This window comes from Akebia trifoliata, chromosome 7, assembly GCF_017979445.1.
Source record: "Akebia trifoliata isolate Shusen 1 chromosome 7, ASM1797944v1, whole genome shotgun sequence".
Classification (NCBI taxonomy): domain Eukaryota; kingdom Viridiplantae; phylum Streptophyta; class Magnoliopsida; order Ranunculales; family Lardizabalaceae; genus Akebia; species Akebia trifoliata.
In genome coordinates this window covers 13,139,740-13,211,828 of record NC_141381.1, presented here as the reverse complement: position 1 = coordinate 13,211,828, position 72,089 = coordinate 13,139,740, and the positions used below count along the sequence as shown (strand labels likewise).

The window sequence follows — 72,089 nt, the reverse complement described above, 5'->3', positions numbered from 1 at the left end:
GAAAATTAAATTGATTTTTTAATGGAAAGAAAATCCTTAAGGGTTGATTAATGGGAAATTTTTGAAGGAAAGTTAGAAATAAACCAAGAGGTGCACGTTGAGGCCGCAGAGCATGTGAACTATTTGATAAAACAGCCATCAAGAAATTATAATGACTAGCAGGGGTGTAAAGTTTGAGATGGAGATAAGAAGTTAAGAATTAAAGAGAAAAAAAAGTAGACTACTAGGCCATGGTTGGCCTGATCGCAATATCAAAACTGGTCATGGCTCAAATATCATAAAAGACTTTCAAAATAAAAGACAATGAAAGTATTTGAGATGGAGTGAATATCCAGATTAATCTGACCTTATGTTTAAAACCTTATTAAATAGTAACTCTATACATGCAGTTAAGTAATCACCCTAACTACGATATCAAACTGATTCAGTGCATCTCTATTTATGAGTCACTTTTCTTGTTTGATTGAGTTTTTCTATTTTGAGTGTTCCTTTCTCCTCTTTTCGGTTTGTTTGCATAAGGAGTCACTTAGCCTCTAATAAGAAGGAAGAAGGGGGGAGAAAGGGTCGATATAATTGAGCGGTCCTATGCAGCCTAGTAGTGTGTGATAAGTTTACAACTTAGTTGTTGAAACTAAGCACATTATAGTCAATCTCTAGAAGCGATCATTTACAAATAGTTTTTGATGTATTTCGGCAAAACCATCTATATGTCAAAAGAGATAAATTTATTTTTGCCCAAAAGAAAAGGAAGTAGAGATACTATTCCCCGAGCACTGGATTGGGAGAGGTCACATCCAAATGGATCAACAAAAAGTACGGGTGATCGAAGAATGGAACACCCCTACATTCAGTGCATCTCCATGCACCTTAATACATTGTAGCATAATTAAATAAACTAAGATAAACTAAGATGATGGTTTAGTGCTTCTTGAAGCACAATAATATAATACAACATAACTTAATTATCTAGCACTTCAAAGGTAATTAATTAGTTTAAAAATGGATTGGTGTTTTTAAATAGTGATAGGTATACATGAGAAACCCTCTCGCCATATTTGATGCAGTCAAATTGTTTATTAAAACCCAGAAAGATGATCGTCATTTTTTACCATGTACACAATGAATCAAACCAAATATGTGATTCTTTTATCAATTTCTAAAGTTCGACTCAGTATATTAATAAGCAAGATGTCTATCAAAAGAGCTCAGATTATGGATTAACTCGGAATTGACAAATTAAACAACTATCAAAAAGAGCTTGAATTATGGATTAGTTCGGAATTAACAAATAGAACACCTATCAAAAGAGCTCAGATTATGGTTTAGCTCAAAATTGACAAATATCAAAAGAGCTCGGATTGTATATCTAGGCCAAATTGAACAAGACTTTGAGACCACCTTGTGCCTTGATACATTGATCAAAGCATCCATCTAATCTCCAATTAATGCTTCATGATATTTCAATAAGCTTACAAAAGAAGCTAAAGAAATATATATTTTGAGCAAAGCTTATGAAATATGACATGTCATAGATACCAGATGCCTTACTCATGGGCTACATTATTATACAATGACAGTTGTGCATTCTTTCATAAGTATTAATATAAGTTAAGCAGAAATTAAAAGGGCTAGTTATTGAGAAATTGAGCATACGCAAAACGCCTTTAAAAACTCTCTAAATCCTCATTGAATCCACTTGAGATTCTATTTACTATTATTTGAGTTCATATTTATTGCCTAAATTTTCATTTACGAAGCATCAGAGTTTATTTGGCAAGCATTACACGGGTGTAGTTTGGTAAATGATGCGACAAAATGGCTACAAAAAAGTTAAATTGATGCAAAGAAAAATATAGGGAATAGATAAATTGATCAAAGCTGAAGATCATCTGAATTTACATCAATCACAGGGGATGTGTGGAATTTAATCTCCATCGAGCGGTGTAGCATTCTTTAATACAATCAACTTGCTTGCTTAGCGAAAAAAAAAAAAAACTTGATTTGTGCCTAGAAATTCTAATCCAGTTATTAATTAATTAATAAAGATAAATTCTTAATAATAGCTCCTTTAAAACCTTGATGAACAGAATGGTAAGCAAATCATTGGCAAAGCTCAACCACTGGTGTTGGGTGTAGTAGAAACATTAATCGATTTATCCGTCATGGGGGAATCTAGTGAAACTGGCAACAATCCGATCTCATCTGATGGAATATCCACCTCCTCTGCCATCCCCTCCTTCCATTCCCCCCTTTCAATCCTTCTCAAACTCTCCAAGACCTCCTCCATTGAAGGTCTTATTTCCTTTTCTTGTTGCAAGCATCTATAAGCCAAGTCTGCCACCAATGTAATAATCCTTCTTACTTTCCAATCCGATTCAAACCCAAGACCAGGATCAACCAACTCATGCAAAGCACCATTTTGGATCATGTTTACTGCCATGTTCGACAGATTGATCTCATTATGACTCCTACTGATATCTACAGCAGTTTTCGATGATATAAGTTCAAACAGAACGACACCAAAGCTATAAACATCGCTCTTGTCTGTAAGTTGGTAACATTGGTAGTACTTAGGATCAACATAGCCGGGAGTCCCTTGTGGAGCAGTGGAAACATGGGTTACATTTGTTGGAAAGGGACGAGATAATCCGAAATCTGCAACCTTCACACCAAAATTGTTGTCAAGGAGAATGTTATTGGTTTTGACATCACGATGTATGATATCACAAGCATGAAGGTATGCAAGTGCACTAGCAATCTCTATTGCTATGTTCATTCGGATTGGCCAAGTGAGCATGCCAGACGTGGAGCGATCACCATGGAGATGATCCCCAACAGTGCCATTAGGAATGAATTCATAAACGAGTAGAAGTTCTCGGCTGTTGCGTGATGTGCACCCATAAAGGGTGACGAGGTTTTGGTGGCGTAAGCGGGTGAGGATCTCAACTTCATTCATAAATTGCTCAACGCGCTTGTAGTTATTCTCATATAGACGCTTTACTGCAACAACACGCCCGTCCCGGAGCTTGCCTAATTGGAAAAAAAAAAAAAGTAAAAGAGAATTTCATCAAATGAATTACATACATTAATTAATACAGTAGTGTAAGAGAATGAATTTTGATTGGTCTTACCGTGGTATACTGTGCCAAAGCCTCCATCTCCCAGTTCTCTAGAGATATCGAAATTATTAGTAGCTTCTTTAAGCTCAGTGTAAGTGAAGATGTGGACTCCAAAATATGTACTGCCATATTCAAGGTCCGTCTTCGAGTTGGAACTGAAAGAGATGTTTCGAGAGGAACAGTATTTGCTGGGGAATCGGTATATGAAGAAGAAGAGGAAGCAAGAAAGAAGGATGCCACTAGCACCTGCACCAAAACCTGAGAAAGGAGGGGAAATGCTCATAAACTTGATTTTCTTTCTTTAGTGCCCTTAAAAACTAGTCACTTACATTTTATAGAACAAATTTTTCTATACTAAACCAGACCAAGTTCCACACCCCTATTGATCTATATGCCCATGATTTGAAGGAAATATTAATTTCTAATGCGAGCATTAAAGGTTAGTAATCTCTGATATATTGTTTTTAAGCACAAAAATTGACTAATTAAACAGTGCACTATTGAAATTATTTCTGAAAATGATAAATTATATTTTTCAGAATTAAGATTTTTTTATCAAATCGGTAAAAAAAAAAAAAATTTGAAAAGTGTTTTGATAATTTTTCATGCTGAAAATAACCATTTTTTAAGTCAAAATATTATTTTTAAAATTGTTGACAAGACCCTATTGACAATGTATCAGAATTTGATTTTATACAATATTGACAAGGTCTTGTTGTCATTAAATTAGAATATTGTCGACACGACCCTGTTGAAACTATACTTTTACATTAAATTAGTATAGGAAGAAGGGAGAGAAAACAGTATTTTCTATGAAAAATTATTGAAACACTGTTCATTTTACTTTTTATCGATTAGGTTAAAAAAACTTATTTCTGAAAATAATACATTACCATTTTCGAAATTACTTTCAATAGAACAACAGTTTGGGAATTAATCAATTTTCAGTTCATGTTTTTGGTAAATTTTCCTTGCTTTTTACCATCAAAATTTTTATAAAGAAAATCAATTTTTTTTTCTTTTCTTAATATAATATTTATGAAAATTCAAACATGTAATTAACAATAAAACCCCTGTTCTTTGTCATGAGGGGGGAAAAAAAAAGGTATGCTCCTACTCAATCATACAAAACCCAAAGAGAAAAATATGGGAAAAATTTAAGATGACAGTTATGTTTACCTATTCCTAGCTTCTTTCCTACATTGGGCTTCTTATGACCTGCAACAAGATCAAGACAAAAAGGAGATTGTTAGTTGAAACATTAATCACGAGACCCTGCAAACTAAAGCTTTAACACTTCATTGCAAGCAATCACAACATGGTCGCAAAAAAAGAATCAACCATAAAAGGGATCTATTATATATTTCAAGTAGTGAATTTAAATAATTCGTCTGTCCTCACTTTCAAACAAATTTAAAAAAAAAAAAAATTTTGAATTTTTTTCATAAAAAAGAGAGTTACTATTGACACCACAATTAAAATAAAATAAATGGATGAGAACAAGTAAAATTTGAGGTGTCAATAGAAAAACTCTCTCTCTCTCTCTCAGATTCCTATTTGCTAGATTTGGGATTTTTATATGAGCCTAGTTTTAAATTTAAACAACTGGAGGTTGTTTGAATGTGTGTAATACTTTGTAATGTTAAGTTAATAACATGAAAGTTTTGTAATGGTGAATCAGCAAGGTTTTAGTCTTTAATCTTTAATCTTTAATTAGGGTGTGATAAATAAATTAAGAAATTGGGAATGTGTAATAAGTAAAAGTTGTGGTGCCAATAGTAGGTCTCTAAAAATGTCATTCGCACAGGACTCAGGATCCAATACAAATTTTTATACTTTTTCATACCTCATTAGGTAAATTTGGAAAAATTCATACCCATTTCTGTAATTCTATGAAGAAGAAAAAAAAACAACTTACCATCATTGCAGCTGTTGGAATGGGGACGATCAGAGCAAAAAACAAACTCATTTCATTCTTATCTAATCCACAACGCCCTCCACTTTCTTGGCACTCAGTACAATTACTTCCACTCCATTCCAAAACAAACCCATTCCTCAGAAACTGTGTATAGTTTCTAAACTGTCTTGTTTCAAGACTCACATCTCCTATTCCCACAGGAAATTCAACACATCATTTCATTTCATTTCCGAATAGTTTAAGTAGCTCAACTTTCCTCGAGGAAGAAGTACTCTGAAGAGGTAATGGCCATGATAGGGAGTCCCTGAGAAGAAGAATAACGAAAAAAAAGGAGAGAACGGAGCCTTGACTGGAAAACTCAATGGAGAAGATGACCGAAGCAGCTAAAGTGACTTTGAGAAAAGAAAATGGCAAGAGAAATGGGAATAGGAGAAATAAAGTAAAAAAAAAAAAAGTTTTTTTATAAGGAAGGATTCCTCAAGATACACAATCTATCCAATGGTCAGAATCACCCTAAAAAATAAGGTGACCGAACACCACGTGCCCCATGCCTATCCAATAAAAAAGTGCCATGCGGAGAAAATCAACCATTCGAGGGCATTAAATGCGCTCTCATAATTATGTGACAGCTCAAGACAAGTGAAACGATTATTAAATGCACACTTAGAAAATGTGCAACCAACTTAACTGGTGTTGTTTCAAAGACTTAAGGTCTAGAATTGTTAGCTTGGAGGTAAAATAACATAACTTCTCATAAAATCAAGATACTCCCGACCTTTCGTGAGGGGGCAATGTGAAGAGATAAATTCTTCGACCAATGAAGTATTGCCATGTGTCACTAAGAATCCAGATAATTCACTGTGAACTTTCTTCCAACCGTAAGCGAGTAGTCACTCGATAGTTCACCAAGAATGCGAGGCTCAAATAAAGTTTAGGAGAATGGAATTCTGTAAAATAAAATAGTCTTAATCACTGGGATTTCAGGATTTGGGTGAATGAATTAGAAGGGATTCTTAGAAAGAGGATCCCACACAATTCTTATCCCAAAATAGAAAGAGATAAGGTTGAAAATGTGTAAAATAGAAATTTATACTCTATAAATAAAGGGAATCCCTACATCTAAGGTACACAAATTTTTCACACTAAAACTCTATCGTAATTTCATTAGAAGTAACTTAGGCATCAGAGGCTCTGTGGAACAGGGAATCGGACAATCCCAAGGAGTTGCAAGTCATCCAATCATGGAAAGCAAGATCTCGAGGAAATTACAAAAATCACCTACATTAATCTTCAAGAGTCGTGATAATCTGACTGAGGCATATGGCATACTTAATCGACTTACCTAACGTGACAGGCTTGGAAACTATACATCTACTCTCCTCAAGATACAAAACTGTACCTTTTTATGGGAAACCATAGTTTTGTATCCTGAGGAGAGCACATATATGCGATTCCCAAGTCTGTCATGTCAGGTAAGTTGATTGAGTTGTCGCGTGTCTAAGTCAAATTTTCAACACTCAATCTTCAAACCCCATGTCAGATCTTGGATTCCAAAATCACGGGAATCCATAATTTATTGTCTTATAAGAAAAATAATTAAAGAGTTTTTTCAAGAATAAAAGCTAATTTAGTATTTGGCAATTCTATCTTTCCCTTACAAATTTCCCCTAAACTCAGCTTTTGTTTTGAACATAGAATGAATGGAAACAAGGGGAAATTACCAAAACAGATAAAACATTACCAGACTAGCACAGTTTTAAAAGATTTCTCGTAAATGTATCTATCTATGTTGATCTTCATTTTATGTATTTGAGTATGTTAACTTTTGACTGTGTCGTGCAGAGTGAGGCTGACCACTAACTCTCTTGGTATCAAAATATAAGTAATGTTGAGATTCCACATAAAGTAAACATCCTTCTTGAAGAGGGATTTGTCATGCTTGGAAAATAATCCACAATTATTACTCATATCTGTCCTCTTGGTACTAACATTCTCCACAATAAAAACAAGGTCTCCAAAGTGGCAATAATGGGTAATTAACCTCGTCAGAATCGATGATTCTAATTTCTAACACCCATATCAGTTGTTACTATCAAATATTCATCAAATCCAAACTTTGTATCACCAAATCCAACCAAAACATCCAATCTCCTTCAATTACATTCTAAATTACATAAGAATCTTCTTCTAATAGTTTTCCTCAAAAATACCAATTACTTAGAATCTTAACAAAGCTTACTTCCAAGTATTCTAATTCTTGGATGTCATTTTTAATGACAATTTTGGACAAAAAAAAACTATAAAACAAGAAAGGAAAAGTAATAAAAACAGAGAAGGAACAACAACAACAATAATAATTAATAATAAATATAAACAAATAAGAAATGAAAAGCGAAATCATAGAGTGAGTATTACCATTGCAACGCACTCGATGCGGGCGATCGGTGCAGTAACACATGAAATTGTTTTTGCTGTAATCAAACCCACAGCGCCCACCACTTCCTTGGCAAACACTACAATTTATTGCCTTCCATACCAAATGAAATCCATTGCCCAACAATATGTTAATATCGCCCCTATATAGCAATTTATCATCATCCTTATCAACCGCCGCAACCACATTATTTTCACAATTTCCCGAATGGTTCATCAAATAATTGAAGTTGTGATCATGGCTGAACAAGGCTAAAGAACGTCGAGTCGAATTATAAGTAGAACAACCAGTGGGATTGAATTGGTACTCCTTATTAGGTAACGGAGTGGTGCAATTGAAAAAAAGAAAGAGTTTGGCGTGGCTAGGCCCAAAACTGAATAGAGTCTGAGGAAGGCTAAGATTTTGAATGGAAGAAGGGCAGGTATTAGCCAAAATCTTAGCATTAGTGACCCAAATTGATTGATTTTTATAGAAGATATCGCGTACAACATAATCATCACCCGACATATTGAGAATTGGCTTGTCATTCTTGCATGTAAGCTCAAAACCTTGCATACCACAAGAGCGATTTTGCTTACCTTGGACCCAAAAAGGGTAGCTTATGTTTATGTTATTGCCACAGTTCCAAGGGTTACATGCTTCGAATTGTTGGTCAACAGATAGAACGATTTCTACTATTAAGAAGAAGGTGATGATATTTAAATTTACCCAAAAAGGGAAGAACACTTTGAATGTGAATAAGTTATTTTGATTCATTTGGGATGGAATCAGATTGAACAAGAAAGAAGAAGAAGATGATGATGGTAGATAGAAAAGGAAAAACAAAAAGATAAAGAAAATGAGTGGGGGGTAATGAAAATGGGTTCTGTTGACTTTGACCTTTTTGCGTGTTTGAAAGTTTGAACTTTGAAGTCAGAGCCTCACTAATGACTAATGACTAATGCCTTTCGAATTTATAGCCACCACCGAAATGTATTATTGGCCTAGCAAAATCGACATCTTCACCAACTAATCTGCATAATTTAATATAGGTATTTATTTTTCTTTGAAAAATTACGTAATGAACCCTAATGAAGAGATTTCTTTTTTTAATTACCCCCAAATTTTGATTATACCTTGATGACCTAATTAGTAAGTTTTTATTATTTATATTTTTGTTAATGCTCCTAGGCCAATAATTCAAATCACTGAGATTGACCTGTGATCCAATCCTCAAGATGGATTTTTACAACCATCCAGATCAATAATTATTGTTGATCTAAATGTTTGAACATAAATCATTGACTAGTGATGACAACAACTTGAGTATGACTTTTTATCAAGGCGAGGGGGCATTAAAAAGGAAAAGATTTGACTATATCTAATATAATAAAACATAATGTTGGGTCCCACTGTTACTATAATTATGGGGGATAACACTATGTGAAAAAGGCTCATTTTTGACGGTCTTAGCCCGTCAAATTTTGAGAAATTTGACGGACCCTCCCGTCAAATATTCTCTTGTAGAATTTTTTTTTTGACGGCCCTGGACTATCAAATTTTTGGAGAATGGACTTCAAAAAAACAAAAAAAAAATCCATAGAGTATGACCGTCAAATTTAGAAGTTTAACAAACAATAGCACGGTCCTCTAATTCACCAATCACAATGAACGAAATAATATAAAAAAAATATCAGAAAAAGAAAAAACAAAAGAAAAATCATAAAACAAGCTCCAAATTAAATTAAATAACCCAAAATTAATATACATGTAAACCTCTTTGTTAAGATTGAAAATTCTGTCGAAGCTACAAATAACTGACAATAATTAAACTAACAAATAACTTTGCAACAGGAACCACCCTAATATAAGAACCTTGAAGCGCATCAACTTTGCATGGTAACTTCTGTATGTGCGCATTCCCTGTACCGAGTTGATAGTTTGCACCATTTCCCCAACTGAAGACCTCCGAAGAAACTGAAAACATAAGTGATCACTCATGATATCAACTAACCCATATATGGAAGTCACAATAACAAAATGAACCTCAGAAGTTAAACATATAGTCACATTGTGATAACAAACCTGAATTACGCTCATTTCCAACAACCTGCAACACAGGCCCACAGAGGAGATCAACAGGGGTTCGAATTGAAATGAACACTGTTGAACAATTGCAATATCCAAACTTGGTTATTGTGAGTGATACTGGTATAAGCTACAAAAGAAGAGTTTTTATTATGTCCAAGCTACAACTCATTTGACAAATAAGCACAACTTGACAGTAATAAACTAAATTTCAGGGCAATTCTAGCAAGGGAAGTGGGTCCAGACATGACTTAGTGGGTAAATATGTAATTTAATTATTAAGTTGGCTGGAATGAACTAAGAGTGAAGGGATCAAAGGTCTAGATTCTCCTGGACTATCTTTTCTCTTCTACTTCTCCTTCCCTTATATTATTCTATCAAACATCCTATCTCCTCACAAATTTTAAGTTCATCTACTTCTAGACTAAGATGGGTAGAAAAGTATTTGATGACACATATATTAGCAATTTCACTCACCATGGTAGTCAAAGAATCAAAAAAAAAAAAAAAATTTGAAAAAGCACCTAATCAGAAGATCATATGCTTACATGAAGCCAGTAAAACATTGTCTTCAGCAAACCCCTCTCCACCACTAGGCCCATCAAGGAGATCACCTCGCTTGTTTTCAAGACTGCTTGAATATCTGTTTTGCAATCCACAAAAATATGAACTAAAATCTAGTGAAAGACTTAAAGAGAAGTTATGAGAAGTCAATGATCCTCCATGACTGATCCAATAGGAAACTTATCAGAGAAAACCATATATGATAAAGTACCCATTTGTAAGTTGATGATTAGACTGGTTCAAGCCATCACAAGTTTCTTTCCGCAACAAAGAAAGGTGGCCCTTGCCACCTGCCATCATACCCTGTTAGTCGTTACAGCCATTTTCCAGTCTCTATGTATTTTCTAACAATACTACTTAATAAAAGAATAGTACCATAATTTTGAAAAATGTATGAAACAATCATTTGTACCTGTGACCAATACAATCAGTAAAAATAAAATTATCAAAAGCAGCTCTAAAAAACCTATAATAAAAGTCTCTCTAATACTCAATAATCTCTTGGGGTGCATATAATAATTTATGAGCTTATCCCATTGTAATAGTGCAATGGGATACCCAACCAAATCTGCATCTGTCAAGAAAAAGAATTGCTACTGGAATACACCAGTTCAGATGGTATCTCATACGTTACGGTTTTTTTTTTTTTTGTGTTCAGTTGTACATGTCAGCAGTAAGACTACCTCTTTGAAAACTCTCGACTGTGATTAGCCGCAGCAACAACGGTGTTCATTAGAATGCCACGGAATCCACCTTTTTCCAATTCGTGAATCCCAGCAATGGTAGTCCCACCAGGTGATGCAACATCGTCTTCAAGCTGCCCTGGGTGCTTTCCGGTGTTAATGGCCATAGCTGCTGCCCCCAAAACCTATAAATACAAACACACGGGCAACTCTTTATTGGGATATATATATATATATATATATATATATATCAATCATGTATTAGCCAATTAGTTTAGAGAATCACTGATTAATTCCGTGAATTATCAACTAATTCAGCAAATTAATCGGGCAACTCTTTATTGGGAGATTTTGTGATAGTGGTAGGGATGCTATGCACAGAAGATGGCACCTTCGAATGTGTATGTGTGTGTATTATAAAGGAAATACTAAAGGGCAAAATATTATCTAAATTTTGCCAATTTTCCCATGAGAAGGCTTCCACTCTCTTAATTGTTATTGTTAAACCATGTGGGGTATAGGGACTTATAAAAATTTTCCTTAAAAATATGCCTTAAATAACTACTCATTTCGGATAAGATATCATTCAACTCAAATGTGTTGAGCAAATATTATCATTCAACGTGGCATCCAAGGGAGGTCTTTGGTTGATTAGCTACCTAACCCCTTGGAGTACAGGATACAAAATGGAGTTAGCGATGTCACCAAAGTGAAGAAAAGAAAAAAATGACCCGCTTTTGGACGGTTCTTGTCTCCTCTTGTATACTAATAAGAACGTTTTTCAGCCACACAGACTAACATTGGAAACTCATCTTGTTAGGCCCAATCCCACAACTCGATGGGCTGTCAAATGAATTGGGTCAGGATCTCAAACCACACCAACTTGGACCCAGTTTGATCCAATATATTAGGTCCCTCATAGTATTTAAAAGAGTCGTGCTGGAGTTACAGTGAAATTGACATCGTTTGGGACAATGGTGTGCACAGAACCATAGATGCTTCTCACTCATATCTAAATGACAAGCATCTTTCTATAGACACATCCACGTCAACAATGTCCCAAATGATGTCAATTTCAATTTTACTTCAGCATTTCCCTGTGAGTCGTGCTGGGATGACACGAAGAGAGACACAGAGGTGACACAATGACATCGTAGCGTGCACATAACCGTAGATACTTTTCCTCAAGATGCAAGTAAAAAACATTTACAGTTACATGCACTCAACCATGTCATATGTGTCACCTCTGTGTCCCCATTTGTGCCAAACCAAATAAATACTCATATTCATCCAAAATTTTCACTTCTTTCCATACCAACAAATCACAATCCATGTGATACGCACATGTTTGTTTATCAACACAATGTTCCCTAATCACATATTTTAAGCACCCTAGATGCATGTTTCTATTAGGCATAGAAACGTCAAAGAAGAGAGTTAGTAACAACTAACTAGCGAATAAAGAGAGAGACATAGATGGATCATTTACCTCTTACACTCACGCATCTTTTCCGTAAGTTCTTCCAATTGTCAACTTTGCCGATTTGAATCCTTAACCTTCTCCAGCTTCTAGAATCCATTTCTGTGAGGAAATAAACATCATGGCTATTTCAGAAATCCTTACACAATATATGAAATTCATGACAATCCAAAAGGCAATAACGAAGCCTAATCCCAAGGACTTTGGGTTGGCTAAACAAATCTTGCTCCTCTATTCCACTCTATCCAAAAGGAATTATTAATACCATGAATCAAGTTTCTGCCTAGCAAATGAACAAGCACGAATACTGTAAGGATAACTAATATATCATAAACTAGAATAAGATGAGTCATGGTATACACATTTTTTTATTCCTAAATTATGATATAAGAAAATAACTTTAGGTGAACCACATGAAGATAAAACCTTGAGTAAGATATCTCACCCACGTATATGATCCCTTAACTCATCATCTGAAATCTTGGTTCTTGCATAACCAAAAATGTGAAATTCACTTGGTTGTAGGAAACGTTGCAGCGATCCCAACAAGAATTAGTTCATGAACACAATGGGTTTATTCAAACAATTAAAAAACAAAGAGAACTATAAAATTTACTATTAGTATTCAATCAAAGTGATCACTTAATTAAGTCTCATTGATTAGTGAACTCAAACCCCTGTTATGTTTCAACATTCATCATACAAGTAGAGAAGGTAATAATTCTCAAGGTTGGGGGAACAACCTTTTCCGGGTCTTATCAGAAGGCACCAAATATGTGTTGGATCATCCTTTTCCCTCCTCCTTTATCCGGGCTTGGGACCGGCAATGTAAAATGTTTAATTTTTTCATTGGCGGAGTTAAAAAAGTTTACCTAAAAAGAAAAAAAACTATTAGTTACTAATTAAATAATATAAAATAATGTGAAAGTCTTAGAAGACAATAAATGAGTCGTTAAAAACTAATATCAAGTCTACCATTGTAATATGTAATGAATCAATCAAAGTCATATAGAAATGCATATGTAGTACATATCCAAAGACAATAGAAATGTAATACAAGTCCAAAAGACAGGAGTAGATCATGCTATGATATATCTCATCATACAAGATCAGCTAATGATGGAGCCTATGTCAAATGAATCAATAAGAGCCTATGTAGTACAATTCCAAAGACATATCCAAGAAAAATCCAAAGACATATCCAAAGACAATAGAAGTCCAAAAGACACAAAGGAATCATGATATGATGTCTGTCATCATACGAGGCCATCTAATGATGGAGCCTATATATATTGATACAAGAAGTTTGTTCAGAAAAATGTGATGTCCACACAAGGAAGTTATGAAAAAAAAATAATCTTGATGAATGGTTATACTGGTTACTTATGCTTCATAAAATTTGTTTCCATCGGAATTATTAATATAAGGGGGGTGGTTTTTTTTTTTTTTTTTTTTTTTTTTTTTTTTTTTTTTCGGGGGGGGGGGGGGGGTGCTACTGTACTCATTTGGATAACATAGACATTCTTTTCATGATACTTCCTAATCAAATCATAGATGAACTTCTTCACGATTTTATGTCTCCCATAGTAAACTAGCAATTGCAGTATTTTCTGGTGTTTCAAGTAATTTGTCAATATGTACGTGCTTATTTGGAAGTGTGGGACATGAACTGTTAGATTATCATCACTGTTGTATGATTAGCTTTCTCCAAATTTATGAAAATACAATAATCACCATAATGCTTAGATGGTGAGAGATATGGATCTTCCCCCCCCTCCCCTTCTCTCTCTCTCTCTCTCTCCTTCCCTCTTTCTCCTGTTTTATGGGTGGTCAGGGTGGAAGAAATTAAGAAATCTTGTATGTATTAGATAATACATTTCTGTGTTCCTTATATGGTCTTACTGGTTATGCCTAAACATGCTTACTTGGGGCATACTAAGGCCTACTGCCTACTGTCAGCGTATCTCAGTACATTTCAGAACTTGGAAATGTTGTGTTGAATGGCACAATATATATTGTGCTAATGGAGTAACGCCATACTCTGAGATTTGCTCAGAGTTTTGGGCACTTCCGTGTGATTGTGACACCAATGTAACAAGTGAGTGGTATTTTTGAAAAATTTATTTAGATAGAACACTAGTGCACATGGTGACATGATGCTTGTATACTTTAAACAAGCGTCATTACCTGTATTCAAATTTAAGTGCTGAAGCCGTATGTGCATCGTATTGGATCTGGGACCTTGTGTATCTGGCTAGCATATAGTGTATTATGGGCAGCCGTTATGGGTTTCTTACATTCATCATTTGGAGCCTTGTTATCTCCCTCTCTACCTGATTCTCAAATGTTGTTTGACTTTCCTTTCACCAGCCAAGACCTTTACACTAATCTTTAAAGATATAAAGTTCTTGGATAGAGATTTAGTTTTCAATTCATTTGTCCATGAGTTAATAAGATCCAAGTACATTTTGAGAAAGTGCATTTAACAACTTATCTGTTCTCAAGAAACACTGTCAACCAACATATATAGCATTTTACTCATTGAAGAACATACCCTTATGTCTAACTATTTGATAATGTTATTAATGAAACTATCAGAAAAAAGCTGTTGTACCAAAAAAAAAAAAAAGGTGGGGGGGAGGAGGGGTCGAGGTGATCTACCTCAATGAACTTGATTAAACAGCATTTGATACTATAAAGGAAGTATTATTTTTTGCTTGGATGTAGAGTAAGGCATGGTAGAACATAATTTGCCATTTCAGGAATAGAGTGTGCTTCAAAGTTGGTTCAAGTGACACAGATTTTTGGAAAATATCCAAATGTATAGTATGGTGATTCTTCTTTGAAGTTGGATTTCCTGTCCGTCTATTTCATTTTATACTAAAAAGGGGCTCCTATAAGTCATTGCACCGTGCTTGGAACAATAGGATGCGGGCTTAAATTTTGGGAAGGCGATAGCATGACTGTCTTGAGAGAATTAGTGGTGTGAATGTTTCATTCATGGAAGGGAATCATGGACATGGAAATATAACCCCAAGTGAAAGCTTACAGTTATATCTGCATCGTATCAATCCAACACATACTAATGGTCAATTAATCAATCAATATCAGTATGAGATTTTGACAAATAGAAAATGTCCCTCAGCTCTGCAATGCCAAGAATGCATCTCATTTGGATTGTTCAAGCGCACTAAACATAGACAAACAAATGACCGATTGCGATGCATTAGCCTATTTATAGCCTTACACTTAAACAACTAAGAATATAAATCATGAGAATCTATATATCAGGTAGAAAAAGAATATCTACTTGTAATTAAATCTATAATCTATATCATCAATGACTCAGTTTTTTTAGGTTGTGAAAATAAACATGATTTTATTCAGGTTGGAGACTTTACCTGTAATTAGTTCAGAATCCACTATTTGGTAGAACAAGTAGCACTGTAAGTCTGCACAATCAATCAGAATTAATATTATTAAAAATAAAAACCTGAGATGTTGGTCAGAAACATTAGATCCAAGATTCAATCATCAAATTTTTATTTGTTTTCAGGTTTTGTTTCGTGTAAAATTAACACATTTGGAAAACAAAAAATCAAAATTAATATATTTTGTGAATCCAAAACCCTAGATCTCATCCTCATCAATCTGAACAACGCTATGGATCCATCAACCTGAGAGAGAGAGAGAGAGTCACCTTCAAAAACAACAGATCACTCCATCGTTTCCAATCTTGAGAGATCGAGAAATCACTTTGAGCGATTAAATAGAGAGCGATTGAGCGATGACATCGAACCAGAGATTAGATCGATATAGAGATGAGATCGAGGGAGACAGGGAGAGATCGATTGACGGTGAGAAAGCAATGGAGAGATCGATCGATTGAGTGAGATAGAGAGAGAGGCAGAGAGTGAGAGGTCGATCGATCGACTGTGAGAGAGAGACAGTAAGATTCGACTGTGAGAGAGGGAGAGAAACAGTAAGATTCGACTGTGAGATTGAGTGAGACAGAGAGAGAGGCAGAGAGTGAGGTCGATCGATCGACTGTGAGAGAGGGAGAGAAACAAATCGACTGCGAGAGAGGGAAAGAGGGGCAGCGTTCGGGTTTAAAATTCGACCGAAAACGTGGTCCATGGGCCGCGGAATTTCGGGTTTAAAGTTCGACGGGCCAGGCCCAACAAATTTTTTTAGAAAAAATTGTGATTTTCACGTAGTGTAAACGCCTCGTCCATCTACTGTGTTATTGTCTTTCCTCTCCCCCCATTCTCCCTTTTAAATTTTATTATCTTTACTCTCCCCCACTCTTTCATTAATACTCTTCTAATTTTACTATTTTTCTTTTTTTACTATTTAAATTCCAATTATTTTTTTAATAATACTCAAACTTTTTATTTTTCCTCTCTTACCTCCTTAACCCACAAAGAGGATGCTCATGCCCATGTCGTAGCATGGGCAAACTCTAATAAGTTGTTAAGATACCACTCCAAAAGTCAAGGTGCATTTAGAAAGTGTTTCTACCATAGGATCTATTAAGTAATTTATCCCTCTCTTTTTGTTTAAATACATTGAGATACGTCGATATACAATCCAACAGTGGGGATTTGGAATATTCTTTCCACACCTTAAATCAATAATCCAAGAAAATACTAAAATAAGATATTTTAAGACATTAATGGATGAGATTCTTTTAAGTGGTGTGTTTTTGAGGTGTGTGGAGGATTTCAACTCACCACTTTTGGTATTAGGATCCAGGGTTCAGACTTCATAAAGCAAGTTAGTACATTTATGCCTCAACCATGTTATGCTTAATAAATGTTCTTTCCCATCAATAATACTAGGACTTCAAACTAGGAATGGCTCCTTCAAAACTTAGTTGTTTAACTAATTATTCCTTTTTCATAAATTTTCTTTCTTTTTATTTACTTTTTATTATTTTTGTAGAGGCATGATAGTGTAGGTTTGAACCACTAGAATTCCAAAAGTATTATAATGGGTAGTATAGAGGAAAATAATCGCGTAATTATCTAAACCATACATGTGTCTAGGCCGGTTAAGTGGTACTATGTGCAAAACAAAATATAGGCATTACTCAGCAACATGGTAGGTCAAAGTAAAGATCTCCCTAGTATGGCTAGAAGGACAATATAACACTGAATAAAACCTGATCTACCAAGCAGGGTGGACCTAGTCATAAAATAACTGTAATCTTGATATGCATACGTCAATCCCAAAGATCTCGGAGGAGATCTCTTCAGTATAGTATGACCAATCCAGAAGATCTTCATTCTGTTTGTGGATTCACAGAATCAGGCGATTCCCTGGGATCATCGCCCGCAAGAAGGGGAAACCCGGATTCATAGCAAAGGTCCATAAATGACACAGTTAGCATAGAAAAAGGGCTATTTTAGTGGATTGGAGGTCTAACCAATTCTTTAGATTATTCCTCTACTTCTTTAACTTGAGCATCAGAGTGATTTTGGCAGGTACCATACACTACGTGGAAACTGGAAAATTCTCCAGAAAAAATTGACGGCTCAAGGCCCACAAATTTTAGAAATCGAATTTTGACAGTCTCGGACCATTGAAATTCTTGATGTTCCCAGATTTGACGGCTTAGAGCTGTCGAATTTCTCTCATCCTTCATTAATTTGACAGATTCGGCCCGTCGAAAAAAAAATTTTACAATGAAAAATTCGACGCCAATTTGACATCTTGGTCCGTCGAATTTTATGAAATTTGATGGCCCAAGGCCATCAAATATGGGTTTTTTTCACATTGTGATACCGGCAAGAAGAGGGAGATGACATAAGCGACTTCAGGTCAGTGAGGCAGAGCCCATCAGCACCATCCATCGGATTCTAATCGCACAAAATTGACATCGTATATGGGAAAATTAATAGCATATTGATTTTAGTAGAAACAATGATGAGATCTACAAGAACCGCTGAAGTCAATGCACCCCCACCCGTGGCACCAGCTGTAGATGCTCAACTTTTAAAAATGTTAGAGGTCATGAGTAAGTAACAGGAAGAGATGCAAAAAAAATTGACAATCTAGTTTAACAGAATCGAAATCTGAGTCAACGTCTTGATAACTAATAGCCAACGAAACAAGATCTCCCACTGAGAGATCCTCAGCCTTCTATTGATGATGATCACACTTTGAATACATAAGGAAATACTCCACCGTTGATCCCAACGAAAGAAGGAGAGACAGAAGTTACTACTACAACTACTCGAACAGAACCCGTAATGGGTCTGACTCAAGAAGAGATCAGAGAGATGATCTGGAAAGAAAAGGAGACGATGAAGAGTGTTGGTAGAAGAACAGTGACAGTACAAGTTGTCAGGAGGATTCAGAAGTCTCTATTTACGGTGGAGATCTTGGCAAAAGAAATTCCGAAGAAGTTCATGCTGCCACGCTCCACTCCATACTTAGGGACAAAAGACCCGGTGGAATATCTTTTGCACTTCTGACTTATGCATGTCTTGTGGGAAGGAAACGAATAACTGTTGTGTAGATTGTTCCCTTCAAGTATGTAGGGGAACGTGTTAACATGGTTCCACAAGTTGTCATGTGGATCTATAGCTTATTTTGAGGAACTTTGTATTGCCTTTGTAACACATTACATTGGCAACTAAAAGAGTGACAGGGACGTATATGCTGTACTTAGTATGAGAATGCAGTCTGGGGAGGGCCTCAAAGAGTTTACAAGAAGGTTTAAAAAAGAAACAATGTCCCTGGAGAGCTGTGATGAGAGAACGACCGTAGTGGCATTCAAGAGCTCCTTGCCATCTGGCTCAAGATTATATAGGTCTCTTGTGAAGAAGATATCAGAAGCATTAAGCGAAATGTTTGAAAGAGTAGAGAAGTATATTTACTTAGAATATGATTCCTGAAATTTGGTCAGGAAGAACAAAGTAATACATATTGTGGTGAAGCCCAGCAAGCAGCATCAGTTACAGTAATAGAGTAAAAGAGATTGTTCGAGTAAGACAGAGAGCGGAGGAGATAGGGGACATATTTTTCCATTCCTCCTAGTGAGATTTTGCTGCTCCTAGCGTATGAGCCTTATTTTGAATGGCCAGCACCACTTCCTTGATAGTAGATAAATCGAGATGAGCGATACTGCTAGTATCACAAAGTGCGAGCACATACCACCAACAGATTCAGGCCTTAAGAAGGTTTCTACAGAGGTTGGTAGAATATGACAGATTAAGAAACTTGCCTAGAAAACAGTGGAAGAATCCACATATTGTCCTCAAGCAGAAGAATAGAAGGTCAGGTCAGACTAAGGCTGACAAAAGGATCAAGAGACAATGAGTAGAGCACATGGGTCATATCTACACAGCAAGAAGCGGGCCTTTAGAGCAGATAGAGCTCTACAGAGAGCAGATCATGATTTTCACAAATAATGACCTAGAGAGGAGGGGGTAGTAATGCTTTATTACAATGCACTTCTAGTAACCTTCCAGGTGAGCACCTTTACTCTCAAGAGGGTACTGATCGACAACGACAGTTCTATCGACATTTTGTACGTTTTTGACTTTTTTAAAGATGGGCTTTAGTAGAAATATGCTCACCCTAGTAGAAGCACCTTTGATTGGGTTTGACCAGGTTTATGATTATCGTGGCAAGCTCCCCCTACAATGCCATCCTGGGCAGATGGTGGACACATGAGATGAGGGTCGTTCTCTCTACATATTACCATGTCTTAAGGTTCCCAATGCCTTAAGGGATGTGGGACATACGAGGGGGTCAGGTAGTATCCCAAGTATGTATGTTGAAAAAAGAAGAGCCATATGAGGTTAAGGTCCAACAATAACAATTAAAGTGGGGGAAAAATGAGCCTGAAAACTTCCAGATAGTGGATGTAGTAGAAGATAAGCAAATTGGAGTAGGAGCAGAGTTGGCATTAGAAGAGCTGAAAGAGCTAACAGATTGCCTAAGAGGGAATCAAGACATTTTTGCCTGATTCATAGAAGAGATGTCGGATATCAGTCTAAAAGCGATATACCATTACTTGAACATGGAATCAACTTTTAAGCCAGTAAATTAGAAGCTAAGGAGACTAGCACCACTAGTAAATGGATAAGTAAGCAAGTTGATCAAAGCGGGATTTATTAGGGAAGTGCAGTTTCCCGATTGGAAAGCGAATATCGTGGCAGTGCCGAAGAAGAATGGGAAGGCTAGAGTTTGTATTGACTTTACAAATCTAAACAAGACTTGCCCTAAGGATAGTTTTCCTATGCCAAGGACAGACCAGCTAGTAGATGTGACTTCAGGCCACGAAAAGTTGTCTTTCATAGATGGCTATTCTGGCTACAATCATATACAACTTAATTTAGGAAGACAGTCTTCGTCACTAAGTAGGGACAACTTATCAGAGGTTGGTAACAGAACTCTTCAAAGATCTGTTAGGCAAGACTGCAAAAGTTCATATTGATTATCTGTTGGTGAAAAGTATGAAGAAATAATATCACGTTGCTGATTTAGAAAAATTCTTTTATCGAGTGAGAAAAGTTGGGATGAAGCTCAATCCGGAGAAGAGTACTTTCATATTAACTTCAGGGAAGTTCTTGGGCTACCTGGTCACAAAGAGAGGCATAGAAGCCAACCCAAACCAAATCAAAGCATTACTAGAGATGCCCTCCTTAAGAACATAGAAGCAAGTTCAGAAGTTAGTAGGAAGAGTAATAGCTCTAAACCGATTAATTTTTGGATCTTCAAATAAGTGCAGGCCATTGTACCAACTATTGCAAAAGAATGCGAAGTTCAAATGGACAGAGGAGTATGAGCAAGCCTTCACAGAATTGAAGAAATATTTAGGTAGACCGCTTATACTCTCCAAACAAAAAGTAGTAGAGGAACTAGGACTGTACTTAGCTATTTTAAAATGCGTACTCAATCCAGTCTTGGTCAGGGCTGGAAAAATAGTAGAACAACCTATTTACTTCTTGAACAAGACCTTTACTGATACCGAGACACATTATTCTAGACTTGAGAATATGGGATTAGTTCTAGTCTACATAGCATTACACCTAAAACTGTACTTCCAGGCACACCGAATATAGGTCATCACAGAGTACCCCTTGAAGTCTATCTTAGGAAAGATGGAAGGATTGGGCAGAATGGCAAAGTAGGTTGTACAACTAGCAGAGTTTGAACTTGAGTATAAGCCTAGAGTTTTACTAAAAGCCAAACAATGACAGATTTCTTGGCAAATTTCTCAATAGAAAAAAATAGATTTGTTGGTAGAAGAGCTGGAGCATGTTGAAGAAGGGCAAGAAATGCACAACCATCCAGGGTGGAAAGTCTAAGTAGATGGATCTTCAAACCTGGAAGGGTAAGGAATATGAGTGGTACTGATCACTCCTAACGGATCCAGGATAGAAGATACAGTTAGACTAGGATTCAGGGCGTTGAATAATGAAGCAGAATATGAGGCAACTACTCGGCCTCAGTTTGTTAACAGGGCTGAGGGTAATTGAGGCTATAGTCTACAGTGATTCACAACTAATAGTTAATCACGTCAACGGGACGTTTGAAGCATGAGATCCCAGAATACAACTCTATCTGGAGAAAATCAGATCTGTCATACTTCGAGCTGGGAAGATCAAAGTAGATCACATATTGTGGACAGACAACAGGTATTCAGATGCCCTAGCCTTCATAACCTCAATGCTGACAGGACAAGACAAGATTGCCATTGGGCTACTAGGAAAGTCCCACGAAAAACGAACCAGAGTTAGTCAGCGTGGTAGTAATAGTTGGGGATCAAGGGTAGATAAGATCAATCCTAACTTTCATATGGTAAAGAGAGTTGCCCAACGATCCTAAGGAGGCTGGACAAATCAAGAATATAGTAAAGAGATACATTATGCTAGATGGGGTTTTGTACATAAAATCAATAGGAGGACTACTCCTACATTGCCTAGCACTAGAGGAGGTAAAGGACGTGTTGAGAGAGATCCATGAAGGGGATTGTGGAAATTACTCAGGGCAAGGTCTTTGGCCCACAAAGTACTCTCTCAAGGATATCTTAGCCCTATTTGCAAAAAACATGCAAATCTGCACATTAAGCATTGTGACAATTGCCAAAGACATAGGAGGATAATTCGATAGCCAACAATGCAACTCAATTTTCTCATCAGCTCTTCGTTGTTTGCACAATAGGGAATTGATCTAGTAGGCCCGTTGCCTAGGACACCAGGTAACCTGACTTTCCTACTAGTGGCAACAGATTACTTCATCAAGTGGGTAGAAGCACTCCCTCTAGTCAAAATACGTCAACAGGAAGTCCTGAAATTCCTATGGGAAACCATAATCTATAGATTTGGTCTGTCATGCACTATAGTCTTAGATAATGAGAGACAATTTGCAGGAAAGCAGATCAAAGATTTTTGCAAAGAGCATGAGATAACGTAGTTATTTTCCACACCACACTATCCGCAGGGCAATGGATAGGCTGAAGCTACCAACAAGGTACTGATAGATATGTTAAAAAAAGGCGAGGAGAAGCAAAAGGAAGCTAGATAGTAGTTTTGCATGGCATGTTATGGGCCAATAGAACAACTGCCAGAACCTCTATAGGGATGTCCCTGTTCGCTATGGCTTATGGAGTGTAGACAATAATTTTTACAAAAAATAATTTCCCCACAATAAGATCCAGAATAGTACAGACTAACAAGAACAACCAACAGATAATTGCAGAACTAGATTTATTGGAAGATAAGCGAAAAACAACATTGATAAGGCTAGAGAGCTATCACAAGAAATTGCAAAACTGCTTCAACAAGAAAGCCCACCACAGGTAGTTTAAAGAAGGAAATCTAGTACTGTGTAAAGTATTCCAGAATACAGAAGAATAGAACAACGACAAGTTGGACTCTAAATAAGAAAGCCCATATATAGTAGCAAGAGTTGGTTTAAAGGGAGTAAATTACTTGATAACAATGACCGGTTAAGAGCTGCCTAGACCATGGAATACATGTAACTTGAAAAGATACTATCAATAAATTTTTTTTTTTTTGATCGCTATTAGCCTACGCGCGGATTTAGCACTAAAGATGGATCCCACTTGGATCTGGGCCTACATGGGTCTTCTCTACCTTAATTGACAAGGTAAAAAACTGATTAAGGCCTAACTCTAACATGAGTAACGAAGCACTAGATCCCACGTAGATCCAAACCTACGTGAGTTTTTTCTACCTTAATTGGTAGAGTAAGAAGTTGGTCAGGGTCCTACTCTATCACGAGTTCAAGAACACTTAAGATAGATCCCACTTGGATCCGGGCCTATGTGGGTTTGCTCTACCTTAATTGGTAGGGTAAGAAGCTGGTCAAGGCCCAACTCTAACACAAGTAACGAAACACTAATGTAGATCCCATTTAGATCCGGACCTATGTAGATCTTCTCTACCTTAATTGACAGAGTAAGAAGCTGGATGGGGTACTACTTTGTCACGAGTTCAAGAGCACTAAAGATAGATCCCCCTTGAATCTGGGCCTACGTGGGTCTTTTCTGCCTTAATTGGTAGGGTAAGAAGCTACTCGGGGCCCAACTCTGATACAAGTAACGAAGCACTAATGTGGATCTCACCTAGATCCGGACATACGTGAGTCTTCTCTACCTTAATTGGCAGAGTAAGAAGTTGGTCAGGGTCCTACTCTATCATGTGTTCAAGAATACTTAAGATGGATCCCACCTGGATCCGGGCCTACACGGGTCTTCTCTATCTTAATTGGTAGGGTAAGAAGCTAGTCAAGACCCAACTCTAACACAAGTAACGAAGCATTAATGTGGATATCGCTTATATTCGGACCTATGTGGGTCTTCTTTGCCTTAATTGGCAAAGTAAGAAGTTGGTTGGGGTCTTACTCTGTCATGAGTTCAAGAATACTAAAGATGGATCCCACCTGGATTCGGGCCTATGTGAGTTTTTTCTGCCTTAATTGGCAGAGTAAGAAGTTTGTCGAGGCTCAACTTTGATACGAGTAACGAAGCATTAATGCGGATTCAGCTTGGATTTGGACCTACGCAGGTCTTCTCTACCTTAATTGGTAGAGTAAGAAGTTGGTCGAGATCCTACTTTGTCACGAATTCAAAAGCACTGAAGACGGATCCCACCTGGGTCCGAGCTTATGTGGGTCTTCTTTGCCTTAATTGGTAGGGTAAAAAGCTGGTCAGGGCTCTAATTTGGCACAAGTAAATCAAAACTAACTTGGGCTCATTCTAGAGTCTGGTCCACGCAGTTCTCCCTTGCTTCAACTAGTAAAGTGAAGAACTGGTTGATCATACTCTGTCTTAAGTAGCAGATCTAAGAGAATTGTTTAACATAAAAGTAGATCTTTGAAGACATCTACCAATGGGTAGAAGAAAAGCAGCTAAAAGACTGCAGTTTGCCTTAGAATAATGAAAGTATTGAAGAGTGGCCATTTTAGGTACAAAGATATAAAAGCTAAGTTAGAGCCTTCATCAAATACAGAAACTCAAAGATATCTCCCTAAAATGTAATGTAGTTATCTTTCAAAAGGTTCCACCTAAGTAAAATTACATATGGTAGAACTTGGGGGGGAAGAGGTAGTAAATATGAGCAGTTCAAGCAATTTAGCAGTAATATGTGCAGTTCAAGCATTTAGTAGTGGAATGTGCAACTTTAGCAGTAATATGAGCAATTCATGTAATTTAGCAGTGGAATGTGCAAGAGGTAGTAAATATGAGCAGTTCAAGCAATTTAGCAGTAATATGAGCAATTCAAGCAATTTAGCAGTGAATGCAGTTGTAGACACCCCATTTTTGCACTCACTTGATTAATCAACTCGTCAACCTAATCGCGACGATTCCCAGTGATGAATGATTATTCCAATGCTATATTTATTGTTAGATATATTTCAGAAATTCGGATGAAGTATCTCAAACTAACAAAACTGTAGAAACCACGCTACACTAGGAAAATATAATCCCAAAAGCCTAGAAATCATCATTTTTTAGACAAAAAGAAGCTTCATGGTAAAAATCACAAAAAAATGATCAAATTACCAAAATACCCCTAATCTCAAAACATCCTTAGAGCCTACATTACGCATAGAAAAATCCTTTCAAACACATAAAACAACAAATCGAAACCAAATAAATCATTTCGTCAATTTTTACAAAATTTGATAAAATTACGAAAATGCCCCTCATAAAGTTCACGACCATTTCGCATAAAAATTTCATAAATGACACAAACCAATATTCTCATTGAATTCCTTACGAAAAATCGATTCCAAAACATCTTGGAACATTAAAAAATGACTTAAAACGCAAAAAGTCTTCTCCCATGGCAAATCGATAATTTTATAATTTTAACAATTAAAATTTTCTAAATTAATAATTAAAAAATTAATTAATGTAAAAAAAATCCTAAAATCTAGTCAATCAAGTGAGACTTAAGTCAAAACTCTAAATTCTAGTCAATCAAATAAGACCAAAGTCAAAACCCTAATCAATCTAATAAGACCAAAGTAAAACTATTTAAAAGAATTCTAATTAAACTCTAAAACTATCTAAAAGAAACATAATTAAACTCTAAAACTACCTAAAAGAAACATAATATAATTCTAACTCTATCTAAAAAGTTTTAAAAAAATCTATAAATAGGAGTCTTTACAACCTATTTTAGTATCCAAGAGAAAATCCTACAAAAAGTAGGTCACGAAGCCTCCCCAACCTTCCCAAAAACCTAATTTTGAAGTCCTAACCCCTTACCTATCATCTAAACCCAATTTTTTCTCAAAAAACACCTAGAAACCCTTTAAAAACATGTAGAAATCCATAAAAAATTAGGAAGCACTTAGATCTAAGGAGAAGATACTTCATCTTGAAGATCTGAAATAGATCCAGTAGTAGAAACGAAGCAAGGAATCTTTTCACCAGTTCTGAGGGAACTATCGTTGTAATCATTTAGGTATTTTTCATTCTTTTTTTAAGGTCTTTTAACAATGTAGTTTTATGTGGAAAAAGTAGAGATCGACGTTTACCGGGCGGGGTTGGTGCCTAACACCTTCTAACCCCGTAATGTGATCCCCGGACCCGTATTTTCATTCGTAGATTAATGTTATTTGTCTTTTAGAGTCAATGTTCGGTTCCTAGACCTTAATAACTAGGTGACGACTCCTAAACCTCAAAAGAACAGGAGGGTGGAGCCTCGAGAGGCTAGAATGTTTTTTTTTTTCTTGGTTGGGTCAATGGGAGGAGCAACCCTGATGGCAAGAGAATAGGAGAAAGGGAACTCCAAGAGGTCAATGTTTATGGCGTCGGAGGACCCTTATAGAATTGGAGGTGAAAGAAGATCAAAAACAGAGGCCAAGGGAGGATCAAAATCTTTTGGGATCTGTTTGACCTGATCGAAAGAAGCTTGATCAGATAAGTCATGTCATGCATGTGGCTGCAAAATAGGAGAAAAAAGGAAAATCTGATCTTCCATAGTCACCCCTTTAACAACTCTATTTTGGAGGTCCACTACCACTAGCCTCCGGTCTTTGGTTGCTCTGCGCTGTTTTTTCCTAGCCATAGCAGTAGAAAGGGTCGAAGAATCTGTGAAAAGAAAGAAAATAAAAGTTAGAAACAGATTAAGTTACAGACATAACAATAGATTGAGACACAACCATAAACCCAAAGTCAGTCTTACCCTAGAAGCTCTAAGGGACTCTAAATCTCTCATGAGGACCACTAGGGATGAACTCTCAGTTCTCAAAGATAAACAGGGGGTCCTTGTATCACTCTTTGTCAGCACTAGGGAGAGAAGGAGCCAGCACCACCATTGCGCTCTTAGAAGACAATGAATAATACCTCAGGCATTGGGGGATGACTTTCAGGTTGTATCTAGAGAGGAAGTTATTGGGAGTTATGCCCATCTTCTCTACAATCTCCACCTGAAGGTAAAAGTTGCTAGACATTTGGCCTGGGACTTGGTTTATCTCACTCAACACCTCCTTAAGGAAGGGAGATAGGGGGAAGCTAAGGCCAACTTTAATTTGGCCAGCGTAGACCAAAATTTCTCTTTGACGGCATTCGTCAATGTTATTAGGATCATCACTGACCCAAAGAGACATAAAGGCAGGGATGTAAAGCCTCCTTTGAAGTTTGGTTATGTTAGTAGCCATTGAGAGTGTAAATTTGTAGAAAAGAGAAGAAAATGATAGAAGATTACCTCAGTTTTAAAGAGATAAGAGTAACATTAAAGCAGAAAGAAAGATATAGAAAAATTTTCGCAGAATACAGAGAGACGAGATCACAGAAAGCAAAAACATAGTAAAAAATAAGAATGAGCAATAAGTCTCCTACTTTTATGAGAGAATAAAGGAGTACATACGCTTAAGAAGGCAACCTAAAATCCAACCAAAACGTCGCAGTTTGGGGGTAGTGCAAATGATAGTGGGGCACGTAGACAGACACAAATGAAGATTGATTCTGTCTTAACTGTTAGAGATGATTTGAAACGACGTTGCATTAAATGTATTGATTCGTAAAGAGCCGAAGTAATTATAGAGAATCAAAGTAGCCAATGAGAAAGATGTTACGTGTCTCTAGGAGACGGAGGACTTCACGTCTCTTCAAGAGGGGATAATTGTAGAGGGAAATCACTTAATTATATGAGCCATACACGTGTCCAGGCCAGTTAAGTAGTACTATGCACAGAATAGAATACGAACGCTGCCCAGCAGAAGGGCAGGTCAAAGTAGAGACTCCTTAATATGGCTAGAAGGGCAACACAACACTGAATGAGACTTGGTTTGCCAAACAAGACAGACCTGGTCATAGAATAATTGTAATCTTGATATGCGAACATCAAGCCCTGAGATCTCAGAGGAGATCTTTCCAGTATAGTATGACTAATCCAGAAAATCCCCATTCCATTTGTGGATCCACAGAATCATGAGATTCCCCAGGATCATCTCCTCTGAGAGGGGAAACCCTGATTCATAGTAAGGGTCCATAAATAGCACAATCAACATAGAAGAAGAGGCATTTTGACAGATTGGAGGTCTAACTAGTTCTTTAAGCTATTCCTCTGCTTCATTAACTTGAGCGTTGGAGTGATTTTTGCAAGTACCACACCGGCACGAGGAGTGTGGCGTCCCGCCGAACACGAACACAAATCCCCATGTCAGATCTCGAGGTACTAGGTGACAACTCAAAATTTCGGCATGGTCTCCTCTGTTTATGTTAGCATTCCAAGGCGTGTAACCTGCACCTGATAAACGACATACAATCCTGCATATATACACATAAAATAGAATACTAGCGGAAGCCTAAATACATCTAATATCGTACGATACATCAGAGTACGGAAGAAGGAATTAATATACAAAATTATACAAAACTCCTCACTCTAACAAAAGTCCTAACGCTTGGGATAAAATCAATAAGACTACTTGGATGAACTGACACCACTAGGAGAGTGTAGTCTCAATACTCACTAGGTTACGGACTCTAGTCATCTATCTGACCTATCAGATAGTTCTCACTCGTGTTCTACACCTGCTTCGCCAAGCTTCAGATCTGAAACTAAAAAATGGAGAAGGAAAGGGTGAGTAACAATGGTTACCCAGTAAGGAAGAAAACAATTTCTGCCAATAATCTCTCCTAACATGAACGAATAAACATACTGAATCATTTTTAAATATACAAAGTTTTAAAGAAGAAACTACGATTAACTGGTACATATAGTCAGGGATGAGCAACTAAACATTTTAAAACTCACATTACATCGATCATCATTACTCACTATAACATTTTCTTTATGTACAAATCTAATTGATCAAATGGAAACATTAAACATGCATTTCATTTTATAATCAAAGTAAAGCAACAGATACATAATACACAATGGTGGAGTATTGGAATTAGAGAGTTGGGATTCACGACTGGATCGCTCCCAGTCGGGACATGATGTTACAATTCTTCTCTGGCTTTTAGTTCCTAATTTTGTGACTGGTCGCTGTTTACCACGTTTGGTTAACCATTTATCCGGCTCAGGCTGGCCATTTGACGTGACCGTAAGCAATGGATCTCTTTTCGATGTGTCAGAACGTTCGACTACTATAGATTGTTAGTGATCACTGATTAATCATCTTCGTCTATGCCTATCAGGTGTGCAGGTGATTCCCAAATATACAAACCATTCGTATACGACCACCTTTACATTACAAGTTCACTAGTAAAGATAGAGAGGAATAAACCCGGATTCCAGTTATGACTCCACTCTCATACGCGTCCCATACCACGTATGAGCTTGGTGGTCCCTACCGTACATCCCAGGATAGTACACCACTCCGGATGATATGATGCACTATCCCTTCAGGCATTTACAAACTCTTTCACAACTCACAAAATAGTTACATATCTATATATATATATATACATGTTATTTTCATTTGAAAACAAAAGAGAAATTAACAATACAAGGTTGAGAATAGATATCCAGTTTCCTAGCACGGAAGTATGGCCACCCGGCCTAAAATAAATAACGAAATGGAAACGTAAACAGCGCCTCGCGCTAACAGAAATTTAAATAAACATGCAACCAAAAATATTATCCCTGAATATCTATTCACCAACCTGCACACAACACAACAACGTAAAGTGCAGACATCACTCCTCGGTGTGACTCTGACATTTTACCGTTTCATACCCTTTTTCCCTTTTTTCGATTGTTACAGTTTTCAATCTCTTCATAAAATATCCATTTTCTGATATTCATCAACTCAATATGAGTTCATTGAATATTAAATCACATTTTTCAACTATAGAATTTATTTATATCAATAATATTGAAAAAAATACAAATTTCATATCGAAACGGGGTCCGAGCAGTGCACCAGACCCAATTTATAGAAATAACCTATAAAAATACTCTACCCACGTATAATTTATTAAAAATACAATTAAACATATCAAATATGTAATTTCTAGCATGAATTTTTGAAATAGCAAAAGAATTCTATATTTTATAAATACATCCAAATTTTTCCGATAAAATCCTAAATGCAATTTTCACAATCTACGATTACTAATCGAAATTGAGAGTTCCTTACAATCACTAGGTGACGGAATTGAAGCACATACACGGAAATCGAGACGGATCAAACTTCGAAGCGGCTCATTTTCGGAACCGGCTAGGTGATTTCGAAGATCTCGATGTGCTCGTCCCTTCTCCTTTCTACGACGGAAGACGGTTTGACCCAGAAATGGATGAAAATCGAGGTCGAAGTTACGAAATCTCCGTATAAAAATACGACTGATTTTTGACTATACGGGGTGAAAAAGACGAGAAAACATAAGGAATTTGGGTGGGTTATGTAGAGAATGAGGCTGCGGACGTTTCTCCCTTCTACGTCGGAAGACGGTTTGACCCCGAAACGGATGAAATCCGAGGTCAAAGTTTCAAAATTTCTGTATACAAATACGGCTGATTTTTGACGATATTGGATGAAAAAGAAAGTGAAATGGAAAGAGGTTGGGTGGGTTTTGTAGAGAACGCAGCTGCGGATTTTTTTCTCTTCTGCGGCGGTCGTCAACGGTGAGCCGTTTGTTATGGATCTGTGATGGAAGTTTAAGAAATTTTTTTTTTCTTTAAACGTTGGTTATTGGGCGGTTGGAGAAGACGAGTTTATAAATAAAAAATTAAAATTTTTATTTATATAAAATTTGGGACGAATTTGGTATTTTGTTAATTGTTTTGATCGATGATAACTTGATCATCCAGACTCCAAAACTGACAAATGAATACTCTATTTCGCCTAATTTTTCGTTTCGGATCTAATGGTACAGTCAATTTCTAAAAATTATGTCTCCATCAAAAATTTACATTTTTGGCCTGAGGTGACCCCTAAACTTGATGTCGTTTTCGTTTTTTACGATAATTCAACTTCCTGATCTCCAAAAATGACAAATAAATAGTCCATGTTCAATAATTTTTCGTTACGAACCCAATGGTATAATCAAATTTTAGTAATTCTTGCTCTAACAAAAAGTTACTATTTTAGCCTAGTCCGACTCGGTATCGAGGATTTTTGTAACTTTTATGTTCGGACTCGCATTTGAGCGTGCTTACAGGTTAAAGTATGTTTTTCGATCATTTTGAATCTAATGGTGAGGTCAGATTCTATTAAAAATAATCAGAAATATCCTAAAGTTTTACCCCTAAGTCCCACTTTCAAGATTTTCTTAAAATTCTACTATTTATTTATTTTCCTCGAGATACGAATTGAAAATTTGGGGTTTTACAAGGAGGGAGGTGATAGGAGCGACTTCGGATCAGTGAGGCAGGGTCCATCAACACCGTCCACTGGATTCTGACTGCACAGGACAATTTTGACCGATTTGATGAAAGTCAATTTTATCTTTTATTCTAAGATTTTCGGATTTGGCTAAGGGGAGAATCTTGAGCAACATCGTAGGCACCTTCTCTACAGCGACATACATCCTCCACGTCTGAGCAGCAGCTTGGAGTGACGTTACAGCAACATCTTCGAATTTTGAGCCGTGGTCTCCTTCTAAATATAGTGCTTCCGGGGAACCACCAGTTCAGTTGAGTTCAAACGAGTCATGATATAGTAAGAACGAGTACGCGCTCTTCCTAACCCATCAGGGGATTCTTTGTCAATGTAAATTCAAAAATTGTAAACAAAGTTGTGACGAATCAAGACATTTTGAAAAATTCAAGATACCATGAAACAATCTCAAAACATGAATGTTTTTGAATCAATTTCATTTTGATCTCGACCAAAGACATTCTAGACTATTTGAAGCCTTAGTCTGCGTGTGACATGTGTAGAGTATGAAGCTTTGGACATTAATGGTGTGTGTTTTTCATTCCTTTAATTTCCAAGCTGGCTTAATAGAAGTCAAAGTCATCAAATTTCATAAGTGGTAATTCCTGAGGCCTACATTAAGATTTATGAGGTTTTTCATAAAAATTGTTACATATCATATAAAAACGAAGTAGCTTTATGTTAGGAGCAAGAGTGTCATAAAAAACTAGAAATTAACTGTTTTATAATCTAAAACGAGATTCGAAAAATAGTGCGTTAGAAGATTCCTGCTTATTGAAACCAAACCATCATAATGACAGCTTCTTTAATATAGGATAGGATACATCCCCCTCAACCAACCAAAAACCAAGTAGATGTAAATATCAATTTTTGCCCAAAAAAAAAAAAAAAATTCCATTCACTCATTCAATTTCATTTGATCATTTGATCACTTGATCACCTAATAGTTAATATAATAGAGCCACTTGTGTTAGGGGTGTAGAAGGCAAGCTAACCCATTTATCTGTCACAGAATTCATAGATAAAGTGATCATTGACAGCGGCGGAACATCATCATCAAGTGATCCAATATCGTCTTCTCGAATATCTAACTCCTCTGCTTTCTCAACCTTGTACTCCTCACTATTAATATGTCTCAAAACCTCCAATACCTCTCCCATGGAAGGCCTAATCTCCCGTTCTTGTTGCAAACAACGAAATGCCAATTCTGCAACCGATATAATCTTCCTCCTCACAGCAAAATCTGTTTCAAACCCAAGGCATGGGTCGACTAATTCTTGCAACCTTCGGTTTCTGATCTTGTTATTTGCCAAGCTAGCTAAATTAATCTCATGTCGATTCCTATTTGTGTCAACAGCTTTCTTTGATGATATAAGCTCAATTAAAACCACCCCAAAGCTATAAACATCGCTCTTGTCCGTAAGTTGGTAGCATTCGTAATACTCGGGATCAACATAGCCAGGAGTCCCTTGTGGAGCTGTGGAAACGTGTGTGACATCGGTGGGAAAGAGACGGGACAACCCAAAATCTGCAACTTTCACACTAAACTTTTCGTCGAGGAGAATGTTCGTGGTTTTGACATCTCGGTGTATGACATCGGTAGCATGAAGGTATGCAATTGCACTAGCACTCTCTATGGCAATATTCATTCTGACAGGCCATTTGAGTAAGCCAGCCTTTCTACAAGAACCATGAAGATGATCGGCAACTGTGCCATTTGGAATAAATTCATAAACAAGAAGAAGTTCACGGCTTTCGTGTGAGGTGCACCCATAAAGGGTGACAAGATTATGGTGACGTAAGCGAGTGAGTATTTCTACTTCATTCATGAACTGTTCAACACGCTTGTAATTGTTTTCAAATAAGCGTTTCACCGCAACTTCACGCCCATCTTTGAGTTTGCCTGGTTAAAGAAATCAAAGATGAATTCATCAAAAGGACTGATAAGAGTTGTTCAAAATCCCTAATACTCATGTGATCTTTATGAGAACCACATACATATATATATATATATATATATATAAAAGAAACCAAACATTGTGCGAAACATTTTTCAATCTATGGGTTAAAGTTTCGGAATGGGCAGATTTTTTGTGAGCATGATCTCCTCACCATAGAGATAATCCTCACAAAAAATCAGTCCATTCCGAAACTTCTAACCCATATATTGAAAAATGTTTCGCACAATGTTTGGTTTCTTATATGGCCCTTGAATGCCCCCATATAAATATATTTTGGAATAATAAATGAATCAAAAATTGGTTTTAACAATGAGATGGTTTTTCTTCTTACCATGATATACAGTTCCAAAGCCGCCATCCCCAAGTTCTTTAGAGCTATCAAAATTGTTAGTGGCTTCTTCAAGTTCAGTGTAGGTGAATATATGGGCTCCAAAAAGTTTGCTTTCCTTCTCTCGGTTGATCTTCAAGGTGCGATTGGAAGAGATGTCTCGAGAGAGGAGGATTGAAGAAGGATACTTCTTTTTTATGCGGCGTTGATAGATTAATAAGAGAAAGCATGTTATAAGTATAATAACTGCTCCTACACTAAAACCTGACAAAGGAAAAAAGAAATGATGAGAAATTTGTTTTACAAACTACTTTTAAAATTTATTATGATGCATTTAGAGTGAGAGCTTCTCTAAAGAAATAGAGATAACATTGGAAAAAAATTAGGATAACAAAGGTAGTACCTATTGCAAGAATCCTTCCTAAATTGGACTTGTTACCTGCAAAAAATTAAGATACACGTACCTCAATATGAAAGTCTAAACATTGGATATAAAAAGAACCGGTGAAAACCTGTTGTTCTATGTAAGACAATGAAGGCCAACTACTTCTAAAAATGGATTTATTTTTCCTTACTAATAAGCTAGCTTTTTAAGAAAAGAAGATACTAGATTTCCATGTATAACATATATGTCACTAATCCTAATTTACAACATATATAATCTCCTCTACATTTCATAATTAGCAAACTAAGAACCCAATAAATGTAAACCATATTGAATTAAAAACCATTTAAATTCTCAATGCAACAAATAAATGGGAACAAGTTCAAATAGATCCAACTTGCACTACTAATTAACATATACATTCCAAATGCATAAATAAATTCGAACAGGTCTAGAGTGATGAGTAAGATGTGACCAAGCAAGGAGAAATTCAAAAAATTGAATTAGAAGGATATATGATTAGAAAAAAGGAAATTATCCCTTAGTTTTTGGGTCATTTCAATCAGAATATATATATATCCCAAGGGATGATAATTAGTGATTCGGCTCTAAATAACAGGGGATGTAGTCTCAGGATCGGGTGTCGGTAAAACTTCTCTCTCCATCATTGTGTATGTATTTCATGCATGTAGTGGTGAAGCATCATGATTTTGCTGCATATCTCGACGTGTCAATGATCCTGAAAATGCCACCACAAAATGGTGCCATCCATGGGATGAAGATTGGTAGTTTTTGTTCTATCTCATCTGTCCCGAGTTAACCTCTACTAATTGTTTTTGTAAAAGAGTGGGACTTTTCTGATTCTTGTTCTTCGTTGGGTTTGTAAAGAAAACCACGAGTATTTTGAGGCCTCCACTGAGGGCTGGCTTGATTGGATGATCCATCCTTTCTACCATCAAATAAGATCATGATTGTTGGAACTGTTGAGATCATTGAATGATCCAATTCTAGCATAGGGAGTCTTTTGATGGATCCCAAGATCTGAATTGCTCGGTAAGATAGTACTGTTTTTCATTCGAAGTTCATATCCATGCTTGAGTTACTCAGAAAAGGAAGGTACATCCTAGTGCGAAAAAACCTCCCACCACCATTGAAGAGAAACGATGGACCACAAATAGACTATCATAGAGCTCATAAGTGAGACCCCACTTCTGAAATTGCTTGGTATTATGAAATTATTTATCTTCTGAAAGACCTTTGCTGATGCTCTCAGGCTGAGGCTAGACTTTTTCTTATCATCCAAGTTTCTGAATCTCCGAGCATAGATGCCACATAGGGTAACAAATTGGGTTGCCTGTTGTCATCTCTTGGTATTCTGAAATTATTTGTCTTTCGAAAGCCCTTTGCTTCCTTCTTTACAATCTTGAGATACTCTTCCATAAGTAGGGAATAAGTGAAACTTGCAGATCTCGAGCCATCTTCAGCCCATTCAGTATGGCCTTATACTCCATTGTTGGATTCCCCGAATCCGAGTTTTATGGCCTTTTCCAATAATTGTAGCTTGGCATCACTAGTATAATCCCAACCCCAAATCTTATGTAGTTAGATCAATCGTCTACAAATAGCTTCCATGCCTCTGTCTTCCAAGGGTTAGTAATTTGCTCCTTATTAGCTAGGATACTATCTTCCTCGTCATTCTAGTATGGGTCATCAGTTCGGAAATTGGGCATGGTCTGCTGTTTCTGCGCCAAACTTGCTTCAAACACTAAGTCGAATTCCTCGAGAACCATGGACCACTTGGCTATTCTCCATGACTTTTTATGTTTTTTCTAAACAACTCGCACAAGGGGTAATCAATGATCACCCTGACTTGGTGTGCCTGGAAGTGAGGCCTAAGCTTATACTAGAGTGAACCCTGCCTTATCCGTTCTGTTGTTCCTACTCTCGGATGGTGAAGTACACCATCAATTCTCATTTCCTTCTTATTCTAAAAGTTACAGAACTTAATGAGGTTGGTGTTGCTTCCAGGTTCAACTCTAGGACCTCCCCGTCTTTAGGCGTGCTCAAGATATGGGGTTTCCCAATGTAACCCGTCAAGTAGAACTCCTCAATCTAACTGAATATGCTCCCTTTCCTTAACAGTGCAAATAAAGGTCGGCATTTGTTGGACGAATTGGCAATGAACTGATTCAATGTAGCTTTCTTTGTAGTCAACAATTGTATCTACTTCAGGCTTGTTGGGGAGGGCATCTCCATCAACACTCAGATTTGGTATGGGTTAGCCTCTATCCCTTGCTGTGTCACCATATAACCGAGGAATTTTCCTGATGACACCTGATTCGGGTTCAAGCCCATTTTTTTACTCTCTCAATTGAGTAGAAGTGGCCCTTAAATCACCAGGTGATCCCCCTTGCTTTCTGCTCTTAACGGGCATGTCATCTATGTAGACTTCCATGGTATCCCCAAACATATTTTCAAACATCCTCAGCCACCAGCCTCTAGTAGGTGGCCTCAACATTTTTCAGCCCAAATGGTATACTTAGTAGCAAAACAGCCTCTGCTCAGTGACTGAGGCTGACTTCTTGAATTCTTCCATTATTTACTTGTTTCCCTTGACTTCTTTTTGGCGATTCATTCCATTAATCAACCAAAACACAATTAATTAACTCACTTCTATAACTAGAAAACAATTTTTCTTTTCTTCAAGTGGTTACTCTAGCATAACCTTTTAACTATATACTTATCTACATAATTTAATTGAAAAATACTAATCTACATAATTTAATTGAAAACAATCCACTACACATAATTAGATGTAGTTTTAATATTTCTACTCTCAACTAAACTTTATCTTAAATATACTCAACTAGTTTAAATAATAACTCGGGTTGCTCTATTTGCACACTCCAAAATGGCCAATAATAATTGTACCTACTTAGTGATTTTTGTATTATAAAAAAATAAAAAAAAGGAAAATTACCTTTTGCCCTTTCATTTTTAACTTATTGCACACAACACAACCTACCAAACAAATAACCCACATCTTCTTCTTCTTCTCTCTCTCTCTCTCTCTCTCTTCATATTCATCTCCTTTTGAATTTTGTGAGAGGTTGAATCAATGGAGATTATGTCTTAAGTTTTTTTTTCAAGTTATTTATTTATTTATTATTATTATTTTTTTGCATTTAATCACCAAAGAAGATGTAAAAACCACTATTAAAATCTCCAAAACAATGATTTGAATCGAAGAGCTCGAAGATTTTTTGATAGATTTAGGTCGGTAGGTTCAAACCGAACTAATTTAGCAAAAAACAATTCAGACCAAACTTGTTTTAGCAAATTCGGTAAATACCTACCGAATATTACCAAACAGATTCATTAGGTATCTACCAAACAAAACTTTCTACCAAATGTTACAAAACTGAGTTGATAGATATCTAACGAATCTTACAAAACATATTTGGTAGGTACCTACCAAACATGACTTTCTGATATGAACGACTTCGATTTGATTGGAAGTGTTACAATAAGAAAAACAAGTATGATCAAAACTTAAAACTCTCATTGAAATCTTTCTAAATGTGAAGAAGAAGAAGAAGAGGAAGAGCCGAAGAAATTGTTAGATACCTTTAGGTGTATTCAATAAGCAACAAAGGTAAAAACAAATTCATTAGGTGTGTGCAAATAGTTATTTTAATGTTAAGGTGGGTATTGTAAGCAAGTAGGTGCAATTGGCCATTTTGGTGTGTGCAAATAGAACAACCCTAATAGCTCTACTTTCATAACACTTTTACCTATATGAATCCTGGGCCTAGTCAGCCTTCAGAGTATAAAAATTAATGAAATGACCCAAGGATCATTTGATTATATTCCTTGACACAAAATGAAACGTGCTGACTGGTGATCCCATAATCGAAAAGATCAAGTAAGATAAGTTTGACTCAGTGAAAGTCAAATGGTCAACAGAGACTGCTGAGAGTTTCTCTTTTTTTTATTTTTCAATTTAAGCTGATCAACTGCCCCATATTAATGAACGAGATTCACATGCATGGTAGGGCATTATTAGTAGTTTAATTTTAGTTTGAAATCACTTGCCAGCCTCAACTACCCTAAAGTTGCCTACCAACTTGGACCGACGACCCTCCCTTCTTTACCAACACAAATGGTGAGCTGAGGTGAGGTGCTCTCTCAAAGATTTTTTTTTAAAAAAAAAAAAATGACTTTTGTCATTTAGAATTGAGTAGAATGCTCTCCTAATTAATCTTTGAATGGTTTGATATCCTCGTGATTCACGCTGCAGAATCAAGGACTAACTAACTCCTTTCCGTAAAAAATTGGGAACCCGTGTTGCTTGCTTTAGAACAATAAATATTAAATTAATTTAAAAAAAATATATGGACAGCACTACTTGAACTTTGACTACGTGTGCGTGCGACTTTGGGTGACTCCAGATCCACAACGCTGTCCCGTTCCTATGATGACAACGATGGAATTAAAACACATCGGGGTGCGTGCAAGACCGGTCTTAAACACGAGCGAGTCCGAGTCGACTCGGGGTACGATGATCTTTCTAAAAAAAAAATAAAAAATATTTTTTTAACCATTTGATTGTTGTCAAGTGGACAAGACAAGAGGGGTACCAAAGACCCACTCAGAGACCATAGGCGAGGTAGAACTTTATTGTCTCATGATTTTAAAACTTGTTTTTGACGTCTCGTCTCGTCTCGTCCCACCAGTCAGCTCGGACGAATTTTCGGAGTAGATTTTGAACCAAATATAAGGAGGGCTCAAAGTGTAATTTACTGACAGTGAAAATTTGAGTCATCTGGGATTGACAATCCGATTCGGAATTCGGAAAGCTAGGTTTTAAAACCATACGATTCAGAAGTTTAAGAACTAAGAAAAAGAGAATCATCACACGAAGTTTAAGTTTTAAGTTTTAAGATGTGTACCTGAGGCAGGACAAGTCGTTAAATAAGCTTCATCTTTGCAAAAACAAATCGGTTCATTTGAAGTCCAATTGTAGCCACAATGTCCTCCAGATTCGATGCAATCCCTAGAAAATGTTTTGTTCATGAACCACTGCACCTCAAACCCTTGGTTCAGAACCTCACCCAGACTAGATTCATTGCTCCTAAGTGCCTCAAAAGATGATAGAAGAACTGGAACCAAAACACTAACATTACACTTCCCTAAGCCATCAATTACTGGAATTGGACCAAACCCAATCACATAAACATCACTTATAACACCATTAATTGAACAAGTAAAATTGGGGGCTGGTGGTGCAGCTATAGCTATATTCGAGCACCCATAGAACAGAGTAAGGTTTTGATCACTTGATGGGTAATCAAAGAGAGTAAAATTGAGACTAGTGTTTAAGGATTTTTGTGGACAAATGCCATGGAAGAAATCTGTTCGAGCAATTTTGAGAAATTGAGTGTCGTTATCGATTGATAAAACATGGAATATTTCTGAAGATATCTGTATCGAAGTAGTGTTTATTCCTTCAGTGCAATTGAGTTGAAAACCAGGTTGGCCACAATAAGATGGTCTGTTGTTTCCCCAGAAAGGATAGGTGGCTGTGATGTTTCCACATTGAAATGGATTTCTGCAGCTTGTGTATTGTTCATTGTTGGTACTAGAGAATGATTTAGGAAGATTGGTGAAGATGAAAGTGATGATGGAGATCAAGAGGAAGAGGTGAGGTTGCATCATTGAGAGAAGAAAGAAAATCAAGATAGTAGAAGATTGGGACTTCTGGGAGGGGAAGGAGTCAATTTCAAGGATTGTTATTTTTAATTTTTAATTTATTTATTGAATCATACTTAAGTGACTCAAGAGTGACCTCGATTCACACTTTGATGACTTGGATGTGTTCACAGACCCACAAACACCTCCATTAAGCAAAAGTGTAAATTAAAGTCCTCAGTGAGTTATCCAGCACTATTCTTATTTTTATTTAATATTGTCATTAAATCAATGTGATACAAACCGTCGATGGTAATTTAAGATGAATGAGGTACAATTTTCAAAGGTAATCTATTGGTCAGGAGCTTAGGACGACTGAAGACTACGAACAAGCTTAGTCTTGCTTTCAATGTAAGAACTAAAAGGCGGCCTTACGTTGATTTCAAAGGGTAATTTAGATAATAATAATAATTTTGACTACTGAAGAACGCACGCTGTCTTGGTGTGGAATTGGGTACGGGGATGACATGGCAAAGGCACATAATCACACATCTTTTTCTTGTGTATCCCAATGAAAACGATCTATGGTTCTATATTCTTGTCATGTCAGCAATTTACGTAATTGCATACCAAGACGGCATGCATTCATCATGACTCAATTTTTTTTTGTGTGCGTGTATGTGAGAAAACAACTTAGAGTGCTGATTTTGTAACTCAACCTGACAGGATAATTGTAAAACTCACTGACGTGGTATGTGTAAGAATCGTAGATTTTTTCCTTGGGATATACAACTCCACATATTTTATGAAGCTATGTATCCTGAGCGAAAAAAATCTACAATTCTTGCAGGTACAAGTCAGTTGAGTTTTTGAGTCACCCAACCAAGTTGAGTTACAAAATCATTACAAAACAACTTGATAGAATTCGAGATTGGACCATCTTCCTAGAGTCCTTCCAAATCGCAATAAACTGACTCAGAATTCCCTCTCTTGATGTGGCATGTGCACAAAACCATAGATCTTTTTTTTGTTTGTATACACAACGAAGAATCTATGGTTCTGTGCACATGCCATGTCAAACGAGTGAATTTCGTGTTAGTTTATCATTAGTCCTTTCTCAATGCAACTTGAGTTTTGGGATGACATCTTAACAACTCAGTTAGTAGAGTTGGTAATGGTTCAAATTCTATTCGGTATTCGAACCAATCCAAAAATTTAGGATTTAGATATGAAATTTGGCTATTCGGATTAGATTTAATTTGAAATTTGAAAATCGATAAGATTCTCAAATTGATTTTGAATTAGCCTCAAACCTGTAGACACCCAAATTTGAGCGGGCCCTCGACGCAAAATGCCCCCAAAAAATAGAAAAAATCGGAATGGGCTCCGAAGCCCAAACCTACAAAATTTCAACTTATTTTGTCATTATTTTTTAATAAACGGCCCAAGGTTACTCACGTGGCCCATGGACCCAACACCTCATCACCTTCCTACATTCTTCAATCCAACCCAATGCAAGTCCAAACCCATCCTTATCCTACCCACTACCCAAGCCCATTCAACTCAATCCAACACATTACCCAAGCCCAATTCTCTACCTAAGCCCAACATCACAACCAATCACCCAATATGACACATGTCATCACCCCCTTCCACCTCCCTCATCCAACCAACCAACTCCATTACTTCCCTCCAAAAATTAATTCAACCCATAACTCTACCCTAACCTATCCTATCCATTCTCTCAAATCAAACACTTATAACCTATCACCCTCCCTTAATCTACTCCCATCATTTCCTACAAAACCCATCTCTACAACCTACACCTACACCCATCCTCTCAAATCAAACACTCATCCTTTCCCATTAACTCATCTCCACCCTTCATTTCCACCCACTTTGACACATGTCATCATCTTCCTCACCCTCCCAAAATATCATCAACCACCCCATTAAAATCCTCCATTCTCTTAAACCAAACACCACTTAATCACAACCACCAATTAATTACCCCCTTTAAACAATCTCATCATCTCAACCACTCTCATCAATTCTCCTCCATCTAACACTCAACCCAAATGGGTTGAAAGATCCAACCCATTTGGGTTGTAAACAACCCATTTAACCCCCCTTCTCTAAATACCCTCCAACATCCATCAAATTACACCCACCCTTCTCTTAAACCCCATACCATTCTATCACTTCTCAATCCTTCACCCCATTATACCCCTAAAATAACCCTCCAACTTCTATAAAAACCCACCCATTCTCCCCTTACAACAACTAATGAAAATTTGACAAAAAAAACTCTAAAAAATCACAACTCTCCTCAACTCCCTACTCTTACTCTACTTTCAACACCCAACTCTCAACTCATCTCACAACTTACCACTCTCAACCTTCTCTCAAACAAATCAAGCAAAGAAAAAGAAGTCAAAGGAAGGTCAAGGTGGGTTGACAAAAGGAACACCCCCCTCAACTCCCCTCTTCTACTCTCCCTTTCTCTACACATTTGCACACACCACTATGGTCTAAATCACCAAAGGGCCCCTTCTTCATAAGGGTGCCCTCAATGATTTGAACCTATATCGAAAGCCCCTCACACTTGAGGGCACATATCAAATGTTTTTTTTTTTTAAATTTCATTTTCTCTATTTCAAAAAACCGAATCCGAGGTTACCACCTATGGTGGATGGAGTAGGGTGCCTAACACCTTCCCTACTCCATAAATGGACCCCCTTACCTTTGAATCAAGGTTGGACCAAACATGCATTATCCAACGAGAGTCATCAAAAATGTCAAAATGACGTGTTTTTCAAAAGATACGACTTCGGGTGACCATTCACACCCATTTTCGAATTTGAATGGTGGCGACTCCAAAACACCCCAAAGTGGAGGGATGTTTTAAAATATCGAAAATCCCGTGTCCACAAAACCGATCCAAGAATAATCTGAACCGATGATTTCTTACCATAATACCCTTAGATCTTTCATTTGCCTTTGTTTAGGAAAAATAAAAACCTAAAACTCATCTTCCTCTTCAACCTCCTCCACTCCACCTCCATCTCTAGGTATACTTTAGTACACACACACACACACTCTCTCTCTCTCTTAAAATATAGAATTAAAGTATTAGGGGATCAAATTGATGTTAAGGTGCTTGATCTTGGCAGTTTCAATTTGGGGGGCATTGATACTATTTCTACAACTTGTGCTTCCACCATTACCACCACCACCTCTCTTCCTCCTTTTCATCTAGATCATTCTCTCTCTCTCTCACACTTGTTTCTAAACTATTTTCCTTTCCTCCATCGTCAATCTATCTCTCTCTCTCCCAAACCCTAAGGTTTTTTTCCCAAACCCAATCTCTTTCAAAGAAAATCTCTAGTGTTAGATCCGATCGGTTCAGTCTTGGATTGAATAAAACTTTAATTGGATCGGATTCGATTCAAAGACTCATTGATTCAATCAGATCAGATCTGGAATATGTGCCAAAGATTTCGGGTCGGTGCCGATTTGATATTGATTCCCATCCATCGCCAACCCTACTAGTTAGTAACACCTTTCTTCCTTAGTACCCTTGTAGTGACTAGATTCCCGAGATGAAATCAATTGCCACGTGATACAAAGTCACCATCATTTATTGAGTTAATTGGGTATGAACGACCACCCAATTTAATATGATTTTTAAAATAATTTATTTTTCTAACGAGTTGATTTAGTGGAAAAATCTATGAATCACAGATTCTAGTTCAAAGGTTCAATTATGACTCGAGGATGGTGTTAGGCACCCTAATTCACCCATTTATACAGTTACCTACTTAATATCACTCTAATTTTGTATTAATATTATGTAGATACGTGATTTCGTCATTACGATGACCACATCTATTAAGGTTAGGAGTCGCCACCATTCATATTGTAAGTGGGTGTGAATGGTCACCCGATGTGCATTTTTTGAAAAAGTGACATTTTGGCATTTAGTGACTCTCGATGGATAAGGTACGGATCAAATATTTAGATTCGGGATGAACGGCTCGATTGGAGAAAAAGGAAGATGTTAAGCACCCTTTTCTCCCCACTAAATAGTGGTAACCTCAACTCAACTCGATCATTTGATTTAAAAAAAATACGAAAAATAAAGTGTCACGTGTGTGCATTTGTACCCTAAGTAGGGATTTACTTTCGACTCGATCATAGGATCATCTCATTGAAAGAGATGATCCTAATGGATCATTTTCCTTGAGATCCACTCATTTTAAATCCATTTATAATAAATGAAGAGGAGAGAGGATAATAGAAGAGGGAGGAGGAGAGGGTAGAGAGAGAGGGGGGGATTGCCTTGAACCCACGTTGAAGCTTCAAAGTTTTCTTTTCTTTTCTTTCCTTTTTTGAGTCTTCTTGAGTCCTTACTAGAATATGAGAGTATGAGAATGGGAAGAGGTGATTAGAGAGAGTAGGGATTTTCTTTTTTTTAGTGAGACTTGGTGTGGAGTTAATGAGAGATGATTGGTAGACTTGGTGAGAATTGGTGATGGTTGTTAGTAGTAAGAGTTGGGGAGAGAATTTTTTGTAGTGAAAGTTGAGAAATTTTTTGGGAAGAAGATGAGGGTATTTATAGATGTTGAGGAGTTATTTTAGGGATATAATGGGGTAAAATGAAGAGAAGTGATAGAATGGTGTGGGGTTTAAGAGAAATGTAGGGGTAAATTAGAGATGATTGAAGGGCATTTGTGTAAGAAGGGTAAATGAGTTGTTTTACAACCCAAATGAGTTGGATCTGTCAACCCATTTGGGTTGAGTATTAGATGAAATAAAATAAATGAGAGTGGTTGAGAGGATGGGATTGTGTAAGAGAGTAATTAATTGGAGAAGTGAGTTAAGGGGATGAAATTTTAATTAAAAGAAGGGTTATGTAAGAAGGTAGTTGATGATATTTTGGGAGGGTATGGGAGATGATGACATGTGTCAAAATGGGTGGAGATGAAGGGTTGAGATGGGTTGATGGGAGAGGTTGAGTGTGTGACTTGAGAAGATGGGTGTAAATTTAGATTGTAGATGTGAATTTTGTAGGGAATGATGAGAATAGATTAGGGGGAGGTATAGGTTAGGGGTGTGGGTAGATTAAATTTTTTTAGAGAAAAGGTGATGGGTTGATGTGGGTAGATTAGGGGAGGTATAGGTTAGGGGTGTGGGTAGATGTGTGGGTAGATGAGGTTTAAAGAAAATTAATGAGGTAGGTAGTTGGATGAGAGAGGTGAGATAGGGTGATGACATGTGTAACTTTTTAATGATAAAAATAGTGATTGGTTGATGTGGGTTGTGGTTTATGGGTTAGGGTTGTGGGTTGGATGTGAATTGGATATGGATAAAGGTTTGTGGGCTTTTTAGTGTATTGGGCTTGGGTTATGAAATGATTTTGGATTATAGGAATTGGTTGGAGGTTATTTTGGATTAGATTTTTGAGGGTGTAGGTTAGTTTTAGATCTTAGGTGATGTGGGATTGAGTTTAGGTTAGGGAGGAGGTGAGAAATGTAATTTGTGAGTGTTGAGGGTTTGCGGGCTTTAGGTGGGCTTAGGGTAATTGGATTCAGGAGCGAAACGGTGAAGGTAGAGGAAGTGATAGATGTCCCAAGTCTCATATTTTTAGTTTTATCCATTTTTTTAGATTTTGAAATTATTGAATTAATCAAAATGTCACGTGTTGGCAAATCGGGCTTTTTGGGCCCGTTGGTGAATTTTATCGAAAATTTGGCGTTTTTGATTTTGGAAGCAGAGCGGTGAATATTGGGAAAGCGGAGGGTTGGCCGATTCCTCTTGGCGGGCCTCCCAAACCATTAGGAGGTCTTAGGGGCCTTGGTTCGATCAAAATGTCACTTTTCCATGACTTGGGCCCTTGAGGTCCGTTGGCCCATTTATTTGAAAAATCTGTATTTTTGGGCCCTTTCGAGTAGTGGCCCATTCAAATTGAGGTGTCTACAGTTGCCCTTCTTTGCATGAATTACATGCAAAGAACTGCAAAGAATCAAACCCCTATTTGTATGGGCCAGAGAAATTCTGTAAAAATGCCATCTTGAATTACCGATTGTATTGAAGATTTTTGTGGAAAATGGCTACTCAAGCACGGGGTTTGACAGAGTTTTGCCTTATTAATTCCTTGATTTAAATGGCGCGGAGCTCATTTGAGATCTTGGATTTTATGAAATTTTGATGAGTTTAAAAATTCAGATATTTCTTCAGTCGCGTTTTAACAAATTGGAATTGAGTGCAACTCGAAAGGTCTTTGAAGTTTTTTTTTTAACTCCCTCTTCATTGCCTTCTTTTGTTGATCTTGCTCTATTTCTATCTTAAGTTAACTTTCCCAATTCATGCATTGTCCCTTGTAATGATACCTTTGATCCTTTCAACGGTGCAAGCACTGAGGTTGTTTAGCAGTCGCTACAAATCCAAGAGAGAGTTTTGCAGTTGGAACCGAATCGACCAAGATTTGGAATGCGACAGTTAATAGAGATCCACCAGACCCAACTTCAGTAATTCTACCTCTATTTACTGTTAGCCCATCGAGGAGTATAGCAAAACCAAGGAGAATGAGTGCTACATAGTCTGGGTCTCCCCCATTTAGAACCACGTTCATTGCAACAATATCAACAGGAGCATAAATTACAAAAGAGCCCGTTGTGTCGGCGCTACTCTCTTGTAATATCAACCTGTTGCTCTGGCTGGAATTTGGAGTATTAATTCGCAGTAGAGAGACATAGTTATCAAGATCTCTGCCATTAGCAATATGTGTTATTTCTTGAACAGCACCGCCATTAGAAAGAATGTCCCACTCACTTCTAAAGTTCTCATCGCGAAGGAAATTGAAAACGCTCTTTGGTAGGATTTGAAATTCTGCTGTCATCACTTGAAGGGCTCCATTGTAGTTTTTTGCTACGCCTGTTGATACGACCTCAAGAGTCATTGCTCTTGAAACAATACTAGAAAACACGGTGGATTATTGATTCACATCCATAAGGATCTCAACAAGGTTAATGTGATTCATGATAACAACGGCTATTTCTCGAGAAGCTTCTAATTTCAATCCAAATGGTTTTGGTCCAATTCCCCTGGGGAATGTTTGCATGTACTCATCTTCACTTAGAATCTCATAAGCATGATCAAGACTATGCACTCACAACGATTTCCCTAGTTGGGCCATTCTTATAAACTCTTCCATTGCTGCAACTACGAGTTCGATGATCAATGGTTTATCTGCCTTAATAGGCCCGAAGAGTGATCTCAGGAGGGACTTGCTCGAGGTCCCTGCTTCGATGCCTTCGCGTCTTGTCTAGTGAGTCGGGATGCTTTGAATGCTGAACAATTGATGATGAGTCGGGCTGCCCGGATCTGTGCTTTGTAGGAACACCTTGACGCTTTTTTAATGATATTTGATTGATTACGTTGTATTCACTCTTTTTGTATTTTCTTTTCATTATCTGAATGTATGCAAAATGTTGAAAGATTAATGCAAAGAAAATAGGTTTTGTACTTACTTAACCTCAGGTGTATCTAATGCTTTGAAAACTTGAAGTTTGAATAAGTCCTAGATTCTTCATCATCGACCAAAATAGTAGTTTTTCTTTTTGAAATTTTATGAAATATCTTTATCAAATGAGTACGATAAATTCAAATTTTGTAAAATCTTTGGTTGCGACGATCTTGGTGTTTTTGCCAACCACAAAGGATATAAACGTCAATTGTTCTTTTGATTCCTTTAGAGTCATTCCTAGTGCCTTAGTATTGGAAAACTATTATCTGTTTGGGTCTCGGGATTTTTGAAAGATTTTGCCGTTCACAGTTTAAACTCTTGCGGGTCAGGAGTTTTTTTTTTGTTAACCTTTATTGCCCCTGATGCCAGTTACGATTTTCATCAACCCGATTTTCACATTTTTACGCATCGACGTCCTTTTTAGGATTTTCATCTTGCTAATGGCTTTGATCTTGCCATAGTCTGATTCTTTTACTTATAGCGCCCTTTCAGGTTTTCACTATGCCCTTTCAGACCATGATTGTATTTTTCTAGATTTTTCATTACAATTCTGTTTGGAGTTTCTATGTCTTTATGGTTTGGTGACTCAAGTTGAACTGCGAGATCGGCGACTCTACTCTTGTAGTGACACTCTTTCTTAAGTAATAGATCTAGATTTCCCTCTCGAGTTTGCTGACGACTATTTGTGGTTCGGCAACTCAAGTTGAGCTGTGAGATCGGCTACTCTACACTTCGAGTATTTTTTTTTTCGAATATCTGATCTGGATTCCCCTCTCGAGTCTTCCAACGACTAACAAGGCTTTGAGGTCCGGACCAAGTCGCAAGATCATTGGTGTTGCCACTATTATTATGTTGCCCTAGAACATTTTCTGATCAAAAAGGACTTTTGGTGGGACAAAACGTTGGCTAGGGCTAATGGTAGTTGAAGGATACAAGAGGTTAAGGTCTGGGTATTAGTTTATCTAAAGTGAGATAGACATGGGGTTCGTCTATTTTGTTTTGAAAAGGTGATCTATGTCTCCTCCCAGCGTCTCTCGAACTTGTTTAGGCTAGAGATTTGGGTCGAGCTTAGATCAAGTGTCCGAGTTTTTGATTTTTTTGATTTTTTTTGTATCTTTAGCTGTTCACAGTTTATTTTCATGCGGGCCAGGAGTAATTTGATATTTTGATCCTTCTGATTTTCTTTTCTTTTGTCTTTTTTTTTTTTTTCGTTTTGCAGTTGTTGACTTGCCCCAGTCTTAGGTTAAGAAATGAACGTGATGGCTCAAAAGGGTTGACTAAGGTTGATAGTTGGTTTAGAATAATAAAGATGGCCTTTCGTCGTCTCAAGATCAGTTTTAGGCGTAATATTTCTTAATAGTGTCAGCATTGATTGGTTGTTGGAAGACTTGTCCGTTCATTTATGTGAGAATCAAAGCTCCTCCTGTCATTACCTTCTGCACGATGAATGGTCCTTCATAGTTTGGTCTGAACTTTCCTCTGACGTCTTATTGGATTGGCAGAATCTTCTTTAAGACAAGGAATCCTAGCGAGAAATCCCTAGGCTTAACTTTCTTGTTATAGGCACTAGCTATTCGTCGTTGATAAATCTGTCCATGACAAATGGCTGCAAGGCGTTTCTCTTCAATCAGATTCAGCTGATCAAACCGAGTTTGAATCCATTCAGTTTCATCTAACTCTGCTTCTTTTAAGATTCGAAGGGAGGGAATCTCAACCTCTACGAGTAAGGCTGCTTCCATTCCGTAGACCAATAAATACGGAGTTGCCCCAGTTGAAGTTCTAAACGAGGTTCGGTAGGCGTGTAGTGCAAAGGGCAACATGTCGTGCCAATCTTTATATGTAACTGCCATCTTCTCGATTATTTTCTTGATGTTCTTATTCGCTGCCTCGACTGCTCCATTCATCTTAGGTCTGTAGGGTACATAATTGTGATGAGTGATCTGGAAGTCTTCGCACATTTTGATCATATCTTTGTTTTTTAAGTTCTTGGCATTGTCAGTTACCAATCTGCTTGGAAGTCCATACCGGCAAATGATGTTGTTTTTGACAAATTTCATGACGTTGCTCTTAGTGACATTGGCGTATGAAGCCGCTTCTACCCACTTGGTGAAGTAATCGATAGCAACAAGGATGAAACGATGCCCGTTTATAGATTTTGGCTAGATTTGCCCAATGACGTCCATGCCTCAGAGTAAGAAGGGCCAAATAGTGGTCATATTATGTAGTTCTGAAGGTGGGGCATTGATCTTGTTGGCGTAAATCTGACATAGATGGCATTTGCGGACATGTTGATAGTAGTCACTCTCCATTGTCGGCCAATAGTATCCCATCCTCATGATTTTCTTAGTCAGCATATGACCATTCATGTAGGGTCCACAGACTCCCCCATGTACAGTCTCAATTAGTCATTTTGCTTCTGTTTCTGCCACACACCTGAGTAAGATCTCATGGTGTGACTTCTTATACAGAATACCGTTGCTCAAGAAAAATTGTCCTGCTAGCTTCTGAATGGTCCTTCTATCATTTGGCGTTACATCTGAGGGGAGCGTTCGATCTTCAAGATATGTCTTGATGTCAGAATACCATGGCTTTTCTTCAAATTCTTTTACTTCGACGGGTAAACAATAGGCTGGCTCATCTTGAATTCCAATCTCAATAGGGTCGATGATTAGGTCTTCCAAGATGTTGATCATAGAGGCAAGTGTAGCTAGTGCATCTGCAAGTATTCCGTACTGTTCTTGGATCAAGGCAGGTCGATAAAAAGATGTCTCATCCAATCCAATCAAACGGACATAATAGGATCCTTTGGTACCTAAAATAGGATAGTCTGTCATCCACCAAGAGCATCTCAAACCAATATGACGGGCAAGGTGAGAATCCAACCATTTGCTCCAAGTCTTAACTGAGTTGTGATGCACTAACATGTTTCTCTTGGAAAAGTGCTCTGGCCTATACTCGAGGGTTGAAGGAATGTCCACAATTTTAAGACAATCGCAAAGCCACATATAAAGTAGGTGAGGACTTCCTTTGAAATCCCTTTCCTTACCATTTTTTATGGCATCCAAACCTGAGAAGGTTTCAGCTAAAATGAGAGGTACAGGATTGGCTTTTCTAGAAAGCTAGGAAGCTATGTCTGTGAAAGACTCGGGAACAGTTTGACCCTCACTTTTGGAGGTCAATATGTATTGGGATGAGATTCCTAAACACAATCGATAGTCTCTAGTGGCTCTCCGCGCTTTACATTGATGGGATGACTGCAGGAGTGGTATGGACTCAATAAGGGTACTAAATCCAATCTCCCGTTACGAACTAAGGCCTTGGTTTCTTCTTTTGAAATGTTTAGGCCTGTGGCGAGGTCACCAGAATATCCTATCATCAATGAATGCCTGACTAAAGGACCTGAAGTAGATATCCCCATGATGCTACAATAGTCTTCATGAGTAGGACACAAGTGCATATGTCCAATGTGGAAGATGTGAAGATAAGGGTTCCAACGCTTAGCTATAGCGCGCAAAAGATTCCAATCTATCTCAAACTCGTGAAAGTAGAGGGCGCATCTCAACATGAATTTTTGCAAAGTTGAATTTCTCTACGGTGTGCATCCCCGTGATGGTTATTTTGACCAACTAGTCGATTGGGTTATTGCCTGTAGTTAGCATCCTGAGTTAACACAAAAGAATAGTTCAGTACATTTCCAAGGTCCATGTAAAATTACTTTTCTTTTGAAAATTTTTGATCTTATGGAAAATACTTTCTTGAAAACACTTTTCTTTTTTTTGAAAACATTTTTTCCAAGAGAACACTTCTTTTGGAAAATATTTTCCTTTTGTAAACCACTTTTCTTCTTTGAAAATTTGATTTCCCTTTTGATTTAAATGGCCCGACCTATCATGATTGTTGGATCGAGATGGACTGGGTCATTATTGAATTTTTGCAAGAAATAGATTCTTTATTGGGTTGGTGCACCCATTTTAATTTCTAAATTTTTTTTTTGATCATTGAGGACAATCATACACTCTGATCTCATCATTCACATCATTCACATACATCAATCATCAGGTTCCATTTAATGAACAACCCAGGAACACCCACGATAAGTTCGAGTCGTGACCTACAAGGAATGTTTCTAGACTCTAATCTTACTACGTGCAATGCATTTTTATCTGGCCACCCTTACCCAAGCACACCTATATACCTCTCAAGCGTACTCAATCAGACGGTACATGGTGACTTGGTTTGATATAACGTATAGGTGATAATCTAAACTTCAATTCACTTCTATGAAGTCAAAAACAGCCAGTTTGATCCCCAATTGAGAGGTGGCGCATGATGTTGAGCAAGGGCCCACTTAAGTACCTCTCGTCTAAAATAGACGTAGTCTATCCCCCTCATACAGTAAGATACAGCGGGGCAGGATCTCCCTTAGGCACTGGTTTTGACTAAGAAGTGCAATTGATGTACTTGGATTATCTTTTATATACCTACAGGTACAAGTCAAGAGTTGTAGTTTTCATAAATGATTTTCGCATCCCGCGAGGGGACTGACCACATACTAGTACTACGTTGGCAATCGGGACATGTGATCGTGAGGTTTACAATAGGACAAAGGCTAAGGTCGCTCCAACATGGGTGTATCAATATACCTTTCAGAATCACCCGATCAAATGGTATTGATGCCCCAGTTTTATATATCTTACGGTACGTGATTGGAGTTGTGGTTTTCATGAATGACGTCGCATCTCCGAGGAGACCGGGTCATGCACTAGTGCCACGTTGGCTACTAGGGACATGCAAGCGTGTAATACAGTAAAGTAAACGTGCTAGTGGTGTGTGCAAATAGGATAGGGTGTGCCTGGGGCATTTTCTAGATGAGTGGGTCTGTTGGCCAGATCAAACCATTTCTACATGGATACCACATAGCTCAAAGACTATCAAATCTATTACATCCACATTACAATCATGTAAGCACATTAAAATATACCTATAGAGACCATGGCCTTTTAGATAATCAGTCTATAAGGATAACACATTCATGGTTACGCATTAACCAATCAAAATTTTTTTTTCATCATTTTTTTTTAATTTTTTTAACGAATGAACTAATAACTAAAGGACTTCTCTTTTTTATTTTTATATTTTTTTATGGTCCAATCGATGATCGCTTTGAATTTTCATTTTGATCAATCAAATAGTGGCGAGCGGTACGCCCTGAGTTAAAAAAAATGATCTGTTTGATCTATTAAAACTTTAAAACTTGAAACAAAAATAAATTTCAAGAGGAAAGTTTATAAGACTGACGTAAGGAACAAGCTGAGCAAAAACAAAATTTAAAATTTTTTTTTTTTTTTTTTTTAAATTTTGTGTGTGCTCATTTTGAGGCACATTGCCTCTGGTATTTGGCTTGGGCCAAATATATATATATATTTTTTATGCTTTTTTTCCTACTCATTTTGTATCCTGACAAGACGTCAAACAGAAATGCTAGCGTAAACGAGCTCAAAAACCAATTTTGACTTGACAAAATCTTACTGACAAAGTCACATTTGGAAGAAAATTTTGTTCTACCCCAAATTGATATGCACTAATAGTTAATCGGAGATTGGATGAGAAAGTTACAATCAGTTTAAGTTCGACTGTCCATTCAACAAAAAAAAAAAAGGAAAACGATTTTTTTTTAAATTTTTTTTATACTCATTTTGAGGCACATTGCGTCTTGTTTTTGGCTTAGGCAAAAAAAAAAAGAATTTTTTTTTTCATTTTTTTAATGATATGCATGCTTAAAAAGATATATAATCGGATAAATAAAGTAAAAATCATTTTTTTTTGTTTCACTCAAGGGAGTAAATAAATAAAAAGAAAACTACCTAAAAAATAAATACAACAAATAATGTTAACTTGCAAATAATTTTTTTTTTCAAAATGACCGAGTTGACACAAGGGTAGAGCCTTTACACCCCAGTGGAGTCGCCAAGCTGTGATACGTGATTTCATCATTATGATGACCACATCTACTAAGGTTAGGAGTCGCCACCATTCATATTGTAAGTGGGTGTGAATGGTCACCCGATGTGCATTTTTTGAAAAATTGACATTTTGGCGTTTAGTAACTCTCGATGGATAAGGTACGGATCAAATCTTTAGATTCGAGGTGAACGGCTCGGTTGGAGAAAAGGAAAGGTGTTAGACACTCTTTTCTCCCCACTAAATAGTGGTAACCTCAATTCAACTCGGTCATTTGATTTAAAAAAAATACAAAAAATAAAGTGTCACGTGTGTGCATTTGTACCAAAAGTAGGGATTTACTTTTAGCTCGATCATAAGATCATCTCATTGAAAGAGATGATCCTAATGGATTATTTGCCTTGATATCCACTCATCTTAAATCTATTTAAAATAAATGAGGAGGAGAGGGGATAATAGAAGAGGGAGGAGGAGAGGGTAGAGGGAGAGAAGGGGGGATTGCCTTGAACCTATCTTGAAGCTTCAAAGTTTTCTTTGAGTCTTTTTGAGTCCTTAGTAGAATATGAGAGTATGAGAATGGGAATAGGTGATTAGAGAGAGTAGGGATTTTCTTTTTTTTAGTGAGACTTGGTATGGAGTTAATAAGAGATGATTGGTAGACTTGGTGAGAATTGGTGATGGTTGTTAGTAGTAAGAGTTGGGGAGAGAATTTTTTGTAGTGAAAGTTGGAGGATTTTTAGGGAAGAGGATGAGGGTATTTATAGATGTTGAGAAGTTATTTTAGGGATATAATGAGGTAAAATGAAGAGAAGTGGTAGAATGATGTGGGATTTAAGAGAAAGGTGGGGGTAAATTAGAGATGATTGAAGGGCATTTGTGTAAGAAGGGTAATGAGTCGTTTTACAACCCAAATGGGTTGGATCTTTCAACTCATTTGGGTTGAGTATTAGATGAAATAAAATAAATGAGAGTGGTTGAGAGGATGGGAATGTGTAAGAGAATAATTAATTAGTGAAGTGAGTTAAGGGGATGAAATTTTAATTAAAAGAAGGGTTGTGTAAGTAGGTGGTTGATGATATTTTGGGAGGGTGTGGGAGATGATGACATGTGTCAAAATGGGTGGAGATGAAGGGTTGAGATGGGTTGATGGGAGATGTTGAGTGTTTGACTTGAGAGGATGGGTGTAGGTTTAAGTTGTAAATGTGGGTTTTGTAAGGAATGATAAGAGTAGATTAGGGAGAGGTATAGGTTAGGGGTGTAGATAGATTAGATTTTTTTTAGAGAAAAGGTGATGGGTTGATGTGGGTAGATTAGGGGAGGTATAGGTTAGGGGTGTGGGTAGATGTGTTTGATTTGAGAGAAAATGTGATGGGTTGATGTGTGGGTAGATGAGGTTTAAAGAAAATTAATGGGGTAGGTAGTTGGATGAGGGAAGTGAGATGGGGTGATGACATGTGTCACCTTTTGATGATAAAAATAGTGATTGGTTGATGTGGATTGTGATTTATGGGTTAGGGTTGTGGGTTGGATGTGAATTGCATATGGATAAAGGTTTGTGGGCTTTTTAGTGTATTGGACTTGGGTTATGAAATAATTTTGAATTTTAGGAATTGGTTGGAGGTTATTTTAAATTAGATTTTTGAGGGTGTAGGTTAGTTTTATATCTTAGGTGATGTGGGATTGAATTTAGGTTAGGGGGGAGGTGAGAAATATAATTTGTGAGTGTTGAGGGTTTGCGGGGCTTTAGGTGGGCTTAGGGTAATTGGATTTGGGAGCGAAGCGGTGAAGGTAGAGGAAGTGATAGATGTCCCAAGTCTTAGATCTTTAGTTTTATCTCTTTTTTGTAGATTTTGAAATTATTGAATTACTCAAAATGTCACATGTTGGCAAATCGGGCTTTTTAGGCTCGTTGGTGAACTTTATCGAAAATTTGGCGTTTTTGGATTTGGAAGCGGAGCGGTGAATATTGGGAAAGCGGATGGTTCGCCGAGTCCTCTTGGCGGGCCTCCCAAACTATTAGGAGGTCTTAGGGGCCTTGGTTCGATCAAAATGTCACTTTTCCATGACTTGGGCCCTTGAGGTCCGTTGGCCCATTTATTTGAAAAATCTGTATTTTTGGGCTCTTTCGAGTTGTGGCCCGTTTAAATTAAGATGTTTACACATTAAATTAATTTTTTTATTTTCCTTTATAAAGCTTATATATTGTGTGTAGACACCCCAATTTGAACGGGCCCCCACTTGAAAGGGCCCAAAAACAATAATCTTTCAATAAAATTGGCCAATGGTCCTCAAAATCCCGAATTACTCAAATATGGCATTTTGATCGAACTGAGCCCCTGAGACCTCCTAGTGGTCTAGTGGGCCCACGAAAAGGACTTGAATTACCCTACACCCCTCCAATTTCCACTGCTCCGCTCTTAAAGAAAAAATACTCGATTTTTCAATAAATTCACCAACGGGCCTAAAATGCCCAATTTGCGAACACGTGGAGTTTTGATCAATCCAATGATCCCCAAACTCCCTAAAAGGATAAATAAATGCAAAATGAGACTTGGGATACCCACCACCTCCCATAACCTTCACCGTTCCGCTCCTGAATCAAAAATACCTTAAGCTCACCTAAGGCCCACAAACCTTCAACTCTCTTAAATCAATCTCTCACTTCCCCTCACCTAACCTAAGTTCAACCCCATTTTACCTAAATCCTAAAACCTACCCACTATAAAAAATCAAATCCAAAATGACCCCAACCAATTCCTAAAATTCAAAAATCCTCATAAAACCCAAGCCCAACACTACTAACCCCAAACCCACATATCTAACCCATAACCTTAACCTACAAACCACCACCCACATCAAGTCAATAATCACTTTTTCCTAAAAAATGACACATGTTATCATCCCATCTCACCTCCCTCATCAAACTACGAACTCCCAACTTTTTTCTCTAAAAAATTAACTACCCCATTACTTTTTCACTAAAAAAATCACATCAATCCACACCCCTTAACTTACTATCATCATTCCCTACTAACCAACCATCACATTTTCCTAATCTACCCTTATCATTGCCTACAAACCCATCTTTACAACCTAAACCTACATCCTTCCTCTCAAATTAAATACTCATTATCTCCTATCAATTAAATCTAAATCCCTAATCCACACACATCTTACCATATGTCACCATCTCTTTCACTCTCTCAACCACCCTCTTACACCCTCCATTCTCTTAAATCAAATACTACTCAATCACAATCACCCTCTTAAACACCCATCATCTCACCTCACCAAATACTCCACCCAAATGAGTTGGGTAGCATTCAAATCATTTGGGTAAAAAATTACCCATTTACCTTCATTACACGACTACCCTCATCCTAACTCTAAATTTCATACCCCCCATTTTCAAAACTCATGCCATTCTCTACTCTCTCAACATTTCACCCCATCTTACCCCTAAAAATAACTCTCAAACTCTATAAAACCTCCCTCATTCTCAACTCTCACTACCTAATGAAAATTTGAAAAAAGTTTCATATAAAAAATCCTCAACTTTCAACTCACCTCAACTCTCAACCCTCAATACTCAACTCTCAATTTTCTCTCAATTCTCAACTCTCTAAAGCAATTCAAGGAAAGTCAAAGAAGACTCATCCTTTGAAGAAGTCAAAGAAGGTCAAGAAGAACAAGGTGAGCTTCGGATAATGATCACTCCCCTTTTCTCCTCCCCACTTCCCTATTCTACTTCTCCCCCTCTACATTTACACATACACACCACAAATAGTTTGAATCATAATAGGGGCCCCTTTTTTAATAAGATGCCCTCAACGATTTGAACCAATATCCAAGTCCTTCATCTTCGAGAGTACATGTCGGATTTTTTCAACTATTTTTTTTTTATATTTTAAAATAGATCGAATTTGAGGTTATCACAAATGGTGAATGGTGTAGGGTGCCTAACACCTTCCCTACTCCATAAAATGAACCCCCTTACCTTAAGTCAAAAGTTGGACCAAATGAGTCATATCCGTACGAGAGTCACTAAAATGTTAAAAATGATATATTTTACAAAAAATGTAATCTAGGTAACCATTCACACCATTTTTCAAAATGAATGGTGGCGACTCCAAACCCCCCCAAAGTGGTTGATATATTCAAAATGAATAAATCACGTGTCCACATAGTGCATATTGTTGGATTCAATAAACCATAGGTATTTGACTCACTATTAGTTTGAGAACCTCTAGCTCATGCTCTAACACTTCTTTCAGTAACTCGTCTAGTAAATGAGTTGAAACTTGTTATCTATTTATATCTAACTCGATTGAATATGTGTGCATGCGTGGTGTAGATATGTGGGTTTTAAAACCTTTAGAGAGGTTTGAGCTCATCTACATGGTTTTTGGAGTCGCCACCTATGAATAGATACTATAAAAATATTTTTTAAAATATTTTTTTTGTAGTGACTCTCACATCCAAAGATAAGGAAAAATGATTTACCTAGAAATCTAAGGTAAAAAGGTTCGGTTGAAGGATAAAGAATGTGTTAAACACATTATCCCTCACATCCTAAGATGGTTACCAATAGATGGCCATAGGTAAAGATTAGAAAACTCTTTTTGAATTTTGAAAATAAAGAAAATTGTAGAGAAAAGTTGAGAAAAATTAACTATAGTCTAATTCTAGAAAATTAACAAATTAGGACAATGAGCAAGCTAAAAATAAAATGTGTTTGTTGGAATTTTTTATGAGCCTAGGATTTTGATAGGAATCCATATGGATTTCACCTTGTTGGATCCAAAGGCTTTTTTAAAGGGTTATGTGCTCACTTAGGAGCAAATTTTTGTTGGTTTAGCCTTTACGAGGTATCCATGAGTTGGGCACCGCCATGAAAAAATTAGGAACTTTATACATGAGATAAGTCCTGTTTGAGACTATTTTTTTGTTAGCTTATGGAGTTAGGTCTAGATTTAGGTAGCTCCCCACCTTTGATCCTTAACTATTTTAAAGAAAATATTATGATGTGTGTGCACATAGTGTATGCATGTAATGGACTTAGAAATAGAAGATTATCTCCAAGGAGGGATTACACTCTACCTCTTAAGCCATTAAGAAAGAAAAAGAAAAATTTCTATTCTATGAACTTAAATTTACAAGAAAAGTAAAGAACAACTAATCTAAGAAGTTAAAGCTTGTAAAAAGTAAATAAACAATTATTCTAATATTCTTGAGAGCTTATTGAGGGCTTATAAGAAGAGATTACCTCTAGGAGGTTTTACTCTTTACCTCTATTTTCAAGTTAAAGAAAATAAAAATCTACATTGCTAAACACAAAGGAAGCTTAAAAAGAGGGAGTAGGTAAAAGAAAACGGTTTAGAAGGGAAATTACATAGGAAAATAAAAAATTAAGCTACACCCTACCTTGATATCTTTTTCTTTTTTCTTCTTTTTCTTTTTCTTGATTAGAGCTTCTTAGGTGTTTGGGAGGGGATTTGGATAGAATTTGGGTAGGGTAGAAGACTTTGAGGAGAGACTTGGACATAATTTTTGATCACTTGAGCTCCTTCTCCCTGAATTGCGTGTTCCTACATTAAACCAAGAAAACTCATTTTGTTCTTTATGCATATTTTTTTGACTTATTTTTTTCTTTTTTACCTTTTTTTTTTGAATTTTTTTGAATTTTTTGATTTTTTTTAAAAAAAAATTATTTATTTTTCTATGACATGGGTAAGATACGGCCAGGCTAAATATTTTTGCCTGGCCGTGGGTCATCCCCATACTAGAACATTTTCAAATTTTTTAAAAATCGAGAATGAGCGTATTTGCTCATTTTCTCTAAGACCGAAACCCCTTTGGTCATTGGCTTGTCCGGACTTTGACTTATGGATTCTTGGATTTTTGTTTTCGAGCTTGACCCACAGTGTGAACTAGACTTACGGTGAGTTTCCTTGGTCCAATTTTGTTTGCTACGTCCAATTCACAACGATTTGAAGGTTCGCAACCAATTATGATCAAATTGACTCGATTCTTCGTCTTTTGATCTCAAATGTTTTTATAAGGTACATGATAATCTCTAAATTTCTTCAATTTATCATTTAATTCCTTAAATTCATGAGATTTGAGCATTGATTGAGTGATTGGCATGGAGATTGGGCATTTTCAGGTTAGAATATATGTAAGTTGGGTTATGAATTGGGTTGTATTTGATTGGAATTGAGTTGGATTTCGAGAGTTGATGATTCTATGAAGTGTATTGGAGATGGCTGAATGGATTAGGATGGGTTGAAAGATGATTTAATGGCTTTGGAAAAATTATTTCATTTCGGTACTCCTTGTGTTTGATGAAATGCCTCAATGAAATGGGTTGAATAAATGGTGAGGTTTGGGGATCTATAAGGTACTGGATAGACTTAGGTAAGGATTTTGATGGTTTAGGAGGAATTTTTATTGACTTGGGGTGATTAATTTATGTTGAGCACGCCACATGTTCGACATAATGATTTAACCAAGTGAACATGGGTTTGGGAAAAATGGCTTGGGGTTTGAATTGGCTTAGGTATGGTATTTTTGGTGTCTTGATATTTTTTGTGACTTTTAGGTATGACTCTCGATTAGCTTCTGACATTTATCATGCTTTCTTTTATCCTTAGATGGGTTGATTTAATATTTTCAAAGCTTTGAGGGGGGAGTCTTTCGATAAGAGTAAAAGCAAGAAGGTTACTTATCCCGAGGAGAGTTCAGATGATGTGAGGCCTCAAGTACCCTCGGATAGTGGAGAAGAGTATGAAGCAATACACGATCCTCCTTCAGTAGTAATAGAGCCTGAGGTGGTGGTAGCTGAGATTAATGATACTATGGGGTTGAGGATGATCACTCCCTTTGAGATTACTGTTCAAATACATGATACTCCTTTACTATCCAGCCTCTGTCATCATATATATGTTTGCACGCATGCTAGCATCAATGTTCCTCTACCAGGTGGACGGTTTAGGGGTAGTTGGTATACTTTCTACACCATTTATGCGACTTCTTCTAATACACTTAAGACACAAATGGGGTTGACGGGATTCAGTACTTTCTTTGAGATTTCCCACTTCATGGTCGATAGAACTTTGATCATTGCATTTATGGAGATGTGATTTCCTTAAACTCACATTTTCCATATCTCTAATGTAGAGCTTGTGTAGATATAAGATGTTCATCTTCGAACCTCAATGCTACATTGTTTGGAGTGGCCACCATTTTTTTTGGAAATGAGTGTGAATAAGGACCTGAATCAATTTTTTAGAAATTTTTTTTCATGACATTGTAGTGACTTTCGTTCATAGAAAATGTATGGTTTGCCTAAGATCTAGGTAAGGGGATTCGGTTAGAGAATGGGAAAGGTGTTAAGCATCCCATTCTCTTTACCTTGGATGGTAACCTTTTTAAATTTGGCCATTTTAAATAGTTAAAAATGAATAACAAAATACATGAAGTGGGTGTGTGTACATGATGGGTATGTACCTCTTTGAAAGAGGATTTAATGTTAATGTTGATATGGGGAATATCCTATGGAAGATGAGTTAAAATATTGGTTTAAGATTTTAAAGAAATTCCATGGATGGAGTTCCCTTAGATCCATAACATTGATGCATGTATGCTTGGCTAAAAACGTAGTGTTTAAACCTATCAAGAGAGTTACATATTTCTTCATCATGGTCAAGCATGTGTGGTGTGTGTGAGTAGTGTACATTATGATACATGAAAGGAAAATAAGTTAAAAAGGGCTTCAACCTCTATCTTTTTGACCAAACTGTCTCAAACATTTCATGCCTAAGGTTGAGGTTCAACTTACTCGGGATGAAGGAGGATTTTCTATTACATCCTAAAGGATTTTTTAGAACATTAAAATAAATAGAAGGTTAGAAGTAGAAGATGCAAGTGCTAAAATAAAAAAAACCTAATCTACACCTACCTTGTCCATTGATATTCTTGAATGATCTTAAGTCTTGAGAGAGGTACCTTGAGGGTTGAGAGCTTTAGTTGAGGGTATATGGTTGAGAATAAGAAAGTTGTTGGTTGAGAATGGAGATATGGATAAGAGTTCTTGAGTTGATGATTGGATTGAGAGTGGGTTAGAGAGGTAGAGTAGAGATTTTGGTAGAGTTTTAGGTTGAGAGATGTGGAATTGAGAATATGAATTGCTAATAGGAAATGAAATTCTTTATAGAAGTTTTGAAGAACTTTTAGGGACAAAGTAGTCCTAAAAATAAAAAGAATGGACATGAGGTTTAGGTTATCTCTTTTTAAATTTTTTTTATTTTTATAAGGGTAAAGGTGGAATTTGCACAAACCCATTTGGAATTTTCAAAAATCTCAAGTTAAATTTCGATTAAAAATCCAAAACCCTTCTATGGGCCCATGTGGCATAAAAATTGCCTTTTGGCACATTTCTTCATGCATACATGCGTATATGCACCCATGCACCATCTCATATTTTGCACACTCAAACCTTGTCCCTAGCCCATTCATACAAATCCATCCAATTACAGACCCAATCCCTTAACCCATAAATCAATCCATTATCCATCTCCTAACCCAACACTAAGCCCATTTTCAAACCTAGTCCAAACCTAAGCCCATGCTTGATTTGTCATAAGTCTTCAATACCCAATGCTCTAACCTAATTTGAGGGTCAATTTTCCTTGAGAAATCTCAAGAATACCCTCTTCAAAAAGTGTGGTCAAACCAAAAAGATACTTTGATCTTTGGTAAAAAAATTAAAAGTTGAGAGAACTTCCAATCATAATCTCAAAAGGTGGGAATCTTCATGTATATATATGAAGCTCTTCTATTAGTTTATTTAAAAAATATACATCTACTCATGCTTTATAAGTTATTTACAAATGAACCAAGGTCTATTTTTTATCTACTACTTCACCTTTATACACATCACTCTCCTACTCACCCTTCGCAAAAGTATTTTTATTCTCTCACTTTATTTACCAAAAAATTAAAGACCAAAAATGTTTTTAGGTTTTCATCTCACAAATTCCACCTTCACCCCATAAAAATAAAAAATCCAAAAACAAATAACCTAAACCTCATGTCAATTATCTTTATTTTTAAGGTTGGACTACTTTATCCCTAAATTTTTTTCAAAAACTCTATAAATAACCCCATTTTTTATTAGAAATTCATGCCCTCAAGCCCCCATCTCTCAACCTAAACTGTACCAAAATTGATACTTTATCTCTCTAACCCTTTCTCAATCTAATCCTCAACTCAAGAATTTTTATCTATCTCTTCATTTTCAACTAACAACCTTTTTCTTCTCTAACCATAAACCCTCAATCAATCCTCTCAACCTTCAAGTTACCTCTCTTAAGACTCAAGATCATTCAAGAACATCAAAGGATAAGGTGGGTGTAGATTAGTTTTATTTATTTATTTTAACACTTGCATCTTTTACTCTATTTATTTTAATATTCTAAAAAATCCTTTAGGATGTAATGGAGAACCCATCCTTTATCCCGAGTAGGTTGAACCTCAACCTTGGGTATAAAATGCTAGAGGCAAGTTGGTCAAAATGATATAGGTTGAAATCCTTTCTAATCTATTTTCTTCTCGTGCATCATAATGTACACTATGCACACACACACACTACACATGCTTGGCCATGATGAAAAAATGTGTAACTCTTTTGATAAGTCTAAAATAGTAAGTTTCAATCTAAACATGCATGCATCAAGGTTGAATCTAAGGGAACTCTATCCATAAAATTTATCTAAAATCCTAAACCAACATTTCAATTTCTTTAAAATGTGATGACTCTATGGGATATCCTTTTTCGTAGGATATTCCCCATGTCAACACTAACATTTAATCCTCTTTTAAAGAAGTACATACCCACTTTATATATTTCATGCATTTTGTTATTCATTTTTAACTATTCAAAATAGCCAAGTTTAAAAAGGTAACCATCCTAGGTGAAGAGAAAGTGGTGCCTAATACCTTCCCCATTCTCTAATCGAATCCTCTTACCTAGATCTTAAGTAGACTATACATTTTTCATGAACGAGAATCATTAAAATACAATGAAAAAATGATTTATCTAAAAAATTGATTCGGATGCCCATTTCCAAAAAAGAATGGTGGCGATTCCAAACAATGTAGCATTGAGGTTCGAAGATGAACATCTCATTCTGCAACTTGACGACTTTACTGGGGGTATTGTTGTAGACACCCCATTTTCACACTCGCCTAATTAATTAACTTGTCGACCCAATTATGACGGTTCCTAATGATGGATGCACATTCCAATGTTTTTTGGTTGTTTTGAGATGTGTTTCCAAAATTTGGTTAAGATATTTCAAACAAGCAAACTTTAGAAATTACGCTATGCTAAAGAGATATGACCAAAAACATAGAAATCATCATTCTTAGGACAAAAAGAAGCTTTACGAAAAAAATCATCAAAAATAATCAAATTACCAAAATTCCCCTGACATTAAAAAATCTCTATAGCCTATTTTACGTTTAGGAAAATCCTTTGGAACACATAAAACAGTAAATTAAAACTAAATAAATCATTTCGTCAATTTTTATTAAATTTGATAAAATTACGAAAATGCCCTCATAGGGTCCATGATCATTTCAAGTCAAAAAATCATAAGAAACAAAAATTGATATTTAATAAAGGACCCTCCACCAGGGGTATTAAAAATTTAAAAATATTATTTAATAAAGAACCCTCTATTAGGGGGTTCTCCAAAAATTAAAAAACTTTTTCATTCTACATAAGATTCAAAACCCTAATTCAAAATCCTAATTAAATCCTAATTGAAATAAGTTAAGAGACCTAGTTAAATCCTAAATCTCCCAAAAAGCTTTATAAAAATGAGCCTCCACATCAGAAATTTGTAAGTCAAGAAAAACCTTAGGAAATAGGTCAAAAACTCTCTCAAGACTTCCCAAAACCCTAAATCTGAAGTTCCAAGTCCTTATCTAACACCCAAACACCATTTTTAACAAGAAAAACACCTAAAAATACAAAAAAATCTTGAAAAGTCAAAAAATATTCAGATCTAGGTGGAGAATACCTCATTTCGGAGATTAGAAGCAGAATGGAAACGAACGTAAGAAGACTTACACGAGGAACGCTTTCCACTAGTTTTTGAGAGAATCAACTGTCACAATCACTTAGGTAACAAAAATAATATTTTTTTTGGACTTTGAGGTCATTTTTAACAATGTAAAACTTTTGAAAAAAGTAGAGATCGACGTTTGTCTAACGGGATTGGTGCTTAACACCTTCTAATCCCATAACGTGATCCCTGGACCCATTCTTTTCGTAGATCAGTACTTTTTATCTGTTTAAAGTCATGTTTTGGTTCATAGACTGTAAAACTAGGTAAGACTCTCAAATATCAAAAGAGCGAATCTGCACATGCGGATTGAATATACTTTTCGTTGTGGGTTCAAACCATGTCCATTTGGCTATTTAAAAAAGTTTCAAAAGAAAATTTTCGATAATGTTTACTAACATTTTTATTGTTTGTGTTTGTTTTGGTACTTTACTTTTTTATTTTTTACGAATGGTTGTAATATTGTCCTTTTTTTTGTAGGTTGAATGCTTGTAAGGGGTTGATATTTTTCTTTTGAAATGCACTTATGCAATTGCACTTGCATAGCCCATTACACAAATCTTCTCTACCCATGAAATTTTAAAACTCAAATGCTCAGTAGTTTCATGACTTGAGATTGCTTATTTCGAGTACGGGGACGAATACATCCAACCCAATCACCAACCCAAGACGTGTGTATTTTAGTATGCATCGAGGTTTAAAGAATGGGTAATAGTGAAGTCATCTCTAGTCGCATGCGTTAAACACGATTAGAGGCTTAGGACATAAGTTTTGGGAAAATGATTTATCAACCCCTCTCATTGTTGTAATTTTGTTTTCGACCCAAGGAGGCAACTTTTTGAAGTATATTTTGAAGCCCATGAAGGCAACATTGTATAGAATTTAAGATTTCTTTCTTTTACTTTCCTCTAATTAAAAGGGGAGCATCTTTAAGCTTATTCATCTTACTTTGCATAAATTAAAAAATATGAAAATTTCTTTTGGCCCAAGAACAAAATAGTAAGCAATATACCCAAAACTAGTGAGCATTGTACTCATGACAAATATTGAAAAAAAGTGTTTCTGGTTCATTTTTGCAAAATACATAAATATTATTTATACCAATCCATTTTTGAAGCATGGATAAGTATTGTAGGGTTAGATTTTGGTAAACGATGATGATAGACTTGGCTTTACAGATCTGAAGTCACTTATTCCACCTCTTTGTTAGCACCGGCGTGGTACCTGCCAAAAATTCTCTGACACTCAAGTTAGATTAATAGAGGCATAATGGATACTACTGGTTAGACTCCCAATCAACCAAAAGATCCTTAAGTTTGTGCATAATGTGATATTTATAGATCCTTCTTTTGAATCAGGATTTCTTCTTTTTGTAGCAGGTGATCTCGAAGAATCCCCTGATTCCCAGGATCTTAAATGGAATGGGGATCTTTGGGATTTGATAGACTATATTGGAGAGATCTCTGGGCTTGACGTGAGCACATCAAGATTACGAGTATTCTTTGATTGGGTCTATCTTGTTTAGCAGACCAAGTCTTGTTCAGTGTTGTGCTACCCTCCTAGCTAGGCCAGATACTTTTTACCTTGGCCTACCCTTCTATTGGGTAGTTCCTTGTGTGCTGATCTGCATATGGTACCATTTAACTGACTTTGACATTTGTATGGTCTTAGATGACTATGTGGTTATTTTCCTTTACAATTACCCCCTCTCGAGGAGATGGGAAGTTTCATTGTCTTCACGAGACACGTGTCCTTATTTTTATTGGCTGTCATAATTCTTTATCATTGCTTCTACTCTTAATGAATTGATGCATTCAATGCAAGGTCATTTGAAATCTTTTATGAAGGTTGAGAAAAATCGTCCCTCATCTATGGCCATCCACGTGTCCCATTAACATATATACCACGTCCCAAGCTACGATGGTTAGGTTGGATTAGGCTATCCCCCCAAGCGTACACGTTCTCCTATAAATAAGAGACTTGTGCCAACTTCTCCTCCTTCTATGCTATTTCCCTTTATGATCTCCTCTTTATGCGTTTGCGAAGTTTTCTTTCTTTCTCTTTCTCTTTGCTTTATCGCTATCTTTACCTTTTTTAGGCTGAGGTAATTTTTTGTTCTTATATTATCTTCTCTGCAAATTTAATTTCTCAATGGTTGCCAATATGACCCAACTTCGGAGAGGACTCTATACCCTTATCTCTGTGTCTATTTAGGTTTGCAAAGACTTTAATAACCCTAATGAGTGTCGTAAGGGGGAAATCATGGTTTATGCCGGTCAAATCAAGGCTGGCCTAAGTTTTCCTCTCTCTCCCTTCCTCAAAAAGATGTTGAGTTAAATAAACCGAGCCACAGGCTAAATGTCTGGCAACTTTTACCACATGGTGGAGATAGTGGAGAAAATGGGTATAACCCCCAATAACTTTTTTTCCAAATACAACTTGAAAGTTATCCCCCAACGTCCTAGGTACTACTTGTTGTCCTTTAAGAGTGCAGTAGTTGTGTTGGTTCCGTCTCTCCCTAGTACTAACAAAAGGTGGTACAAAGACCCCCTGATTGTCTCTAGGAAGTGGGAGTTTTCCCTTGGTTTTTCTCGTGAGAGATTCAAGGTCCTTCAGACATTCCAGGGTAAGACTAGCTTTTTAGCACCCAGTTGTGTCCCATTTTTCAGTCTTGCTTAAAGTTTGTTATAACTTTGACCATTTTTTTTGTGTGTAAATTCTTCTACCCTTTCTACTGTTGAGGCTAGGAAAGAGTAGCACAGAATATCTAAAGATAAGGGGCTAGTGTAGTGGGCTTCCAAACTAGGGTGACCGAAGAGGTGATCGAAGGAGATCAGACCTATCCTTCCCCTCTTCTTTGCCTCAGTCACTTGCACGATAGGCTTTATTTGATCAAGCTGAGTAGATCTCGAAATATCTTCCTTCTCCCATTGTCTCTGTACCTGCCTTTCCCTCTCTTCTATCTTCCTTAGGGTCCTCCAACGCCATGAATATTGACCTCTCTAGGATTACTCTTCCTTCTGACCAGGGTAGAAAGAAGAAGAGGAATCTGGCCCTATGTGCCTCCATCCACACTAGAGAAGTAGGTTAGCTAACACTGGTGGTGAAGAGTAGGCTGCTCCTACTTTTACTTTTGTTTCTACTTCTGCCTCTACTATTATTGTTGCTCCTACTGAGCTTCCTTAGGAGATTCATGCTCAAGAAGTGCAGAGCACGAACGCCATCAGGGAGCACAACCCTGTTATTGAGCTCCAACCGCGTAAGAGGCATAGATTGATAAGGAAGAGCTTGAGGAGCTATTCTCCCCAATGAAGTCTGAGTAAGAGGGTCCTAGTAACTTATGACTCCTATGAAGGAAGAAGCATTCTCCTGGAATAGTCGCGAGGCCTTCCTTCAAGATGGAAATGAGAACAATGATTTTTGGTCTTGTTTCAACCACGTCTTTAACAGGAGCTACGGGGTGAGGAACCTTGTTATCGTTGTCTCCCTGCTCTCCTGCTCCCTTTTCCCCAAGGACTAAGATGTTGTGGACCGGGCCAATACTGATCTAGGCTTTGGATGGTTTATTTATGGCCTTTACCAGGTAATTTTATACTCTTCCCACTCTATTCTTACTCTTCGTGCTTTACTCACTTTATTGGTTTATTTTTCTCGCAGGCTAATTCCTATGGTACCTTGGCTTTCCTAAAAATGGCGTGAGGCTGAGAACCATGTAGCTACTCTAACCAGAGAGTATGAGGAAAAAATTGCTCTGCTTCAAGCTGAGCTGGCCTCCTCTAGTCAATTTTCTCAAGAGGTTAAAAAGGAGATAGAGGTGAACTTGGCCTAGTTTTCCAAGGCAAACTTAGTCTTGGAAGTCAACAATAAGAAGTTGATAGATTTCCAGGGTGTTCTTCAACTAAAATTGGCCAGCTACTTGGAGAGAGTGTAGAGGAGAGACGTATAGCTAACAGATCTCCAAGAGTGAGTACAACAACATGAGCTAGTCTTGAGTCAGCCAAGACAATGTAGGCTAAGGAGGATAAGGCTGGGACCAAGAAATTGCTGGGTCAACTACATACCCAATATTTTCGACTTGTAGAAAAAACTTCTACTAAGGCCTATCGCTAAATTTCAAGTCTGATCGACTTCAATATAAGGAAGAGGAGGACAAAGAAGACAAAGAAGACTATGATGGTCTTGTTAGTCTTCTTCTTAGGGAGATTCTCAGTTGGTCTGGTGACTACAAACGAGTCCCACCCTTCCAATTGAATGAAAAGGGGAACCCAATTGTTATCCTAGATCGAGTCCCTGGTGAGCTAATGAAGAGGCTGGATAGATCATAGATTTGAACCAAGCTAGACAGACTGGCTCGCCTGCCCCTGCCAATGATCTGTCTCTTGTCCCTATCATCGATATCGATTAGGATGAGATAGTTGATCCTCTTAATCCCACTGAGGTCTCATCTTCTGCCAACCAATCATTTGCTATTGAATGAGGACTTGTCTTTTGGTTTTTGTTGTGCTTTGCTTTTGCTCTGCTTTTGTTGTACTATCTTATTTTGGGGTTTTTCTTATATGCCTTCCTTTATTAATGAAACACTCTATTTTTAAGCCAATCGCTACTCTACTCTTAATTTAGCTGAATAACATAGTCTTTACAATTTTGTACTTTTTGCACTGTATATTTTACTCTACTTAAGTACTTCAGAAAAAAAATCTAGTCTACTTTTTTGCACTATACTTTTTCTTTACTTATGCATTTCAGCAAAAAAAAAATATGATCTATGTTTTACACTACTTGCACTTTATGCATCACTATCTCTTCCCCCAGGTTTTACTTTATGCTTTCCTTACTTAGGTAGAACCTTTTTCGAAAACAGGTGCATAATAAAATATTTCTTAGGATTTCAAGCAATATAACCTTCTTTTTTGGGATGATTTTTATGAGTTACTATCCTTCAATAAGGTTTTAAATCAATGTCACGCCCATTAAGACAATACAGGATATTGCTCAATGCTTTTAAGGCATAGTTGTATCATGCACACCTTTGTCCTAAAAAATGATCTATTATAGTACTTTGTCATTTTAGATCAAATTGCAGTCGTCTAGCTCTTTTTTTACAACTATAGGTAGATGAGAGATGCGAAGATCTGTTTCTTTACTGAGCCCATCTCTATACTTTGTTACTTAGGGCTGAGTGTGGCTGTCCAGCTCTTCACTCTACCAATTACGGTAGAGAAGGGTTGCAAGGATCTGACTCTCGAAAGAGCCCAAATTTGTGCTCTGTCCTTTGAGACAGAACGTGGTCGTCCAATTCTTAACTCTACCAATTAAGGTAGAGAAGAGCTGTGAGGACCTGACTCTCAAAAGAACCCAACTCATTGCTATGTTACTCGTACAAAAGCAAGACCCCGGCGAGCTTAATAGCCTACCAATTAAGGCAGAATAGAGCCACATAGACCCGAACCCAAGTAGGGTCCATCTCAGTACTATTATACTTGTGGCAGAGTAAGGCTCCGACCAACTTCTTACTGCCAATTACAGTAGAGTAGACCTATGTAGTTCCAGACCTAAGTGGGGTTCATTTTTAGTGCTATTGTACTTGTGATAATAGGGCCTCGACCAGCTTCTTACCCTGCTAATTACGGAAGTGCAAACCTACGTAAGCCCAGATTTAGGTAGGGTTCATCTTAATGTTTTATTACTCATGTTAGAGTTGGGCCCCGACCAGTTCCATACTCTTCCAGCTAAGGCAGAGCAGAACCACGTAGACTCGGACTCAGGTGGGGCCCATCTTAGTATTTTATTATTCTTGATAGAGTAAAGCCCCAACTAGCTTCATACATTGCCAATTAAGACAGAGTAGAACCACGTAGGCCTGGACCTAGGTGAGGCCCAATTCAGTTAATCCGTGTGTAGGCTATCAGCAATCAAAGGAACTTCTTTTTTATTGATAGTATTTTTTGAGGTTATAAGTATTCAATGGTCTAGGCAACCCTTGACCTGTCATTGTCACTAAGTAATATACTCCTTTCTGACTTACTTTTGCTACTCTGTATGGCCCTTCCCAATTTAGACCTAGTTTTTCACTATTCTTCTTTTTTTGTATTCTAAAATACTCTGCACAACACTAAGTATCCTTCTTTGAATTGCCTGTGGCGGATTTTTTTTATTGAAGTAATTCTGCAACTTCTAATGATAACTCTCTAGCCTTATCAACACTGTTTCTCATTTTTCTTCCAGCAAATCCAACTCTACGATTATTTATTGGTTATTATGATAAGTCTGCACCACCTTTGACCTTATTGTGGGGAAGCTATTCTTCATTGGTATTGCCTCTATTCCATAGGCCATAGCAAATGGAGAAGTCCCTGTAAAAGTCTTGGCAATCGTCCTGTAGGCCCATACTACTTCGTGCAGGACCGCTGTCCACCCACCCTTTACTTCTCTCAGCAATTTCTATAGCATATCTATCAATACTTTGTTTGTGGCATCAACCTGCCCGTTGCCCTGTGGATATTGTGGCGTGAAGAATAATTGCGTTATCCCATGCTTTTTACAAAAATCTTTAATCTGCTCTCCTGCGAATTGCCTCCCATTATTTGAGGCATCATGTGTGGTAGAACAAATCGATAGATTATATTTTCCCAGATGAACTTCCGGACTTCTTGCAGGCGAATTCTGGTAAGGAATGCTTCTACCCACTTTGTAAAGTAGTATGTCGCTACTAACAAGAATGTTAGGTTCTATGGTACTCTGAGGAATGAATCTATTAGATCAATCCCCATTGTGTGAATAGCTAAGGACTGATGAGAGAATTGAGTTGTACTACTAGTTGACGGATTATCCTTTTATGTCTTTGGCAATTATCGCAATGCTGTTTATTTAGTAACTTTGATCATAGAGGCCAAGGTTGCAAGTGTGTTTAGAAACTAATTTTTGGATTTTTTGCATATAATTGAAAATGATTCGAGAGATATTAATACTTAGTTCTTTGATATACTCGTGGTAGCTACTAGTCTCTATTCTCATGTCTACCATTCATCGGTAGTCTGGTATACAACTAGTTTCGAATCCCCAAATACATCGATCTTGTCAACTGCCATCTCTACTGTTGCCTTGAAACCTACTATTATGTCTCATATTCTGTTTGATTGGTTGTGCACTGGAAACGTAGCCTGACTGCTATGGGCACATTCGATCCATTAGGCTTCACTAAAATAGCTCCAATACTATACCTTTCTAGTTGACTACAACATCAAAATATAATTTCCAATCTAGTTCATTATCATCTTTTTATGTTTCTGTAAAAAGCTTCATTTGGAAAGTTGGTCTTCAATGGTTCGTAATCTGGAAGAAGGTACTCTACTAGATGGTCTGTGATAGCTTGCCCTTTGATTGCCATCTACATGACATACTCGATATCGAACTCTGATAGTAATAGTTTCCACTTAACGGTGCAACCAATAAGTGCAAGTTTCTCAAACAAATACTTCAATGGATCCATCCTGGCAATAAGCTGTATTTTAT

The 72,089-nt window shown here is 37.0% G+C and overlaps 3 protein-coding genes across 6 annotated transcripts; all 3 read right to left on the bottom strand.

Moving 5' to 3' along the window:
• Window positions 1-1,811: 1,811 nt before the first annotated feature.
• On the bottom strand, window positions 1,812-8,888 carry LOC147398244 (LEAF RUST 10 DISEASE-RESISTANCE LOCUS RECEPTOR-LIKE PROTEIN KINASE-like 1.2). Its single transcript, XM_086447396.1, has 4 exons — window positions 7,453-8,888; window positions 4,299-4,337; window positions 3,132-3,377; window positions 1,812-3,030 (listed from the first exon to the last, which is right to left on the bottom strand). Exons 1-4 carry the CDS (start codon window positions 8,225-8,227, stop codon window positions 2,114-2,116), a joined length of 1,977 nt encoding a protein of 658 aa, XP_086303522.1. The 5' UTR covers window positions 8,228-8,888; the 3' UTR covers window positions 1,812-2,113.
• A 285-nt stretch (window positions 8,889-9,173) lies between these two features.
• On the bottom strand, window positions 9,174-12,986 carry LOC147398243 (uncharacterized). Of its 4 annotated transcripts, none has more exons than XR_015179799.1 (6): window positions 12,711-12,986; window positions 12,275-12,367; window positions 10,786-10,970; window positions 10,314-10,392; window positions 10,087-10,181; window positions 9,174-9,427 (listed from the first exon to the last, which is right to left on the bottom strand). XR_015179799.1 is itself a non-coding variant. In XM_086447398.1 (5 exons), exons 3-5 carry the CDS (start codon window positions 10,950-10,952, stop codon window positions 9,337-9,339), a joined length of 342 nt encoding a protein of 113 aa, XP_086303524.1. In that variant the 5' UTR covers window positions 10,953-10,970; window positions 12,275-12,367; window positions 12,711-12,858; the 3' UTR covers window positions 9,174-9,336. The 4 variants fall into 4 exon arrangements, 2 of the variants coding, with proteins under 2 accessions (XP_086303524.1, XP_086303523.1); XR_015179798.1 differs by having other exon boundaries at window positions 9,174-9,416; window positions 12,711-12,985; XM_086447398.1 differs by lacking the exon at window positions 10,314-10,392 and having other exon boundaries at window positions 9,174-9,416; window positions 12,711-12,858.
• A 19,294-nt stretch (window positions 12,987-32,280) lies between these two features.
• On the bottom strand, window positions 32,281-40,042 carry LOC147398242 (LEAF RUST 10 DISEASE-RESISTANCE LOCUS RECEPTOR-LIKE PROTEIN KINASE-like 1.4). Its single transcript, XM_086447395.1, has 4 exons — window positions 39,218-40,042; window positions 34,284-34,319; window positions 33,884-34,144; window positions 32,281-33,494 (listed from the first exon to the last, which is right to left on the bottom strand). Exons 1-4 carry the CDS (start codon window positions 39,981-39,983, stop codon window positions 32,539-32,541), a joined length of 2,019 nt encoding a protein of 672 aa, XP_086303521.1. The 5' UTR covers window positions 39,984-40,042; the 3' UTR covers window positions 32,281-32,538.
• Window positions 40,043-72,089: the final 32,047 nt, after the last annotated feature.

Coding starts and splice junctions, on each gene's coding strand:
- LOC147398244 (XM_086447396.1), bottom strand. CDS start 8,227: ATGAATCAAAATAACTTATTCACATTCAAAGTGTTCTTCCCTTTTTGG. Junction 4,338..7,452: donor GCATCGAGTGCGTTGCAATG/GTAATACTCACT, acceptor ATCTTGTTGCAG/GTCATAAGAAGCCCAATGTA. Junction 3,378..4,298: donor AGGAAAGAAGCTAGGAATAG/GTAAACATAACT, acceptor CTCCTTTCTCAG/GTTTTGGTGCAGGTGCTAGT.
- LOC147398242 (XM_086447395.1), bottom strand. CDS start 39,983: ATGATGCAACCTCACCTCTTCCTCTTGATCTCCATCATCACTTTCATC. Junction 34,320..39,217: donor AACGACTTGTCCTGCCTCAG/GTACACATCTTA, acceptor AATTTTTTGCAG/GTAACAAGTCCAATTTAGGA. Junction 33,495..33,883: donor CTTTGGAACTGTATATCATG/GTAAGAAGAAAA, acceptor TTCTTTAACCAG/GCAAACTCAAAGATGGGCGT.
- LOC147398243 (XM_086447397.1), bottom strand. CDS start 10,952: ATGGCCATTAACACCGGAAAGCACCCAGGGCAGCTTGAAGACGATGTT. Junction 10,182..10,785: donor AGTCGAGAGTTTTCAAAGAG/GTAGTCTTACTG, acceptor ATTGCAAAACAG/ATATTCAAGCAGTCTTGAAA. Junction 9,428..10,086: donor CAATGTTTTACTGGCTTCAT/GTAAGCATATGA, acceptor TTATGTTTTCAG/TTTCTTCGGAGGTCTTCAGT.